This window comes from Onychomys torridus, chromosome 6 (genome assembly GCF_903995425.1).
Source record: "Onychomys torridus chromosome 6, mOncTor1.1, whole genome shotgun sequence".
Classification (NCBI taxonomy): Eukaryota; Metazoa; Chordata; class Mammalia; order Rodentia; family Cricetidae; genus Onychomys; species Onychomys torridus.
In genome coordinates this window covers 59143734-59215822 of record NC_050448.1, presented here as the reverse complement: position 1 = coordinate 59215822, position 72089 = coordinate 59143734, and the positions used below count along the sequence as shown (strand labels likewise).

General features: G+C 39.6%; 1 protein-coding gene across 1 annotated transcript; it reads left to right on the top strand.

Moving 5' to 3' along the window:
* The first annotated feature begins 12539 nt into the window (after positions 1-12539).
* On the top strand, positions 12540-71031 carry Gucy1a1 (guanylate cyclase 1 soluble subunit alpha 1). Its single transcript, XM_036189446.1, has 9 exons — positions 12540-12679; positions 39241-39602; positions 46298-46359; positions 49559-49617; positions 52412-53121; positions 55274-55759; positions 60117-60260; positions 65924-66078; positions 68667-71031. The coding sequence occupies exons 2-9, from the start codon at positions 39348-39350 to the stop codon at positions 68869-68871; spliced, it is 2076 nt and encodes a 691-aa protein (XP_036045339.1). The 5' UTR covers positions 12540-12679; positions 39241-39347; the 3' UTR covers positions 68872-71031.
* Positions 71032-72089: the final 1058 nt, after the last annotated feature.

Below are 72089 nucleotides of genomic sequence, written 5' to 3'. Positions count from 1 at the left end.
AGAGAAAGGAGACTTAGTCAATCGGCCACACCAGGAAGAGGAACCTCTGTTTGCTTTTGGTGATACTGACAGTATTGAGATGGGGTTGTGTTAGAGAGAGGACAAGAGGTAATTCATAACTAAGTAGTCCTTGTCCAGGTGTGGTTCATCCTCAACCCATCATGTGCCCAGCTCCAGTCTCTCCTTCAAGATAATCTCCTAAGTTCTCAGAACTCTGTGGCATCTCTTCCTAAAATGGAAGTGATTTTTCTGGTTGCCACTGTCATCAGGTCCCTTTCTCACCATGGCATTTCTGAGAAAACACTATTTTCTGTCCATTGTTTCAATGATCTGATAGCTGAAGGCAGGGACATAAAGGTCTCTCTTTTAATAACAGGGCAGTTACAAAAGCTTACATTATATAGTGTTATGATAAAAAATGATAACAAAAACTCAGTAAGACATTTAGCCAAAGACATTAGTCCCTACAAAATAACTTATTTTCTGAAATCAAAATTCTTGAAAATGGATCAAAGGAAATTAAAAGGCACGCAGGCAAAATCATGACAAACTTTTAATCTTTTTGTAATTGTGTATTGTCTGTCATATTTAATTATTTTTTAGCTTGTCTTAGATTGTTTTTAATAAACAGAAGTTCTAAAATTAAAAATTGACACAGCTCATCAGTTTTGTCCCTTGTCTATAAGAAATTTCCTATTTACTCAGAAAATTATAAAGATGCTATAGACACAATGGAATTTTATTTAGCCATAAAAAGAAATGTACTTAAGAAATTTGCAATAAAGTAGATGGATCTGGAAAGCATTACATTAAGTGACATCACTCAGTTCCATAAAGACAAAAAACAGTATTTTCTCATATGTGCAAATCCTAACTTTTAATGTTTGTGTCTTAGTTACTTTTCTATTGCATGAAGACACACTATAACCAAGTAGACTTACAGAAGAAAGAGTTATTGGACTTAGAGGTTCAGAGGGTGAGTCCATGGTGGAGACTATGGCAGCAGGCAGGCAGGCATGGCTTTGGGAGCAGTAGTTAAGATATTACATGTTAAGGCAATAACCAAGAGGTAGGGAAAGGGACAGGAAACTGGAAGGATAGGAGACTGGGAAAAGTGTTGGCTTTAGATACCTCAAAGCCCACCTCCCAGTGACACATTTCCTCTAACAAGGCCACACCTCCCAATCCTTCCCAAAAAGTTCTACCAACTGGAGACCAAGCATTCAAATATATGAATGGGGTCCATTCATATTCAAACCACCATAGTATGTGTGTAAAAAGTGAGTGAATGACAATGAGTAAAGGTTATAAAATTATAAGAGGTGTTGAGAAAGGAGAAGTGGTGGTGGGCTAGAGGTTATATGTGGCATGAAATCAGAAAAGAGGATGCTGGAGATAGGAGAGTACAAAGGTGAGGGTGAAGAAGTGAAGAAAAGAAATAGCAAAACAAATTTATTTTAAATAATGTCATAATGGAACATAATTCTTTGTATGATCATAAAACTACTTTAAACTAAATGAAAGCTTAGATGTCCTGTTTGCTATCCCCTTTGCTCATTGTCGTCCTGAACTGTGACTTTCTGATAGAAATAAAAATTCTCTTTCTGTAGTGCAGGTTCTATAAAGCCTTTAAAAATTATTGTGGTTGTATTTTATTTTTCTTACATTTAATTTAATAATATTTTTGAGGATGTCATTCGTGAGTACTGTATCCCTTTGGCCCCACACTCTGCCCCTTCCAGCTCCTTCCATGTGCCACTTCCTCCCTCTCATCTTTGTGGTTTTTCTTTATGATTGTCACAGGTATTAAAGGTATCTTGATTACATGATATCTAAGAGCACCCTCTCCTGACATCTGACCTCCAATTCTTGAAGGCCACTTTGCTGTGTAGAAAATTCTATTTTGGCAGTTATTTTCTGGGACTTTTTGTATCGTGGTCTGTTTTCTGTTGCCTCTCCTTGCACTTTTTAAGAAGTCAGCAAAATTAGCAGTTGGTTACTGATGTACTGTTGTACATTATATGCCTGCTTCTTGATGGGTCTAACATTTCATTATCTCTAGTTTAGTCATTTTAACAAAAAAAAATATGAGTGGACTTTTAAAACCTTAGTTATTTCCTGGGCATGGGTGTCATAGGATCCCAGGACGTGGGAGGCAGAAACAGCATCAGAAATTCAAGGTCATCTTTGACTACCTAATAAGTGGATTTTTGAGGACAGCCTGGATACATGGAAGCCTCTCAATAAAACCTTAAAAAAAAAAACATTATTAGGAATTGTTGGGCTAAATAGAAGATTTATTATTGACCTACATTCTGGAAAATCCCAAGTGTTGTGTCACAGAGTACATTACCTTTCTCTTAATCTCTGTTCTCTCCTTGTAGCACTCTTTAGATATTTTACCTCATTCTTTCTATTTTTATTTTGCTCTTTGTTTTAGTCTGGACTATTTCTTTAGATCTATTTCTGAGTTATAAATGAATGTTATCTTCAATTTTCTCTATTTGGCAATTCAACTCATAAGATTTTTTTTTCATTATTGTACTTTCCTTTCTTGGAAATTCTCTTTGATTCTGGTTTCAAACTAGTTAATTTTCATATTTTATTATTTTCCCTATATAATTAATATACTTTATTTTTAATATATTAAAATGATTTTTTTATTCTATTTTGAATAGTGATCTTGTTTGGCTCTCTGATGTCCCCAAAGTTCTACAAATGTTAATGCTGGGTCTCTGGCCTGTAGTGCCACCTGGAAGTAGTGAAACTTTTAGTTCATAGGGCCTACGGGAAGGAAGAGAGATGACTAAGATGTGTACATTCATTTCTTTCTGCTCCTAACTGTAGAAGTGTTATGATTAGCTCTCCCTGACTTGACTTGACCACAAAAATAGGCTGTATCAAAATTTTTTACTTTGTTTTTATTTATGCAACTCTACGTCTAATACATATGTGTGGGTTTGTGTTGAATTCACTGGAGCAGGAGTTAAAGGTTGTAAGCCACCCACTGATGGTCATGGGAATTGAACTCAGGTCCTCTGGGAGGTCAGCAAGACTTCTTAACTCTCTAGCCCCTTACCTTGGAATTATAATTGTAAACTCTTTTGTCCCTTAAATTGCATTTTGTCAGGGAATTTTATCACAGAAATACCAATGGAACAAGGACACTTTCTTATTGCAGCTCATTTTCTCGAGACTCCAGCTATAAAGATTATTTGAGGCTTATCTTTAAAGTGGATTCCTTCAGTGAGGATTAGTGTGTGCCTCTGCAGAACTCCTGGAGCTTGCCCAATACATCCTTACCTTAAAATAAGGATTCTGCCTGACATTTCCAAGCTACAGAATTGGTGCTTATCCAGCACTGTGGAAGTACAGGCTTGAGGTCTGAAACTCTCAAGAAAGAGCTATTTCTCTTTTGTTCTTCCCAAGCCACAAAGATAAGTCATGTTGTGTGAAAATACCCCCCATCTCCCCACTCCATGTGGCGTCAACTGGTGTGCTGTGGTTACCTGGGAGTAGCTAATTGTATGCCCTGTCTCTTCTGGTCAGTCTTCTGGTCTTAGCCCACCAGGCCCAGGCAGTGACTCAAGGGACCTTGTCACCTGGACCTCTAGCTAACCAGTGGTACTCTCCCTTCTCAGGGATTCTAGTTTCTTCCGGCTTCTAGACACATAGCCAGGTTAAACCTCTAAAACACATTTCATCTTTATCTGACTTTCTTAGTATTTGGTTTGGGGAAGGGTTTTATTTTATTATCTTCTGCTATGTAGCAAAGCAAAGAATCTTCAGCTTAAAAGTCACAGTAAAATAGACCTTTCTAAGAAATACTAGGGAAGAGATTTGGTGAGATGCTATTTCCCTTAGGTAATATTGTCGGCTGTTTAAACTAAGCGTTTCATAAATAGGAGCATAGCAGTCATAACTGTCATTTTCATAAAATGAGATTCTAACAAGTCTGCCATTGCACAATTTGCCATTTTTTAATGTCAAAATAGAGTTCTCTTTACTGTGATGCTTGAATTTCTTTCTTTCTTTCTTTTTTTTTTTTTAAACATGGTGCCTGATATGCATTTTGGTCCTAATGATGACACTGTTACTGGAAGTCGCTGACTCATCTTGGATCCTTTTTCAGTCTGAGACTCATAGGAAGCAACACCCCTGAAACATAGGTGAAGATCAAACACCCTGACTTCTAAAGGAAAGTGAGACTCAAAGCAGAAGCAATACCTACTCATTTGATGTTTTTGAAAGATTCCAATGATCTCATTAATAAAAATATTGTAGGTTAGTGAGCACTCCATAGGAATAATGGAAATCAGCATCCCTTACTCCTACAGAGTGCTTATAACAGCGACATTATTTTCTCAGATCCTATATTATCACTATGAAAGTATGATACAAGAGAGAGAGGGCTGGAGAGAAGGCTTGGGCTGGAGAGATGGCTCAGAGGTTAAGAGCACTGACTGCTCTTCCCGAGGTCCTGAGTTCAATTCCCAGAAACCACATGGTGGCTCACAACCATCTGTAATGAGATCTGGTGTCTTCTGGTGTGCAGACATACATACAAACAGAACACTGTATATATAATAAAGAAATAAATCTTGAGAGAGAGAGAGAGAGAGAGCACACTTTCCTTGTTACCTTATTAAAAGAGAGGACGTTTAACTGACTAACTATGCTTTAACTGTTCTTGCCACCCTTTGAAGTTACAAAGTAGTCTTTCTTTGCTGGGAGGAAGGGGCTCTGGTGACTTTCGGATATTTCCTTTAAGAGTAAGGAGGATGATTCAGTGGTTAAAAGTCTCCAACAAAGTGTCCACATCAGTTAGTTCTCAGGCTTCTGTAACTACAGCTCCAAAGGATCCAACACCCACTTCTGTCCTCCACAGGCACTCACATGTGTGTAACATTTACAGAGACACTCACATCCAGCACAAGCACATAATTAAAAATATATCTTTAAAGAATGGGGCCATAACTCAGTAACAAAGCATTTGCCTTGGAAGTGCAATGCCTTGAATTTAATCTCCCAAAGAGAATAATCAGTGCTCAGAGACATCCATATGTAAATACCAAATGTATCCCTTAGGAAGTGTATCTTTCTAAGAAGTGATAGTCTGTTATACCTGTAAATTTTTATTAGTCTTTTGTTTTCCTTTGTAAAGTGTTTTCTACAGTGCTAAATCCCAAGACCTTTCTTACACCTGCTAGATAAGTGATCTGCTCCTGAGCTCCAGCCTCCGCTTAAAGCTGTGGCTTTAAACTAGATTTCAATCTAGCTATTCCAGATACTCTTCAAATAGCAGCCAGCTCTACCACTAAGATTCCTGGGAGATTCAGCCTCCAGATGTTTGGGGATGATTATGTATCCAATGTCTAGAAATAGAGGATGCAAAGAATGTTCAGCTATCTAAACAGACATTTACTTAATCAATGGTTTTTAAAATAAGTCTTTCCCAGAAAGGAAGTGGGAATGACAACTTTTATGAAATTTGAAAACTGAGCTAAAGTATCCTCAGCTTCTGCACCTTAATACTTTTTCTACAAGTAGTCTGTTGCATACATTTACAATAATTTGCCTAGTTGCTTTAGAAACTACTTTTCTACTTCCCTTTTTCTCTCCCTTTCTCTTTCATTTCATTAAAGTAAACCCTCCGTTTGGCTCACAGATTGGAGGTGTCATTCCAAGATTCGTTGGTCATGTTGTTTTGGATGAGGGTGGTCATAATAGTAGGAACATGTGACAGAACAAAACTCTTCACCTCGTGGCTAGGAAGTGAGAGGGAAGTGAAAGGGCTGGGTTTCCCACTATCCTCTTGGAGGGTACCCACTCAGTGACCTAAATGAATACTTCCCCGTAGGCCCCTCCTGTTGATGATTCTACCACTTATCAACAGTATCACACTGGAGACCAGGCCTGACCCCAGGACCTTTGAGAGGATCCACAATATATCTTGTTCTGTGAACCATTATTAGCCTATCAAGTTCTGTTTTGTGCTCTGCACTTATTGTTTGGTAGCTCACGCTAATAGCAAGCAAAGAAATGTTGGGATCAAATAGTAGGGAATACTATCTTTGTGACTCTGGCCTGTGACAGAAAGTGATCTCCTGTGTGCCTCTGCCCAAGAACCATCTTGGTACAATGGTTTTTCTATCTTGCAAGTCAGTCATCAAAATTCTCTACAGGTCTTTGTCAAGATGCAGGTGCCTGGTACCTACATCCTTGAAAAGTTGATGTTTCAGATCTGACTGGGGACTTTTATTCTGATACTTTATAAGAACTCTTCAAAATGATGACCTATATGATCACTTTTCTCAGAGTACTTGAATTTAAGCCCTGATTTTCTTATTTGCTAACTGTGTGCTTGGAGAAAAGAAACTTAATATCCCTATACCTCCATTTTTTCAAAGGTGACATCATAATATAATTGTGATTTTTAAGATAAATTAAACATGTATAAATATTTCATATTAATCTATTTACAATGTGCATAAATAGTACTTGGCTTCATTAGTACCTGCATGTAATTAACATGCTATAATATCAGCTGGTATGATTCTTTTGACAATTACAATGTTAGAATCACAACAAAGAACCATTTGATCATTATTTTGCTAATCTCTTTGTTGGGAGCTGGCATTAATTTCTTTTTTAGAAGATAGAAAAGTCAAGAGCAAAGTGTAGAGTTCAATGGTAGAGCACTTGCCTTGTGTATATGAGGCCTTGAGATTTATCCTCAGTACCATAAGAATAAACAAGGGCTAGAGATATGGATCAGTGGTTAAGATTATTGCTATTGTAGAGGACTGGAACATGATGGTTCACAGCTATCTATAACTCCAGTTCTAGGAGATTCAATGCCATCTTCTGACCTCTGAGGGCACTAAGCATGCATGTGATACACATATGAATATGCAGGTAAACACTCACAAAAATGTAATAAATACATATAATTAAGAATAAATACATAAAATAAAACTGGAGTGGAAAAAAATAAAGTATGAATGTGGGGAGATAGATAGATAGATAGATAGATAGATAAATCCAAACACACATAAAACAAAATCTATCTTCAAATATTCAGTTGTTTTGGGGATCCTAGAGTCCCTATGAAAATGTAAATCTTGTGTAAGAGGAACCAAGCTAGAGGGGGGAAAAAGCATCACTGAAAAAGCAGTGTACCGGGAGCCTACTAAAAATAAGACCCTAATTAAAGATTATAGATCCTTTTTGATTCATAGCCTTGTTTTGCTGAATTCTTAGCAACTTTTATTTGTGAGGAATATCTTATGTGAAAATATTGAAAGTGTCTTGAATCATATTTCACAAATGTGGATTTTTATAGTAGTCATGAACACACTCACCTTACTCCTTAGTAAATTAGTGTACATAGCCTATATTTGAGTTTCCAATTACCAAAGTCAATGCACTTTAAATTGTACTCATGGAGAGTGCTTTAAGCAGCATTAAGTCTATCAAGGTCTATAACATACTTCGTCTCAAACCCATACACACTGTGGAAAACTAGTGTCTGTATCTAGGTAATCAATCAGGGCTCAAATATTGATAAGACATCCAATATAACTATGATTTTAAGATAAATTCAACATACACAGAATTCTCATGTTGATATATTTAGTTCATTTCCTGATTTCAGAATTGATACGATACCTCAGAGTTACAAACATCAAAAAGACTTTATGTTTATCAGGATAAATGATATAGTGCTTCTTTAAAATGTGAATAGAGGGACTTGAAAAATGCCTCAGCAGATAAAGGTGCTTACTGGGCTTGAGAGACAGCTGGAAGTTAAGAATATTGCAATCATGATGACCTGAGTTCAAATCCTGAGAACTCACATATAAAAGCATAAACAGGGCTTTTACTGCAGTTTTCTGGTCACTAACTTAGCATCAGTTTCTGTGATAGACCTTATTTCAGGAGAATAAAGTATACAGGAACAGAAGAGGGGACCTGATATGCTCCTCTGACCTCTGTGGGCATGTACACACACACACACACACACACACACACACACACACACTCACACACTCACACACTCACACACTCACAGAGAGAGAGACAGAGACACAGAAAGAGAGACAGAGAGAGAACATCAGTAGACTAAGGATTTTTTAAATTATCTAATTCCATGTTGCACAGTCCTTGCTTCAGGCCACCTCTTTATCATACACTTCAACACTCAGAACGAAGAAATCAGGCTGTACCTTCAAAACTTTGCTGCTAAACAAGCAACATCTATTCCCATACACCTATGCTGTTCACCTTGACTAAGCTTTCTACCACTGTGTAGAAAAGTGTGTTGTTTCCTTACTTTTCCCATAATACTTTACTCATTTCCCTTTCCATCCACAGTTCACGCTCATGTTTGTGTCCACAGTCTGTTCCTGATTATTTATGTATGTTCTCAAACATGACAGGTTTTTATTCCACTATGATTCTTACCTGAGATCTCTACCATATTCACATTTGTTTTTCTTTTGAAATGGTTAGTAACAAAATCAAGGCTTTTCAAAAGCTGACTTTACCGAGTGCATCCAGCCTTTGCTAGCACAGCTCCAAAGACACAGTTTTAGGTATTTGCTCAAGTTCTTTCCACTTCCCACACTATCAAAATGCTCTGTGAATTTCTTGTTTGTTGCCATAACAAATAACTCCTAATAGTGCTTTAAGAAGCCTGGAGTTACTAACTTACAGAAATGTGAACTGGATTTGACTAGACTGAGACCAGGGTGACAATGGGGCTGCTTTCTTTTCTGAGAAATCTAAGGTAAAATAATCTCCCCTTATTCCGCTGTAGAGGCAGCAAGCATTCTGGGTCCCTTCCAATCTCAGGCCATGAAACTGCATGTAAAGCCTTTCTCTCACGGTGTCATTCCAATAGCCTGACTCTGACACTGGCCTTCCTGTCGCCTGTCTTTTATAAAGATCCTTATAATTATCCTAGGTCCATACAGATATTGTGACACAATTTCATTTGCATCCTTTGTTTCTCTTTCATTTTATTTTTATTTTTACAATAAAATCACTCCCATGGTCTTTTGTGGTTCGGCAAGAGAAACTAGAGAAACCATAGAAATCCTGGGAGATTTAACAGTGCATTTTCAAATAAATAGTGGATCATAAGAAATTAGAAAGGAAATTTAAAAATCCCAGAGCCAAATGAAAATGAAAATATAACCTAACTGAATCTCTGGGACACAGCCAATGCAGTGCTGAGTGGAACCTTAATAGCTATAAGAGGCGAGAGAGAGAGAGAGAGAGAGAGAGAGAGAGAGAGAGAGAGAGAGAGAGAGAGAGAATTTAAAATAAACAACCTAATGATACAGCTCAAGGCTCTTGAAAGGCAACAAGAAAGAAATCAACCCCCAACCCAGAAGATGACAAAAATAACAGATGAGGGAAGAAATTAATGAAACAGAGACTAACAGAACAACAGAAACCAACCAGACAAGAGTTGGTTCTTTGTAAACGTTAGCAGGTTTGGCAAACATTAGCCAGCCTGTCAAGAAAGAGGAAGAAGACACACAGCATCAAAATTAAAGATGAAAACAGGGTCCTTATAAGAGACTCCAGTGAAATGCAGAACCTCCTGAGGGGATATTTTGGAAACTTAAACTCCAAAAAGCCTAGAAGAAATTGCAGAATTTTTAAATGTATATAATCTATCAAAATCAAAGCCAGGAGATATAAATAATTATAATAGACCCATACAGACATTGAGATTGAAACGAATAAAGTTTCCTCTTACAAGAAAGCTCATGACCAGATAGATTCACTGCTGGGTTCTATAAACCTTTCTTCTTTGAAATCTTCATGTTTTTTCATTAAAATGTCACTATAAAGAATTTGAAAACAAAAGAAAATGCAGCAAAGTTAACCAAACCAAGAGTCTTCATAACAAACTGCTCTATGGTAAGAATAGACAGTTGAAACTGAAGCTTCACACCAGAGCTGAACCTTTCACCTTCGAATATGTCTTTATGTACTTATTGCTTGTAATAGGTCTATTTACATTATCTACGCTTTCTGAAAGGGCCCAAGAGGTCTCTGCACCCTGTCTTTGCTAGCATTGCTGTTAAACAGTCATGACTTCCCTATTCTCAACAGAATGAAGAGAAGTGGGTTTTAGTACTTGCCACCCATGTGTCAGAACAGACCTGAAGGTTCAGGAACATTCAAATGTCCCTTATGCGCTCAGCTCATCAGGCAGTGTGTCTGAAAGGAGGTGGCATGGGAAAGAGTGATGTCAGTGTAAGGTAGCATCAAGTCTTCACATGACCCTCACAGCACAGTGGAGACACTCTCCTGTGCCCTCTGCACCTTCCTACACTTCCCTTTACTCACTTCTAGCTTCTACTCGGTGGTGTCTGTCCTATTTTCTGGCCACCGTAACCCTACCTTCCCACCTGCTCATGGGTCTTAGTTCAGTTTCCTCTGCTAGTACCCAGCTGGCCCTTCCACATCATCCTTTTCCAAACATGAGAGACTCTTCAAGAGCCAACACTGACACCATCCTTTCAGAAACATTTTATCCACCACAGCAATGCTCTTCTTCCTCTGAAAGATCACATAATTTGATTACTTTAAAACTAATAGGGTGTAGTTAGAGTTTTCCTGCCTGGCCCAATCAGGACAAATCTCTCTTATCCGCCAGTCCCATAGTCGTTCAGACCCAACCAAGAAAGCACACAGAAACTTACATTGTTTAGAAACTGTATGGCCATGGCAGGCTTCTTGTTATCTGCTTCTTCTATCTTAAATTAACCCATTTCTGTTAGTCTGTACTTTGCCACATGGCTTGTGGCTTAACAGTGTCTTTACATGTTGCTTCTCATGGCGGCGACTGGCGGTGTCTCTCTCCAACCTTCTACTTCCCAGAATTCTCTTCTCTCTTGTCCTGCCTATACTTCCTGCCTGGCCATTGGCCAATCAGAACTTTATTTACACAGAGTGATATCCACAGCAATAGGGCTAGCTCCTTTTCATTATGAGATCGATTTTTGTATCCTTCTTGGTCAAAAGCTCAAAGTAGTATGAGAATAGATTTTTCTACTGATCTAAGAGGGTTAATTTGGGAATAAGAAATTTATGACATGACAAGAAAACAATAAAGCCTGAACCATCAACCAGCAAAGGAGCTATGAGGGTTAGCTGGATCTTTAAATATATATCTTTATTTTGCGTACATACAGCCAGTAGTGAGCTCTCATGTGGGTGCTGGGATTGAACCTAGGTCCTCTGGAAGAGCAGGCAGTGCTCTTAACCATTGAGCCATCTCAGCTAAAATTTCCCCGGTTCCTGTAGCTGTGTTGGCATTTCTAATTCTGTTTCTTCCCACTTCCATCCTTTCTTTACGCCGATTCTTACTGATGTTTACTATACAGTAGGCAAAACGGAGAGCCTCAGTGGGACCAAAGTAGAAGGTGAGTCAGCAAGCAGAAATGTCAAGAGACACTCAGGAACTATTTGTCTCAGACTTCTTGGAGTTGAAGGATTGAGAAGACAGCAGGAGTAATTGCATAGTGGGGGGTAGGGGGAGCAGGGAGGAGTGTGTGTGTATGTGTGTGCATTCGCGCGTGCGAATGATTTTTTAAAAATACAAGAACAGCTTTGCACATATATGTGTATTAACAGAAATTAGAACTGTGTAGTGAACCAAATAGAGGCAAGACCTTACTCAAAAGAAATTACATTTCCGTGGCCACAAAATTATCTTAGCAAGGATTAAGTAGGTCGGCCTCACACCCAAAAACCGGGCCACCAAAGCCAACCAAAGAGAGACAAACTTTCCCACTAAAGAGTTGGAGTTTCGAATTACGAAAACTACAGTGGTTCTGTACCAGCATGCAGTAGAGGAGATGTTTTCGTTTTGTATTTAAGGTGCCAACTTTTCCTAGAGTCTCTCCTTTGTTTTCTCTTCCTTGTAGCGTCCCCCCCCCCCCCCCCCTCCATGTGTGTGTCTGGCTTTAGTGGTTTGGAGGCTGGCGTTTGGGCGGGGAGCAGGACTCAGTTCTCCAGCTGAGCCTGGGAGGAGTGGGAGGGACTCGGAGCAGCAGCGGGTTTCTCACACCCGCAGCCTTTCAGGAAGGCAGTCTTCCTCCAGCGTCTGCCAGCCAGACCCCAAGACAGAGCACAGCAGTGCACCGCCTGGGGACACAGCCGAGCTAGGACACCTGCGGCCCGGTGCCCCGGTGGCCCTGACCTCGCATGACCGCACCATGGTGAGTTTGCGCCGTGACTCGCTTTTCTAGTGTTTCGGGCTGGAGAAGGGAAGGGGGCATGGCACCGAGACGTGGAAAGAAGCCCTGTGCTGTAGGGAAGGGACACGGGAGAATCCTTTGGGTCATGACAGGGAGAAACAAAAGCCAGAAGTAACTGTTTCGAGTAACGTGGGCAACGGGTGCTGGGGGTGTTCCGTGTGTCCCGCCGCGCCCTTAGGGTAGGTGGACAGAAGGCACTTGCTGTGTTCGGCGTGGCGGTGAGTGCCCACGGTGAACCCGAGCGGGGACCGACAGGTGCGACTCCAGCGTCACCTCTCTGTCCACCGCCAGCGCCGCCGCCCTCCACCTACGATCCAGTGCGGTTGTGCTGTGCGGGTGTGCTCTGCTGCTGCGGGAGGTCACGAACCTCGGTCCCCAGGTCTGGAAGCCACTGAGTAAGTGATCGCGGTGCCCTCGCGGGCCGGGGGCTCACAGGGCAGGCGGCCCTGTGTCGAGCCTTGGCCGAATCCTTTCCCACGCCCTCCCGGGGTCCTGCCCAGCCCTGGGAAGCAAGATCGCTGTTCCCACGCTGGGGAGAAGGGAGGAAGGGACTCCCAGGGCGTGATTGTGGTCCACCGGAGCAGCTCTGGCTGGGCGCTGGGGGCCCTCAGTGAGAACGTGCAAGGCGTGGGCAACTGTCTCCCACGCCGAGCCGCCAGTCCTGAGAAGCTGCGTGGCCTCCCTCACCCTGTAGCAACGCTGGGACACCGGGACCTACACAGCCTCCAGCTTGTGGCCTCATCTGGGCTTTCTTCCCCCAGGGTGGGAAAGCAGCTCAAATCCCTAGAGAATGCAAACTGCAAACTTCCAGAGGCTGCTGGGGCCGCAGCAAAGTGTGCCTGCATGCAGGGTGCAAGAGCCTGACTGCTCATTAGCAGCCTTTCTCTTGTTATAATGACTGTAACACACTGGAAGGCAATATCCAGGCGTCACAACAGTCTCCTGGGCCTAGCCGAGTGCACAGCCTGTCCCAGGTCCTAAGAGCTGCCTCTAAGTGACTTTTGTGTGTGTTGGGCTGCCTCTAAGTATGGTCACGTGATTCTAAGGTACTGGTTTCCTGAACCTTTTTTTTTTTTTTTTTTTTTGTTGGGGTTCACATAGTCGTCCCTTCGTTTTAAATTTGATAAACAGTTTACATCTTCTGAAGTAAGCCAGAGAGTTGTCCGGCTCCCTTAAGTGGTTGGATGTATCTTGGCTTCCAACATACTGAAACCTTGCTGGGTTTAAAGGAATATAGATTACCTCCATTTACACTTTCATAGTGGTTTCTTAACATCAGCTCTCCAACAATGATTCTTGGTAGGAGAAACGTTCACTCTCCTGTTGCATGCACGTTGAGGTACTTAAAGACAAGGAGTTTTGTGTATCGTTTCATCGTAATGTATGCACAATCTGTTGTTTTTTCCTGAACTGGCAATACTGTTTTTCTTCAGAAAGGATCACATCGGATATTTTATTGTCAAGAGCGGTGATGATCAAAAAAGAGGCAGAAGATGACACCATGAAACTGTCTAGAGTTCTGAAGCAGCAATAGTATGTTGCTTTTGTTCAGTTAGTAAATAGTTGGGTATATGATCTATTTTAGAGGTATATGATCTATTTTAGGGGTCTTGAAGTCTCAGAAGTTATAACAAAACATTTGAGCTGTTGCATTTTTTGGGAGATAGAATGAACTCCTCAGACGTACAGAGAAATTTGCGACCCAATAGGAAAATGAGGTCCACCATTAAGCCGAATATTTTCTGGTCCAAATCCTAGCCTCTGGACATAAAGTGTGCAGACACAGACCAGCAGAAGATTTCAAGAACAGTGCTGCAATAATTAAACCGTTCAAGTGCTGGTGAGGTGGGAGTGAGGGGGTGGGGGAAGGAATCTGTATACACTACCTGGGGAAATGTAAACTTGGGAAGCTACTATGGAAATCAGGATGGAGGATCCTCAAAATATTTAAAAATAGAAATAGCCTCAAGATTGAGCTATATATACTCCTTCAGGTATATACAGAAAATATTTTTGTGCCAGCACACCTCGGAGACAGTTGCTTAGAGATATTTACTAGACACAGTAGCCAAGATGTGGAACCAGTCTAGTGCCCAGCAATAAGTGAATGGATAAAGACAATGTGGGAATATCAATGGTGAATACATACACATTTATTCCTCCATACAGAGGAATAAAATCTTGACATTTGCAGGGAAATGGGTGGAACTGGACATCATTCATAGAGAAATAAAACAGGCAAAAGACGTTTTCTCTAGTATATAAAAACTAGAGGTATGTATTTATGTATGTATGTATGTATGTATGTATGTATGTATGTATGTATGAAGCTCTCTGTATATGAAAGAACTATGAGAAGGGAGTAAGTGAGCCAAAGAGAGGAGGGATAGGGACAAAGAAGGGCAACAGGGTCTATAAAATGTGAAAAGACATGGGGAAAAAGAAGACAAACAAGACGGGGAAGGCAGGGGAGCAAATCAAAACAACGCAGAGTAGAGCAATTCATATACAGGAACTTGTCACAATCAAATCTTGGTATACTAAATAAAATACACTAACAAAAGAAGAAAGGTTCATACAAAACAGACTCAAGTACATCATTAACGGTATCACTTGCTAAGAAGAGTTCTGTGACGTTTACTTAGCAGAAGTCTGTGATGCATGCATGGGTGGATTTTGTTTCTACTTGCACGGTTGGACCTTTTCAGCTTATTACAGAAAATCAAATACTTTTCTCTCATTGAAATCAAACTGAAATATCCTGTAGTTTTGCTTGGTATAGTGTCCCACAAGGCACAGCCTGTCAATAGCCCCAGACAGACCCCCATTATATATGTTGAGGTGTAATACGTGATTATCTTCTGCCATTTGGGAATGAGGAAAGAATTGTGAAGTTATGATTTATATCCAGTAATAGGAAAGAATTCATAATATTTAGTGCTGGTGTCTCATAACTATGGCTTATTAGATAATCCTGTTTCAAGACATTCTGGAAAGTTGCTTTAATTCGTAGACTTCATAACAAGCTTAAGTAATGACACTGAGATTATGCTGTTATGAGTAATGTATCAGTAGAATACTTAGAGTATTAAAATTACAATAATTTGTCATAGATATCTTCAGACTTAAAAAAAAAAACAAACTCTTTCACTGAACAATTAAAACCATGTAACATGATTTTGTTCCTCACCTGGAGCATGTTTTCTTCCCTTTCTGGTTCAAACATGTTTAAAAACCATGTAACATTGGATTGTGTCAGAGACAGTGAAAGAAACATGAGTTCTCTTATTTATTTGCTAGCACTAGTGAGTGTGTGTATAGGGGAGGGGAGAATATTGATTTTGTTTAAAGGTTGCTTTAAGATAGCATTATAGGTTCCCCAAATCTCTGGTGAATCTTTAAAAAACAAACACCAAATTGGCTTTAGGAATGAGTCTCGTGAAGTGAGAGGAACTGGAAAGGCAGAGTAATACATCAATCAAACAAGCCAAAATCTGTTATTGATGGGGGAAAAAGTCGCAGGAAGTGGTGTAGTAGAATTGCTTTCAAAGTCAGGTTCACATGGAAGTTGTTTGCTTTCCTTGCTTCGAGAGGATATTCAATTTTTATGGAACTATTTTTATGCTACTTGATGAGAACTGTTTACCCAAGAGACTTTCCCTGGACATCCTATTCATTAAATTTCTGCACATTTGTAGAAGGAAATGTCTCTTTCTAAAACACCCATACTGATGGCAGTTGTTCTTTCCAGGCCATCTGGGTCCAGCCTCAGGCCAGTGGTTTCCTTAGCCATCACCATCTTACCCTGGCACAAGAGCATTCAATAATCTGGAGTGCTGTTGGTGATTCAGTGCCTTTGAATAAGTCAACTTACTGGAAGCCGGGATACTTTCTTGTCCATCCTGTATCATACCTGATTACTTATTTTCTTTACAATTTCTGATTTCACTTATTTATCTTGTGGGTGTGTGTAGACACATGTGTGTGTACGCACATGCCATGGCATATATGTGCAGGTCAGAGAATAGCTTTCAGATGCCTGCTGTCCTACTGTGTGCATCCAGGAGAACAAACTCAGGACCTTAGTTGTTGTGTCAAGAGACTTTACCCATTGAGCCATCCCACGAGCTCCCTTTTTCTTTTATCTTTCTTCAGAATACCTTTGCAATACTTTCCCTATTTTGTATATCTAGGTCAGTAGGCACCCACTTCCTCTAGCCCAGAGTGCTTACAAAGAACAAATACAATTGTTTACGGGGGGTGGGGGGGTGGGGGGGCATAAAAAGAGCTTGGGGCCAGGTGTGCCCTCATCATTCAATGAGAATACTGCTTGTTAAAATTGTAGAGGCTCTGGGGCATTATTTCTTTGCCCCAGAAATGCTACTATTGGTGGCCATGGTTACTATATTCCCTTGCCCAGCATGCTTGCCAGTTAGTATTAAAGGAAACCTTTCTTTATATACAATGGAAGCCAGATCTAACTCACATACCAACTACTCCCACACAATAATGATTAGCAAGAAGTCAACCAGGAGAGGGTGGCTGATAGGAAGCTAGGTAAACTCCCACATTAACCCTCCTGGCTACCCTAGTTTGTATCCCTTTCCATTCTGCCACATGACACCGAGAGTGTCTGTTTCAACATGTGCATCTCTGGCCAAGCTCGGTTCTCTACCATTGGATTTACAAAGCCTTGCAGGCTGCACAATAGGTGTCTAGTGAGCTACACCTTGCTGGCACTGAGTTCAGGCATTTTGTGTCTGATGCCATGGGTTATATTACTCACGAACACCACGCAAAGCACAGTGCTTGTTTGGGGAGCACTCCTGTGGATTGTTACAAGCATGGCCACGCTGATGTCCTTCTGTGCCTTTTATGCAGGCTCTTCAGCCCGTTCGGAAGCACCTGATGGGGATTTCTGTCATCAATTGCACTTTCAGCCAGCATACTTGTTACTCCCCTCCGTTGTCGGCACGCACTGACTTTCTGAACCTTCTGAACCTTTCCCCTTCTTTACAATCCAGACCAACAGAAGCTTTACACACCACATTCCAGTCTTCCTCTGTGGTCAGGGCTTCCTTCAATATCTACTAATGTGATTGGTCTATTTTTAGCTTTGACCTTAACCTGCACCACTCTCTAAAGAACCATCAAGTGCATCGTTTCCTGCGGATCTTTCTCATCACTTTAAGCCTCACTAAAGAAACCTTGGAGACACTAATTTTTTTTTTTTTTTACCACATTTACCTGTCCTTCCAAATACTTTACTAACTTATAACAACTTGATGTCTCTCTCCCTTTTTTATTCCTAACAGTTTCCTATTTTTACCAACCTATTTTAGAGTCCAATTTCAACTCTGCTCAACTCCCAAATAGTTTCCCAAAGACCCAACAGACACTGTCAGGAATGTCTGTATCAAAGTCTTCCTTGAGGTGGACTCAACTAGAAAAATAACTCAACTACTTCATTTACTTGACCACCAACTGACCTGCTCTACATTTAGATCAATGGATATTTAATGCGTGTCATTGCTTTTTTATGTTGACAGGGCTGTGAAGTTATTTTTTCTTCTTGATTTTTTCATGTACCATTTATTTGTAGCAAATGTTCTAGAATTTTATCAGTTTTCTTAATCTATGAAGACCACCCTCAGTCTTTATTCTTAGCAGATGATTACATTTGCTAATTTCAGTTAGAAGGATTGATATCACTTTTGACAAATTTTTCTAAGACTACTTTGAGTTGGTCTTTCTTTATATAACAGTTTTGAACATAAAGACACCTTTGTTGTATCAAATGACACACTGTTTTAATATTTATTTACTTTTGCCCTTTGAGTAAAAAAAAATTTTTTTACATATAACAACTCTTGCAATTTCTGAGATAATCAGTTGTTTTTATTCATTCATATTGGTAAAGGAGGAGAGAGAGTCTTTGCTGTTGAGAATTTTCTCTTTTGAGTAAACTGGTTCTTCATAAACTGTAGTCCTCACAGCTGAGCAGACACATTTGTGAAGACTGTCATAACGCTGTCAGATGCACTGGTTCATCTCCACTGGATGCTGTAATGTAAGTCAGTGTATCTCTCTCTCCATTTCTCTTTCCTTTCCTTTCTTCCTTCTTCTTTTCTTTCCCTCTTTTCTAGTTTGCATTCTTACTACAGTGTTAAATCCCATTTCTCTTTTGCATATTCTTTTACAAATACCTTAATTTCCCTAATTTCATATTTGGCTGACTGTTGTGGACTCACTGTGTATTACAAGTTGTCCTTGAACTTGCAATCTTCCTGCTTCTGAACACTCAGAGCTTGTATTAGAGATGTGTGCTAGCACACCTGTCTTAATTTAGGAATTACAAAACATACTTACTACAATTATATTTAACCTTTGTTTTTACCTTGTTGTTCCAGAAGGTCAGAATTTTTTTATTCCAATTTGATAATATAAATCAAACATTTTTCACCATAGAGGCACTAACAGATTTTATCAGTATGCAATTTATCCAAGTAACTGCAGAATGATGAGCTGCAAAGATCCTTAACATGGCCCCAGAACCCCTCTTTCTGTTTCAGAATTATCATCGAATTGATCCTCTTACAAGGCTTTCCTGCAGGTTATTAAGGCTCTTGCTTTTCTTTTCTTGGAGTTTACTGGGACAGACAGACCTGGTCAGATTCCTGACTGGAATCTGTTTCTACTTTCTGCAGAACTGATAATAAGTTACTTTATCAAAAACCAAAAGCAGTCACACTGGGCTCATTTATAATGACCTGTTAACAACACATCACATTTCCAGTACTTAAATAGTACCCTTTAAAGATTCGTTTTGGATTTGGGCCTGGTATTAATGTCAAGGTTTTTTGGGTTAGAGTTAGTGGAACACACTCTCTATTTTGAAAATGGAGGCACTGTCTGGATTTCTTGTTCCCTGTTAACACATTACTTGGTGTTTGTTTCCTTCTGCTTTTCTTCCTCCCTCTCTTCTCTCCTCCTCCCTTCTTCCCTCTTTCCGTGCCTTCCTCTCACATTTCTCTACTGAGACATGACCTTCAGTTATAGCTCAGTGTGACCTAGAACTCATGATCCTCCTGCTTCAGCCTCATGAGTGCTGTAATCACAGCTACACTACCAAAACTCACCATCATTGTATTTTTAAAAATTCTTTGGACAATTCCATTATCTAACCAATCGTTTTGGTACTCTGTAGTGTAATTTCTTCTTTTTGCCAGACTTGAACTCACTTAGAAGGTTTTATAGCATGGTATAACCTGGACCATATATTTCTTATTCTACTTTCTGTCTCAGTATTACTGATTTTTTTTTTTTCTTTTTTGGAAAGGAGCAGCAGTGACATTGAGTCTAGAGTCATACAGACTGTCTGAGGATGTCGTGACATGTGACCTTTTTTGTCTCCTTAAAGACAGAACACTTTTCCCACATCTAATGAAAATGCCATCATTACTGCTTTATCTAGCCATCAGTAACATGAATCAAAAGACATTTTTGTTCTTGCAAGCTTTAAAGGCTGCGGTTTTGTTTAATGCTTTGTAATTTATGGTGCCCTTCTGGAGGACCAGCCGCTCTTTTGTTCTTCTCTCAATAAAGTTTATTACAGATTATACTTGTCACTGAGGAGACACAACCAAGTTGATGACACAGTCCTTGATTGGAAGGAATTTAAAGTCTGCACATGGCAGCTAGCAAAAGCAAGAAATAGTCTCCAAATTATACATGGCAGCCCTTAACGAGCAGCTTGATGTGCATGTGGCAGTTTTAATAGGTTCTAAAGACCTGAGAAGGGAGATGGCTCTGAAGTGGAAAAACTCAGGAATGAGTTCCAGGAACAGTCCAGGACAAGGCCAGCGTGTTGGGTTCCATGGGACCACAGGGTTTAGAGTCGAAGGGAGAGTTTGCCAGGCAGAGGACAAGGCAAGAGTCACATCAGGGAGCAGGCAAGTGGGTATGACCAAAGTGTTGGACACAGGGTGCCGCATGGGCATTTTGAAAATCACAATTCTGTTTTGTTTTGTTTTTTTCTCCCACAGTGAAGATTACTCTGCCTGGCCTAGCCCCGGCTCATGCCTCATCTTTAGAATAGCTACACTGTCCAGTGTGGCCTCTTCCTTAGGGGATAACTTAAGTGCTTACTTTGCCCTGGTGTTTACTTTTCTTCTTGTTTCTCTATTGGGAGACCCACACGGATTTACTCTTTAAACTGCAGATTCAACTCTCCTGTTCTTCTAATGCTGAATTGACTGTCTTGTTACCCATTTGAACAACACCTTATATTTTCCCTGTATATTCTCGCACTACATTATAATTGTATTTGGGATCATCTTTTCCCCATTAGGCTTGTGGGGAGTGCGGGGTGTTAGTCTAAATACCCATTCTGTTCACCAACATCCAGGAGAAATGCTGAACATCTCATAAATACACATTAAGACGTGTGCCATGATGTGGTGTTGCTTGGAGGAATGAGATTATCTAAGAGTACATTTGTGTAAGGCATGCAAGAAAAGAAGGGATTAGGTCATAACTAGGATGTTAGGTGGAATCTTTGCTTCATTAGGTAATGTGGAGCTGTGTTACACTTGTTTAAGTTGGGGAATGGGTGAAAGGTAGACACATCAGTTTTAACTAGGCATTAACAAATCAATTCTAGTCATTCAGAGTTCAAAATTTTTTTAGGGACCTAACCATGAAATTATCTGTTATCCAAATTCTGTTTTAACACACTCACAGTATTATAAGAAATGGTCATAGACTGGGAGGCTTCTGTTCATGAGGGATTCCAAAGGTCTCCAAGTCAAAATACCGTCACACTGGTTGTGCATCTCAACAATACTAAAAACAAAAACAAAAACAGGTGGGGGTGGGGGCAGGAGGGGGGAGGACAGGGGAACCCATGGCTGATGTATAAAATTAAAACACATAATAATAATAATAATAAATAAATAAATAAAATAAAAAAATTTAAAAAAAGAAAGAAAAACAACAAAAACAAAAACAAAAAAACACATTACTTTAATTCTGCATATTTTTGTTAAGTATGTTTATTTTCCTAGTCTAAACACACACACACACACACACACACACACACACACACACACACATACACACTGTTAGCTGCATAGTCTTGGTTGCACAACATCACACTGCAAATTCAGATATGCTTTCTTATAAGCAATTAAATGAAGTGTGATTCATGTATGTTCCATTAATCTTCTTATGTATGGTTTTAATTTCTGTGCTTTCATTTACCTGCAGCTAACTGTGATATGGAAATATTAAATAGACGATTCCAGAAATAAATAATCCCTAAGTTTTCTATAACTTTTATGACAATGTATTATTATAGATGTTAATATATTGTTTCCTATCTCTTGGTGTGTTTAATTTAGAAATTGAAGGTTATTATAGATATGTATGCATACATAGTAAAAATAACATAGCATTTATAAATTGGGTTTGATTCTATTTGTGTTTTCTAGCATCTGAGAAATCTCTTGGAATGTGTCCATATCTACCAAGGGGATTGTAGTGTTGAGTTAATAAAACGCTGAAGAAGTAATTTCAATATTTCGTTCCCAGAGGTAATCTATTAAGCTGAGCATTTGTGATCATGAAGCTTCATGACAGCATTGGCATGTGTGAATTATTTAGAAGGTTGCATCTGTGACAGGGAAGGAGGTTTGGATGGGCATAATAAAATGATCAACACCAGAGATGTCAAGATTTGCATCTTCCTGCATGATGTTATTTTCGTTCTGTTCTCGTTTGCATCCCTAAGTTGCCCAGGCTAGCCTCCAATTCACCCTGTAACCCAAGCTGGCTTGAACTTGCCGTTCTCATGTCTCAGCTTCCTAAGGGCTAGGACATTTCAATCTAGCTGACTGAAAACAAGGCAAATTTACACTGGAGTGGCTACATATGTTTGTAATTGTGGTCAGCATAGGATAGGATTTTGGGTGAAAAATTGGGTAAAATTTCACATCTTCAAATGTTTTAAAAACTTTGCAGTCGTTAATTCTAGGTGGCATCCCTCTCCTTCCACTTGTGGCCATAGGAATGATGGAATGTAGCCCAACATCTATTTCTGAATCTTTTTCTGGTGAATGGCTTCAGAATAATTCTTATGCTGTGCTGCCTTATGCTAAACATTCTGCAGTGCTTGGAAGGGAGTCATGGTATTTCCTGATGGAGTTTGTCACTTACTTGGAAAGTAAGTCACCCTAACTGAAGCCCCTGCTTCTTCTTGTCCTCTTTCCTCCTTCCCCATAGGCTATGAGTCCATTTCCACTTAAATCTCTTACCATCTTTGGCTCACTTGTTGGCATAGCCAAGAGCAAGACCATACAACTATGGAGGTATTCCTGGCCTAACCTTCACCCAAGTTTCTGTCTCCCTGGTCCTGCCCTAATCCTTAAGTTCCTTTGGGTTGATGTGGTCTTTCCCATTGTGCCTCTAGGCTTCAACAGAAAGCTTTTATCCAGTATAACTTTGCTTCCCTAAGATCAAAAGTGCCTTTTATTAGATTGCTTACTACCTTCAATCAAGAGCATGGCATGTGGGCAAAGACTGTTTAAGTTAATGCAAAGTTAAGGAAAGGAAAAAAAAAAGAATAAAAGAAAGAAAGACCCAGCATGTGTGACATAGATAAGAAAGGCAGGGCATGAACTGGCTTACCCCAGTAATCAGATCAGTGACTACCTTAACTGTTATCATAGAGCCTTTCTCCAATAACTAATGGAATCAGATGCAGTCAAACACCAGGCCAAGTTCCAGGAGTCCATTCAAAGAGAGAGAAGAGGGATTATATGAGCAGGGGGCATCAAGATCATGATGGGGAAACCTACAGAGACAACCAAACCAAAACTAGTAGGCACTCATGAAATTTAGACCAACACCTGTGGAGCCTCCATGGGAATGGACTAGACCCTCTGCATAAGAGAGACAGTTGTGTAGCTTGATCTGCTTAAGGGGCAGTAGAATCAGGATCCGTCCCTGGTGCATGAGCTAGCTTTTTGGAGCCCACTACCTATGGGGGGTATTCCTCAAAGAGCGTTGAGGCAAGGGGAGGGCCTTGGAGCTGCCTCAACTGAATGTACCAGGCTCTGCTGACTCCCGATGGGAGACCTTGCCTTCTTATAAGAGGGAATGGGAAGTGGGTTACAGGGTGGGGGGTGGCTGGAGGGATGGGAGAAGGGAAGAAGGGGATCTGTGATTGGTATGTAAAATAAATAAAAATTTTCTTAATAATAAAAAAGAAAAAAAGACAGGCCCAGATGGGATGTGCTGGGCAACAACATGATGCACACAGTAGGAAGGTGATCAGAAGATAATAGCTGCACTTTGGTGTTGCCTATCAAGTTGCCTTCATTTTTAGCGATGGTTGGAACATTTTTCCTCACCAGTAGTTTGGAGTTTTGATTATCTAAATCAAACCAGAATAATCCAGTTTAGCTGCTTCTACTGTATCACCAACAGTGATTCATTTCACAGTGAAGATTACTAGCTGTTGGTTGCCAGTCTAGTTTTACACAATACATTTTTAAATGTAGTTATAATTGCATTATTCCTCCTTGATACATGACACTTGGTTCATTGAACACAAATCTCAATGATTTCTATTGCACACCATGCACTGAGAACTACTTTAAAAGGGGGTTCAAGCCCACCTGCTTAGAAGTTCAGGCTGGTGACATAACTGCCACACTGCTGTCACTGCAGCTTTACCTTGTTCTTGCCCTTACTTCAGGGCAATCAGTCAACTGCCTCAGCTGCAGCATTATCACATTCTTCTTTTTTTCTACGCCTTTGTATTTGGCCCACTTACATTTTATACTGGAAAATCCTTTCTGGATTTCTCTACTCCACTGTTTCCTATTTGTTCTACAAAGTTCTGCTTACGCACATGTCAGAAAGAGGTCGCCAATGTGACATACAGGTTTCGTTGTAAAGCTTCTGAAGTCACCATCACAACCTGCCATGACACATTCAGTTCACCTTGAAATGACCTCATGTGGCCTTGGTTTCTGCATGCAGTTTTTGCTTTAAGGGTATGGAGTTGGGTCTTGTTCTTAATTTCTAAAATGCTATTTTCAAGAATGTAAGAATAGCTGAGAAATATTGTTGGATCTATGAATGAATGAACAAATGGGTAATAATGAAAGAATGTGTGAATGAATGAACTGATGGAAGATTCTAAGGGAAGAATAGCTAGAGATGTTACCAAAGAAAGGTCTTGAAGAAAGGAAGACATGATGGAGTCTAGACCATTGAGGGAATAACATCTTTAAAATGGGAAGAGTCATCCTGTGTAAAGACGATGCAGTCACATACTCTGAGTTACTGTGGCACTTAGGGGACTTAGTAGTGTCATCTACAAGATTAGTGACATATAAACTTAAAGAATATAATTTCTAAACAGCAACTATAAATGTGGTAAAATCCACAATCATGTTATATGACTATTTGAAATAAAAAATATTTTTTATCACTGTACAAATGAAGGTTCTTGGCAATATATGAAAAATAAACCATGTATACATATTTGGAAAGAGTATTTTAGTGTATAGTGTCATACGTTGTAGCTGTTTCTGGCATGACACCCAAATGAAGATATTATAATTTTCTAAAAGCTGTTGTGCAGTATGGGCTCTCAAGATCTCAGCATCCTCAACTCTGCCATGTTTTCTGAACCATCCCACTTGCATGATGTCACCCATCACTGTGATGTTGCATGCTGGTCCATTAGAAACTATAGATGTCCTGAAAGTTACGGACATTACACATGCCAGCACAATTCATCACTCAGTACCAAAGAGCTGTGTTAACTTGGCCATTGCTGTCTTATGAGGAATTTTAAGTGTTATGAAACTATCAGTCATAGCCGATGGAGCTACGGGAGCTGAAGGTTGAGGGCATTTACATTCACTTCTTTCGAAGTCAAAAGTACAGCCTTCATTATAAGAAATGCATAAATAGATTTCCTTTAAATCCAAATAAATATTAAACATGAAGGTAATATTTTAAGTAAAAAAATCTTCAGTTTAGACTTGTTAAGGTGATTTGAATGTTCTCCTAAACAATACTGTGTAGTTGCCTTCTGTAAGTAGAAGAGAAATCTAGAATTACAAAATACTCATGTTAATTCATGAATATTAATAAGCATTAATTAGAGTATTAAGAGATTAAAAATGTAAAAACACAGCTAAGAAGAATAGAAATGATTCCATGTTTTATATAAGAAGAACTTAACAGTCTGTCCTCTCATGTGTATGGTCCTATTCACTCACAATAATGATTCCGAAATCTGTCTATTTGGTCATATGTACATCCTGTGAAGGTGAACTGTACCAATCTTCAATGCATATACTAGACCTAATTCAGAAAATTTAAGATAGTCATAAATTCCATTAGAATGATGATGTCATCACATGACATAGCCTCTGGAAAGCTACCCTGTACTCAGAGAAATTGTCAGCACAGAAGGCATCAGAGCATGGTCAGGAAAATAGTTTTGACCAGGCAGCTGCAAGTATCTGGCATAAGAAGTTAGAGTCTGCAGAGAACTCTCACATGCCAGCTTTTCTCTGCTGCCTTGATGGGTGTAGGAGGTTGCATGAGGGGTTACAGCCAGGAAGTAGTCTTCTTCCCTGTGGTCCGTGGGACAGAAATTTCTTAAGTTCTGGGATTTGTTATTGTTGTAAGTAACTTGATAATGCAAAAATAGTATGCAAGGAACTGCACATATGGCCAGGTATACCTGTGTAGCAATGGCTGAGATCAAGATAACAGACCCTTTTAACACCTTGAAAATTTCCATCTCTCCCATCCCCTTTGTCTCTAGGCAGCTAGCATTCTGCCTTATGGTTTTTCAGGTTTGTTTAAGCTTCCATGTTTTATATAAAAATAACTAGTTTGTCCTCTCATGTGCATGGTCTCATTTGCTCGCAATAATGCCTTTGAAATCTGCCTATGTGGTTATGTGTGCGTCCTCTGAGTGCCATTCCCACAACGTTTTATTTATGCATTTATGCAGTGATGAACATTAGAAGGACTTTAAGTTTTTGGTTCTTACAAATAAAACTGGAGGGATGGAAAGATGGCTCATCCAAAATATAAGTAAAGCTGGTGTGAACATTTATGTATTAATCTATATTTAAATATATGTTTATAGTTCTCCTGAATAAATATGTAAGATTTGAAAAGATACATTATGTCGAAGGGAATGCTTATAATATTATGATAACATCAAATTAGTGTTATGGTACCATTTGGCCATCAGCAGCATATGGATATTTTAGTTGTTCCATATTGTAAAAACCTTTGATATTTCAAACTTCATCTAGAGCTGGTGGGACAGAGCTATAATTACAGCTGAAAAGGAGGCTGAGGCAGGAGGACACAAGCTCAAGGCCTGCTTTGATTATTTAGTGGGTTCCAGACCAACAAGAGTAGCTTAGTGAGACTCAAAAAAAAAAAAAAATAACAGGTTATAAGTCAATGGTAGGCCATTTGTGATGTCTTGAGTTTGATTAACATTAATATACACATACACACACATACACACAGAGAGAGAGAGAGAGAGAGAGAGAGAGACAGAGACAGAGACAGACAGACAGACAGAGAGACCCTATAGGATTTTGCCTGATTTATAATATTCTACATATTAGAAAGTTATTTATTGGCTATTAATGGCTCTTCTAAGGAAAACAGAAATCAAGTCCTTGCCCATTTTTGAAGGGAATCACCATTTTTCTTATTGAGCTATAAGGCTTTGCATATTCAAGAGTCAACTTTTGCTGATGGGTGTGTTACTGATGTCCTCTCTGGCTGTGTATGTCTATCTGTTAGCTAATTTAACACCATTTTCAGAGAACAGTAGTTGTATTTGTTGGTATTTAGTTTTGATGAGGCCCAGTTTATCCTGCTCTTACTTTGCATCTCACAGTTTTTCTCCTTGAGTCTCTGCCCTGTGCATGGTCACAAACTATTTTTTCTATGTTTCCTTCAAGTAGTTTCACGATTTTAATATTTAAGCGTGTGGCACATTACAGATTTTTGTTGGTATAAAGTATTAGTAAAGATCCTTTTTCCCATGTGGATTTCTAGTTGTTTCTACGTTATTTATTAAGAAAACCTTATTTACTGTATTACCTAGAAGCTTCCATTGACAACATAGTCATGATGCTTTGGGGACTGTTTTGTCTGTATATTTTTCTGGTGTACTTGATCTTCATCTTATAGCATTCTTTTCACATTCAAACCAAACACATTCCATTCTGTCCCCACTGAGCTTATTTCCTTTCACTCCACTCCACATGAATACTCAATTTTCTTGTTCCAGTTCCATGAATGTCTTTCCAATCTGAAATGCTAAGGATGCCTTCAAACTCCTTGCTCTCTGGCCACATCTATCTCTTTTTGAGTGTGTCTCCCCTTTTGTGTTTGTTCCCATCATACTTTGCTTATCACTACTTCTATGTCTTAATCATAACATCTTTGTTGAATCCTTAAACACAATCAGTCCCAGAGTTCCAGTTTAGTCATTTTTGTTTCTCTTTATGTCACATTTGGACCTTAAATTCAAGTTCTATGTTCACTAGCTTCCTTCGGGGGAGGGACACAGGTTAAAGTCTCCCATTTGTTATGCTTGAAAGACAATAAACATACTTCTCCCTAAATATTCTGCTAACAATCAAAAGCCACATAAACAAAAATACAGTTCAACAGCCATTTGGATGCCCTGAGTTCCTTCTGTCACTCCTTCCTATAAATGTTCTTGTTATCGCTTCAGACAGAGCCACTGTGGTCCTCAGATCTCCCTAGCTGCCACCTCATGCCCCCATTAATTTCACACTATCTCCCGTAGCCATCCTTTCCTGACTCTTTCCCACAGCTTCCTTCATCCCTGCCTTCACTGGGCAGTCCTTCTGTGGTCCTTTGCCCAAGTCTTTGTGTCTAAACCTAGTTACCTTCACACTGATGCTCAAATTCTGCATGTTACTAGATGTTTTATTCCTTATCCCATTGCTTGCTGCCTGAAAGTGATGTTTCTTATGTACATTGTCCACTATCTATTTTTTCTTCCACTCCGTCTTTGTCATAGCCCCTTAAGGAAGTTAGTGTGAGTGTGCATCATTCACATTAGTCTTCCATGAATATAAAAAGATCATTTTTTCATAGTCTCTGAATTTTGACTGAATTGTAAGTAAATTTATAGCAACCCGTGCCCAACCCTGTTTGTGAAAAGTAATATAATTTGTAGGCTCTGATCTAGCTTCATTTTACTTATGTTTTATAATTTTTATTGCTGGTGTCTTATTCTGTGTATTATTTAGAGTTGATACTTTAATATATTTACCAATGCTAATTATATTCATTGAGTGTTCAGTGACAGAGGAAAACTGTTCGAAGAGTTTTTCAAAAACTTTTGAACCATAGGGAGCATATGGTTTGTTCCTTAGATGATGTTGAAATGGGGGAGAAAATAGGGTGTTTCATGGGCACTGTTGACTTCTTTGGCAACCTCAGACCTTAGTGCAATTCAGAAATCTATGTTTATGGTAAGATTTTAGTTTCACAAAACTTAAAAACTACAGATAACAGTAAATGAGAAATAAAAGGTGTATATGAACCTTTAAATTTGCTCTCATAAGTCATGTGCCATTGTCCCTGTTTATATTATAATATAATTACATCATTCCTACCTTCCCCTTTCTCCCTCCAAATCCTCCCATATATTCCTCCTTGCTATTTTTCAAATTTATGACTTCCCCCCAATAATTGTTGCTACACACACTCACACACACATGTATATATGCATATATATATATATATATATATATATATATATATATATATATATATATTCATAAATACATAAATGCAATCTGTTTAGTCCGTGTAATGTTACTTATATGTGTACTTTCTAGGCTGACTATTTGCTATTAGATAACCAATTCTCTAAGGAAGACTATTTCCTTTTCTCAGCATTCTTAGTTGTTTGTAGGTCTTTGTATAGTGTTGAGGTCTCATGGGAATCTTCTGGCTTCAGTATGTCTATTGTCATTTTTTTTCAGCTCATGTTTGGGCAGTCATATAGGTGAGACTTTATGGGCATAGCTTCTGACTTTATTGGAAGACACAATCTCACACCAAATTCCCTTTCTCTGGCTCTTACTGTGAGAAAATAATGTGCTGGTTGGTCCACATTGGATAAATTTACTCTGATCTACACAGCTGGTGAAAGGAAGGCTGGAATCATGTCTGAGTTTTGGTAAAGTGTCAGACACAGAATAATGAATAAAGTTATTTAAAAAAAATATACCTGAAGAATGCAGAGTCAACTAAGGCTACTTTATTTAGAAAGTATGAAAGATGATGAAAAAATCATCTGAATCAATCTGGGAAAAGGTTGAAGAAATTATAGGCAGCAAAAGTATCTTAATACTGTGTGATATGTGGAAAATTATGTGCAACCCTCTGATTCAACTAAGGTAAAGAATTTAATGCCAAAAGCTTGCCGTGTATAGAACCCAAAAGAATTAAGTGAGGACCAAGCATGTGTAGACTAGTGAGTGAGCACTTGCCAGCACTTGTGAGGCCCCAGGCTCCGGTTAGGGAGTCTATAGGAGGAGTGTTTCTACATTTAAGTTGAGGAAAGTGGTCAGAGTGAACTTGGTGACTTTGGACTCATGAACAAATTGAACTCCTGCATCACCTTTGTCCCTGTTGGGATATCGGTCACTTGTAAAGTACAAGAGACCACAGCAAATGATCTCTAAAACCCATGACAGTTCAAACTTCTCTTATCCAACATATGCATTTTCAGTGACTTTATGTAAAAGATACTGAAAGAAAAGTACAAATTGAGATTTACTGTGAACACACAGATTTCTTTTAGTTCCCTGCTTTGAATCTATGAGAAAGCAGAAAACATTTAAAAAGTAAGGTTGTGGTTTTGAATATAGTGGGAAAAGACTCAGCTCTTCCCCACACATTCCTCACTAGTATCTAAATATACAATTTAGGTCCATGTTAAGAAGCCAAATGCATTTTTGCTCATGATTTCTTCAGAACTAAGCATTATATAATTATTCAAAATAAGTTGGATTCTTGTGTTAGCTTTTTCTGTGTCTGCTGCTAGCCTGATCCTAGCATGAACCTTAGGGAGATTCATTCCACGGTCCTAGTATTGGTAACCAAAGATCATTTTCTGCCTTAAGGATCAGAAAGAACTGTGCTGTCGACCAGAAAGTTCAAGAGGCTCCAGTTGTTCCCAGGATCAACTAGTCAGTGGCTGAGCCACCAGGCAGACTTGGGAAGAGCATCCTCTCTAGGCCTTCGAGACTCAAGGAAGCACCTTTGCTGCTACCTTTACCACCCGACTGATTGACATGCTTGCACTTGCTCTTCCAGGTCTTTCTGTGGTGGTCTCTCTGTGGCCAAGCTCATCTCTTGATTAACCAGGTCTTGATCATGTTTGAAAAGTTTCTACTTCTAATAGTGGCATTGAAGTGTGAATTTGCCATGCCTATGTCACTTTGACTCAACTCTTTTTTTTTTTTTTGTCAAGGAACTTATAAAAAGTTCCCAGGGCTCCATGGAAAGAATATATATATTCATTTAGGCTCTTCTTTCTAGATAAATCAGTACCCATTTATTTTGCTTTTGTCATTTTCTGGACCAATTCTGATCTCTTACTGTCACACCTAGTTTCCTGTCAAGGGTCATGGTCATCATTCTCTTAGTACTCATCAATCTTCAAACAGATATTGTTTCTGGTAATTTTAGGATAATAAGCACTTGACACATACCAGACCTCCCTTATGTAGGCTTTGAAAATGGCTAAAAAATGTATAAAATGTTAGTGGCTCTTTCTGAGTAGATAAAAAGATTTGACAGTAATAGAATTCACAGTGTTCGCTAGTGTAATTGTTCGGTAGAGTATAGGGCATGCTACATCATGGACATGTTGTATGTGTCAAGGCATTGGTCTACTCTAAAGTTGCCAACCAGACACTGATAATTTTACCTCTGTTGTAAGAAGTTTCCAGATAAGTAGTAGAAGAGATATTGTGTCTTTTGTTTTCAAAACTTGAACATAAAGATATTTTCTCTTTTGTTTAAAAACTACAAATCTGTGGGAACCAGTGAAAACAAGGCATCGTATTTCCTCTAGTCTTCAATTAAATTGGATTTCATCACCATTTCTCTAGTTACTGGGGTTGATAACAGTGGGAAGTCTCCAGGGCCACGCTGCCAGTAACTAGTAGTTGTGCTAAACATAGCATGGCCATCACTTCTGGACACAGAGATGACCACTTAACACTTCTTGCTTGTTTATCCTCACAACATAGTTAGACACTAATTAGTATCAGTAGCCTTATTTTCCAGATAGAGAATGTTTAGGTGAGATTTGACTTAGAGCTTGACTCTTGGCCCAAGAGTTTGTGCAGGCAGAGGAACATCTGTTGCTGTGACTTAAGCCCTGAACTGTGACATTAATTTTGATACTTCAATGCATAATTAGGTTGACCTACTTACATCTGAATCAAAATTTCCAAATCATGAAGTCCCTCGTATGTTGATTGTCAGTGTTCTTAAAACCCATATACTTATCCCCTTGTCCCCTTAATATATGAAATATCACTGTCATAGATGGGGAACATATACGTGTGTGTATGTGTATGTGTGTATGTATGTATGTGGATGTGTATATATGTGTATGCATGTTTGTGTATATGATGCCAAGGACATAGAAGGTCTATTCCCAGGTCTTCCTACTTGAAGAAAATTTAAAAGAAGAGAAAATGTTGATGTTATGAAGAAAGACATGCAATCATCAGTTAACTAAATATAGCAATATTACATGATGTGTAAATATCAAAATCTAATATACCAATAAATAACCTTGATTTTATTTAATAAACCAGTCAGTTCAACTGTTTAACAATCAAGGTTTGATTTTCATTTTGAAAGCTCCATCAAATTTTATTATGTAAATCATAAACAAAAGCAGTCTTGGAATATGTGCCGGTAAATAAATCCAATTCGTACCTAACTTGCAAATTTCAATCACACATTGTTGGGAGCAGAGGCTTTTATTGTTTGAGAATTTCATACGTGCATAGGATTTTGATTAAATCCACTCTTTTCCACCCCTGTTCTCAAATTTCTCCTCTATCCCCACCGTTGCTGTTATTCCCAACTTCATATACTCTGGCTTTAGCCCACTGAGTCCACTTCAAGTGCACTGGACGCCAGAGCAGCTACTGGAGCATGAGCAGCCTCTCCTGGGAAACATCCCTGAAGAGAACGGACTCTCCCTCCCACAGCTGCTGTCAGCTGCCAGCATTCTTCCACTAGAAGTGGAGCTTGATGAACTAGGGAGGAAGCTTCTCTGATGTAGCATGATGCATCATTATATCTGGCAAAACTTGCTTGAGTACTGCAAAACCGCACACTACAAATACAAGATTTCTGGGAAGAAAATACTTTGGAGGAATCACATTATTCATGAGCCCTAATAAATACCATAACAATTCTAAAAGGCCATTCTCCAACTCTGTCAAAAGACAAGCACTGAATTCCAGTGTGAACCACCCAACAGCAACAATAGGCTTTGATTTCAAGGGAAAGAGCTTTAGATACCTTGATGGGAAGAAATTACATGAAACGGTTTTGTGAGTCTGAAGACAATGGAGGAAAAACAAGGAAAACTGTGTGCAAGATACTTTTGAAATGGGGGATCTGGTCAGTTTCAGGTAAGAGAAATAAAATCAGGGGTGGGTGACCTCCTGTGAACGCCACTCCACACGGAAACTACCACTACCCACAGATCTTTCTGAGCCAAATCACATTGTAGAGCTGCGTAATGTCTATCTGAACATTATACAAAAATCAACTGGATTTTCAGAGTGTTGAAAATGCATTTTTGTTTTATTTTCTTCGGTGATAAGGTTGCAGTGTGTAACCCAGCCTAGCACTGATTGGTGCTCCTCCTGGCTCAGGCTCACAAGTGTTGGGATTATGACCTTATGTTTAAAAATAAAAAGATGTTTGTCAGATCAACTGAAGTGCCCCAACTCTCATCAAATGTAATACATGGGGTGATATATCAACCAGAAATCCAATTCTGAGTGTCATTATAATCAAATAACCAAGGTCAGTGAAGACACGTTATTTTCTATATTGACTGTGCTGCAGATAGAGAACTTTCTATGGCTATGGTTACAGTACAGTCCCAAGAATGTGTTGTTTGGCCAAGTCCTGTGGATTTTTTCCATCAAACACTTAGGAAGTTGGTGAACACGTTCATCCTCAGAGTCTGCATTCAGCCCATCTCGGTGTTATTATCTGTGCAACTCTAAGCCAGTTTCCATTATGTAGCTCCCCAATCTTCTAGAAATGCAGTCAGTTGTTCACACTTTGGACTCTGTTCAGCTGATGCCTGTACTGTGGAGTTTTTGCTTGTTTTACCTAATTACAGAAGCCTGCTGATTGGTGACCTATGTTCATTTAATCTTTCATCTTCTCCTTTTTAAACACCCTACTTGAGTCAGTCTGGGATAACTTCAGGCCCTTAAACATGACATCTTAATATTCAAGCATGCTATATTTTTCTGAAACTATTTTCACATGGCTGAGCTTTAAGCTCCTGATGGGTGAAGCTGAGTCTTTATTTGCATTCCTATAGCACTGAGCATTGTCTCTGGGAACTGATGTCCCAGATGTCAGTATCTACAAAGCATATGCTCTGTGAGAACAAAGAGTGCCTTTGGCTATCACTGGGCCACTGGGTCTTGAAGACTGCTTAGCAAGACAGCCATACTGTGGAACAGAATAAACAAAGTAGGAGGAAATCTAGTAATTTTAAAGATGGTGTGGGTCAAAAGTATGTAAAGGGAAAACAAATAAATGAAGAATTCAAATCATTTAAAGGGCAAGAGAATCTTGTCCTGAAAGCATCATTGATTGACTTAACAAGGAAGTTTCAATCACATCTTGGAAACAAAAGCCTGAAAGGAGTCTCACACAAAGATCATGTTACATAACTATAACATATATGTAGAGGTTCTAGGTCAGTCCCACGCAGGCTCCCTGGTTCTTAGTTCAGTCTCTGTGAGTCCCTATGAGCCCATGTTAGTCAGTTCTGTAGGTTTTCTTGTGGTGCCCTTGACACCACTGGGTCCTACAATCCTTCCTCTCCCTCCCTAATGTTTGGCTGTGGGTCTCTGCATCTGTTTCCATCAGTTGCTGAGTAAGAGTGAGAGTAGGGGTTGTCTCTGACTCTGTTGCCTGCTTTTGGGACCCTTCCTACTGAATTGCCTTATCCAGCCTTAACAGAAGAGGAGGTGTCCAGTCTCTCTGCAGCTTGATATTGCATGGCTGGCTGATATCCATGGGAGGCCTGCCTGTATCTGAAGAGAAACAGTGGAGGAAGAGTGGATGGGGTGGATTCGGGAAGTGGGGAAGGTAGGGGGAGACACTGGGAAGAGGGGATGGGGGGGAGACTTTGATTGGGATGTAAAAATAAAAATAAACAAATAAATAAATCGTCAACAACAACAAAGCCAGAAAGTTGTAGCCCAGACAATAAATGTGTGAGCAAAGGTGAACTCAGCCACAGCCCTGACCTTTTGGGAAGTGTGTAGATAGGAGACAGTGGTTGCTCTGAGAGGAATGATCCAAATAAGAAGTCTGAAGTGTATCACCTTAAAAAAAAAAAAAAAAAAAACAGTGCTGGGGAAACTTGGACATGTTCCCTAATTTTTCTACTTGTCTTGCTTTAATCACAGAGGAAATTCTCTAAGCATTTCCTACTGCAGGGTGAAGAATGGCTCACTGTCTAAGGCAAACCTGGAATATTTCCCTAGTTTTGAAGGTCGAAACACTTCCAGCCTTTCCATCTACCTAAATATTCACTGTTGTCCTTCCTTTCACTTAAAAAAAGTTACAATTTGTATTGAAGTATGCAAACTGAATCCTATCCTGACATGGAAATTTGATGTTTTTAGACCCTCTCCCTTCGGCTTGTCTTAAAACTCTCAACTTTGTGTTCCAGTGTTAAAGCAGGTTTACTGCTGTAGTCACAGGCACATCTGAGCCTTACCTGAGGCAATCAACATTGGACAAGGCTGACGCTTGCCCTTCAGGAGGAGGCTTAGCTCCCTAGCTGCACTTTCCTCAGAATCACTAGGTCTGAAATCTGCTTTTCAGTCATTGCTGTGAAAGAGGCACCAGTTGACAGGTGTGGCCAAGAAGCTCTCTCCTCAGGTCTCCACGTCACTGTTGATGGCAGCAAACAACACTTTCATGGTTAATCAAATGTTAGAGTTTAAATGAAGAGTGCCTTTATCTGAACAATAAAATATCCCGGTTATTAACATAAGCCCAGGGAGGGCTCATTATCATCATCAAGGCCAAGTTAATCTTTCACTGGTTAAAATAAGAGATATTTAGTAATTTGGGGGTCTGTTTAATTGTCAGCTTTTAGGCTAGCAAGAAACTCTCCAAGTTTCTGAGAACATACTATCTCACTGATTGCCAAGCCCTTGTCACTAAACTTATTATTTTAATTTGTTTTTCCCTTAGCATATCTACCCTCTTCCCAGCCAACTCTATACTGACCTCATCAAGTGACCACACTATTTCTGAAGTGAGTGCTGACATTACACATAAAAATAATCTCTAGTTTAGTGGAAGAATGTCTGTTGTGTTCCTGGCAAACCCAAGACACACAGAGGTTTCAAGTGTACTGATCCTTGTACATCTGTTTCCTAGTGTAATTTCATCAGTCACAGATGAAGAATGCTAATTACTTTGTTTATACATGTGTGATTTAATGAGACTAAACATTCAGCCAACCTTCAATAAGTGCAACTTATTTCCCATTGCTGTTTTTAAGTTAATAAAAATCATGCCAAGCACATTTTCTGGAAATGGGAGCATTGTGCAATTCAAAAGAAGGGAGAATTCTAAGGGCAGTTAACAGCTCATGTATAATTTGTAGGCAGGCTGAGTAGGCAAGGAAGCATTAGGCTTGGGGACCAGGGTTCAAATCCAGTGTGGAAGAAAGATTAAGTATAATGGAAGGCTGTATCATAAACTATTCTGCCAAACCTCCAAGGCCAATACTATAATTCTGGTATGTATTAGACTGAATAACTTACTGTAAGAAGCAGCAGTATATTTCTAGCAGATTTCAATGCATAACCTATTTATGATTACCTTCCTTTTGCTTTCCAGTACCCTTTTCTAGTTATTATATTCACACTTTGAGAGAATTGAAAAAAATGTGGCATTTCTATTGCAAGTATTTCATTTGAATAGTAATACAGAGGAGTATCATCATTATTATTTTAAAAATAAATGTATATTTTAAATTATCTTCTAATCTACTTATTTTCAAATTATGTATAACTGGATTCTTGCTCTGGGATGTAGCTCAAGAGTGGAGTTCTTGTCCAGAACATGTGATCTGCTAGGTTCTTCCCTAGAACTGCAAACATCCACCACCCAAACTGGTCCATGTGCTGGGATGGATGTGGCTCAAGGGTAGCATGCTTGCCCAGCAAGTGTGATGCCTGGATTATCCTTGTAAACATTCAAACTCATATTGGATCCACCTTATTTAAAAAGAGGAGTGGGCAGAGAAGATGAAAAGGCAACACTGTCCTTACATTTGGATTCAAATGGTTCCATTGATTAACTGGGATGAGTAGAGTCAGCAAACCACAGCCTGTGGGCCAGATTCCTCGATTCCCAGCCTGATCTGTAAATGCTTTATTGGAATACACTCATGCCCATTTGTTTACGGCCTATGTCTCTCTTCGTGGTGCAAAGATAGAATTAAATATTTGCAACAGCCTGCAAAGCTGAAAGGATCTCTAGCCCTTTTAGAAAAGACTTACTGTTAATAGATTTCAGCCTTAAACAAGAATAGAAGTAAATAAACAAAGAAAATAGATAATAATGGTCATCATATATGGTAATGAAATAAAGTCTGAGACCTGAGACAATATTTTTTTCTAAGCTGGTGAAAGCCTTTCATGCTCAGGTCCTTCTGAATCCATTTAGCTACTACTTATATCAAGACAAAAGGTTGAGCCTCAGATGATTGAGAAACTACTAGCCAAGCAACAAGGGCATTTAGATCATGACTGACTTTTAATGCAACCCTGTAAAGCCTATTTCCAAGATGAGCTAATCTTAGTTTATGAACTCAACCCATTGAAGTGAGTTTGTAGTAACAGAAAACGTGCTAGCTTGAGAGACAGGTGGACTTCCAAGTGAAATGTTTCTAGCAATTCAGGTAAGGGAAAATGACCTGAAGTTTTGAGTTCCTGGTCCTCTGAGGGTGGTAATACCTGTATCTAGAAGGTGCTGTGAGGATTAAAGGCACATTTAAAAGCACATAGACCCTCCAGTGATAGATAACTAACAATAAGTGGGTTGGGCTTGTGTGAGGAGGTGTAATGGTGGTATCAGCAAAGAAGCACAGAGGGAACATGCTAAAGGCAACACCCAGGATCTTGGTGGACCCCTAGCATGGCTTCTTGTTTTACCTACAGTCACCTGTACAGCGATAGCCAGAGATCCTCACAAATACCATGATGATACTTAGATACCTAAAACTTAGTAGCTTTGGGGGAAAAAGCTTTTTTATGATAATATTTTTAAATTGTTTCACTATTTATAGTGAGAAACTTCTTTTGTGATCATTTTCATTTTTTTTAAAATCCTAAGTCTCTAGAAGGATATGAGGGCTAAATGCTTACAGATAGTCCTAGAAAATCCTGAGTTGTTAAGCACAACAGGCCTTTTTCTTCAAAGGAAGAAACCAACATCTGTTTTCTTTCCAGGAGGCTGGGAATGGTTGGTTGTGTTAATACCTCCGTAATCTTTTCTATTTTGAAAGCCAGCCCTCACTGAATGCTCCCAAATCTCCCCATTCATTCCCAGTCAAGAGAACCCATCCTCAGGCTTATTGTAAGCCCATCTTCCCTAGGTCCTAGTCCTAGGCAGTTTCTCAGTAGATGGAACCTATTGTTGTGTAAAGGGTCACAGGTGCTCAGCTAAAGAGATACACTTTGCAAAGGAGTCTTGGATTTAGCCTCACCTAAAGCTTTGTTGTGATAATTGTCATGTGGAAACATTTTCCCCAGAGTTTTGCTGTATTTATATGTGAAAGAAATAAGTCACTTGGGGTCAGATTCCAGAAGTTTTGGCCCAACACCAGCTAACTAGAATCGAGCTGAACCCAAGTTTCAGCCTCACCTCACCCAGATAGTTTCCCCATGCATGTAGAATAATACATATACTGAAGGATTTAAGGGAAGCGTTGGCATGTACTATTCTGATGTTTAAACAGGGCACACAATGAGATATACTAGTTCTAGCACTAATGAAGCAAAGATCATGTTGTTTCATTCTTGTGAAATCAGAGAGAAACAAATGGATTGAAAAGGTAAAAGTCTGGCTGGGCGGTGGTGGCACATGCCTTTAATCCCAGCACTGGGGAGGCAGAGCCAGGCGGATCTCTGTGAGTTCAAGGCCAGATCTCTGAGTTCGAGGCCTGCCTGGACTACCAAGTGAGTTCCAGGAAAAGGCGCAAAGCTACACAGAGAAACTCTGTCTCAAAAAACCAAAAAAAAAAAAAAAAAAAAAGGAAAAGGTAAAAGTCTGTAGTTGATGCTAACAACATTTAGGAAAAATGAGATTTTATTTGAAAGATTTTTTTAATGCACTCTAGGCAAGTGTTTTTTACTCCAGTGTATTGAAATGTGCATGTGTTAAAGTGTTTTCCCAACGTGCTGTGCTTTTCTTCACTGATACTCGGTTGGCAATTTCCCCTCTATGACTCTTTTCCTTTAGGCACCTAGCTTTCTGTTGCATGTAAAGTCACCTCTCTCTTTGTTCTGTTCTGACTTCCTGCTGCCCCTAGACACCCGGTCACCAGTGTCCTTGAGTCGGCAGGAGGAGCAGATATTCATCAGTCCATATCAACGCCAGCTAGTGAGCAGGAAACCTCAACAGAGCCCAAGGAACACCATGTTCTGCAGGAAGTTCAAGGATCTCAAGATCACAGGGGAGTGCCCTTTCTCCTTACTGGCCCCTGGTCAGGTTCCTAAAGAGCCCACAGAGGAGGTGGCAGGAGGCTCTGAGGGCTGCCAGGCTACTCTGCCCATCTGCCAGGACATTCCTGAAAAGAATGCACAAGGGAATCTTCCCCAAAGAAAGACAAGCCGCAACAGAGTCTACCTACACACTCTGGCAGAAAGTATTTGCAAGCTCATCTTCCCAGAGGTGAGTGCTCTCCGTTTAACAATGATAATGGTATTTCATAATTAGAAAAGAAAAGGTTTTCAAAAGAAATGGGTTTCTCACTTTTAAGGGCATGGTAAACAGAATTTCCTTGAAGCACATGAAAACTGTCTTTTTTAAATAACCATGTTCTGAATTGTGAGTCATCTTCAAAAGTCTTATATCTTATATTCCTTTCAAAAAATCATTAGACTCTGACAAACTCTCTGTGTTTGCTTCATCCCTCAACCTCAGCTTCCTTCATCTGTAAAATGGAGCTGTATAGCACCTTTCTCTGAGTGTTATTACACACTGAATGAAATCATCCTCCACTCTTGGCCCAGAAATTCTAGAGAAGCAGGTTGGCAGGATCCAAATCAAACACTTTTCAGTGGGAGAGCAATGCTGCTTTAACAACACAGGCTGGGGTGGGGTGATGTTGGTGCCTGAGGAACAGGAGACCAGAAGTGGATCTCCAGGGAAAATAGAATAGAGATAGCAGAAAGTTGAAGATATTTATTTCGAAGATGGTATTTATTGCATGTTACACCTTAATGACTTTTGAAATGTAAATATTTAATCATTTTTTTTCCCAGTCCTAGTCATTAGATATCCAGCTTTTTTGAGACTGGGAAACATAGCCCTTCCCATAGAGGTGACTTAAACTGTAGTCTGGAAGGTTTTACCCAAGGACAGAGTAAGATATAGGGTAGCAAATGGATGGTGCTCAATGTTTTCTTTAATAATCTCTGTGGACATCTCATTTTGCTCATGGATAATGTTCAACATTCTCTTACAGCAAATTAAACTTCCTCAAGATTATTGTTCTGAATTCCTTGTCATTTCCCTAGGGTTGATGACAGGAGAGTTACTTCTGCACTCTGTCCCGTTCTCCTGATTTCTTGTATTACTTTGCTTTGCTCTCTATGTATTGGAGAAGCAGCTGGATTGTCAGCCTCTGTAAACTGACATTGATATTGGAAATACCTTGAGCGATTGGCTAGCCAGAAGTTCTGGGAGTCTCTGGGATCTTATCTCTGCCATGAACTTTCTTTTTCTCTCCTCATCTCCTGGAAAAGAAGCCACGTGTGTGCCTTCTCACAATCTGGAAGGAACAGGCAGACTACTGCAAACTATAGGACTTCTTGTAGGGAGGAATACCTTTGGCACTATTTATTGGCTTCTTCTAGGGTTAAGATCATTTGCTTTATGGCAGTAAATGTCCTAATATCGAATATGTGTGACCTGGGTACTAAACAATCTATTCTACTTTATCAACTGTCCAAATATCTGCTTGGTCTTTTTATAGAGACATCTGCTTTTCATGAGTTATTTTTTGAGTTGGCACGTTTAATGTTTGCGTTTTAGTTTTAGTCACTTTAATAACCTTGTGAAATATATTTAAAATTCAATTTGGCATAGTAGTTCTTATTTTAGATAATCAGATTTAACTCTCCAATTATGTTTTCATGGGGGATGGTAGGAATGAAAACCCATTACCCTTAGCTAATTATTAACAGGGACTCTCATTTCAAAAAAGTGAAATGGTTGTGTTTAAAGGAGCTTCCTTGATCACATAGTGAAAAATTATGATTTCTACTTGAAAAGCCACAACTAAGACATATAAAGTTAGATCATTTGTTCAAAGTGAAAGAGATCACTGGTGATGGAAAACTCTACATCTCATTAATTATTCATAGCATTATATTTTATCTTTATGAATTAAAATATTACTGATTTAGAAAAGCACTGAATCCTGAAGAAGCTTCTAGGGAGACATCTCAGTGGACAAAGTGCTTTGTATGCAAGCATGAGTGTATGAGTTCAATACCTCGAACTCTTGTAAAAAGCCAGGCATGATGACATACACTTGTAATCTCAGCATTAAGGAGGTAGAGTTGGTGTCTCCTTGGGGCTTGCTTGCAAGCCAGACATGCTTAATTGGTAAATGCGGTGAGGCATCTTGTTTTAATATGAAAACAAAACAAAACCCAAGGAACAATATCCATGTTTGATCACTGGAGTCCATCTGTACACACAGGTAGAACATATACACACACACACACACACACACACACACACACACACACACACATCACCTCAGTGTCTAGACTGAGAAATCAAAAGAAGTACAGCATGAAGAAAGACACTCTGTGCACCAGACCTTGCCCAGGGAAACACTTTGTCTGGAGAAGCCTGTGTATTTTATTTGAACCTACACATTTTCATAACAACAATGAATGCTGCCTGATTTTTCCTAGGGGTATGGAAAACAAGTTCTATCTGCCCCAGACAGGGAAGGGTAACAGTAAATCAATGTAAGTATTCCATCCAAGTACAGCTCTGTGAACTGATAAGCTCATTAAGGATACTTACAAGACTATATACGTAGTCCAAAAACAGCTACATCGTTCAAAAGCCTAAACACCAAGTGAGTGATGACTTCACAAAGCTGAAATAGTCTCCTCTTTGGTTAATCTTCTACCTTTAGTAGACTCCTGCATCCCCCAGGCTCAAGCACATTGGTGGGGCAGCAGAGAATAATGATTAGAATGCTATGGGAGAGGCTCACTATCCCTCCCCCAATTTCTTCTGTCAGGAAGTGTTAACAACTTCTGTACCACAACAGTAGAGTTGGTTATCACTGTATTGTTTTAGTCCATTGCTATAACTATGGGGCCAAGGCCATTTTGTGGGTCACCATATCAACCTCTCCTGAGTGATGGCTGGTGGTCATGTCAAGCTCTGGTCTTTTCTGGCATAGAAAAAGCCGCTAGGTACAACACCATTATAAGACAAAGTTAGAGTCCTGCAGAAGTTCACTACAACAATCTACTCATGCTTCCCTAAGAATTCAATACTTTCTTTTTAAGGAAAGTAAGTCTGATTCAAGTTTAAAGTAAAAAAGGCATCTATTCCACCATCTCCAGCAATGCTGGGGAAATGCATCAACTTTACTCCTTACCAACTTACTGTGCCAGTGCATGTTAGGAGGAAGGACCCAACAAAGGCACTCCTGGAGATCCTAGGAAGGACTAGAAACACAAAGAAGGAGCTTAGAAAATGGCAAAGGAGTGCACCTGAGGGTCTACTTGTAATTGAAAAGCAAGGGAAAGATGACTCTTATCGCATCACATGTGAAAAACAACAAAATCCCCATTGACAGGACTGGGTAGATTTTCTTTCTTCATAGTCCACCAACAGTTTCTGACCAGGAGCTGATAGAGATGAGCAAATGGAATTCTTTTGCCTTTCTGGACATCTACTCCATTAGGTGAGATATATTCCTGTGGGCCGCAGGAATATATCATAAGAACTCAGCTGGTTATGGCAAAGTCTCTACCTGGAGGGATCAAGGATTTCCTCCAGAGGAAGCCAAATTCCAAGGAGCTTTTGGCGTTACTTGGCTTGTTATATATCAGCTGTCTTCTGTTATGAAAGTCATGTGTGCCTTCATAGTTTTCCCAATTGACTTTTCCCTAAGAAGGGCTAACAGTGTGGACTGATCACTCTCTGGACATATACATTCAAGGTGTTTGGAGAACAGCCTCAGGAAAGGCTTTCTCTGGAATCAGATATCTCCCTTAGCCACTTTCAAGGACTAGCAGTGATAACAGTTCACCTGCTAGTCACCTGACTTAAGGTAAATTCCACAAGGAGACACCACCTAGGTCAGGTGGATGTTAAGTAATAGTTTTACACAGTTCAGCTTGGACCCTCTTTTCTTTCTTCCTTTCTTTCTTCCTTTCTTTCTTCCTTCCTTTCTTTCTTTTTTTTTAAAGATTTATTTATTTATTATGTTATACAGTGTTCTGTCTGCATGTATGCCTGCAGACCAGAAGAGGGCAGCAGATCTCATCACAGATGGTTGTGAGCCACAATGTGGTTGCTGGGAATTAAAGTCAGGACCTCTGGAAGAACAGTCAGTGCTTTCAACCTCTGAGCCATCTCTCCAGCCCGAACCCTCCTTCCTTATAGTCTTACTAACTTTATAGACCTTTAACTCCTTAACTAACCACTTCTAGGAATATTTAGATAACCCTCTGCACTGATAGCTATGCTCAGCCAGAACCCCAGTTCAAGCCTCCCTGTAATTATCATCATTGGCAGCATCCGGCCAGGTCCATCCCCAGATGAAGGAAAATATCTTAGCAGAGATACCTCTGTTCTTTCTAAGAACAGACTCAAGCATCCAGGCTATCTGTTTGAGAAGGCCTGGCGGATGTGCCAATTAAGCTTTACTTCCTCCTTTCCCAAACCTTACCTCTAGTTCCAGATCTCTCTTTAACTATCACCAGAGGCATCTAGCTGTACACATGTTGCCTAGCGACTGAGCACACTTTCCCCTACCCTGCAGAAAAACAGCAGATAGCTTGGACAGATAGGAGCCACAGGAAAAAAGAAGACAGTTTTATTTTCTCCCATTGACCTAGCAACTTATAGATTCTTAACATTTTCTACTAATCACATTTAAGACTATAGTTAAGTACATAAGATTCCTGCTTCTTAGATATTACCCGAATTTAGTCTTTAGTTAATTCATTTCCCCATTGGTCACTTCCCTTTGGGGTTGCAAATGATAATTAACGGTTATTGTCTCTCAATGTGATTCTTATCACCCCTCCATTTGACCCTGGAAGTGTGGCTTTATATACCAGGACTTCCAGGGCATGAGAGACAGAGAAGAGAAAAGAGAATGGAAGAACTAGATGGGTAAGAACTTGAGAGGAACAAACTGAGATGGGGAAGAACTAGATTGAAGGACTGAAGAGAGTACTAGAGGAATGAGATGGAAGATGAGGAAGAGTCAGATGGGGAAGTCCTAGTTGGGTAAGAACAAGCTGAAAGGGAAAGGACCTAGATGAGGCAGAATTAAGACATTAAGACGAGAGAATTTAGATAGAACTTAATAGGGATCAATAGATAAATATAGAGAGAAATTAGGTAAGAAAGGAGCTAGGCACGGGAACAGAACTGAAGCTGTGTATATAGGATGTTATGCCAGAGGAATTAAAGCAAGTGGGCTATGGAGCTTGGTGTGCTGAGATTCTATTTTCTGAAAATAGTCCTTGCCATTAGTAGTTCTCTCTCTTGAGCCCCTGGGATGTATAATATTAAGGCTGGTCCATCTAATATTATACAAGAAGATAATAAGAGAAAAACTTGAGTAGTAACATGGCAGAAAACGAAGACTTCTTACACAGAGGAGAGGAGGCCTCCATTGTCCCCGTGATCCATTCCTCACATGAATATCTTTTTCAGAAGGGAGAACTCTCAGAAGCCTATGTTGCTTGGGTTTGTATCACACTGGTGTCTTCAGCTAGAGATGCAGAGTAACTGCTGAGTGGAAGGCTCTTGAGAAAATGAGTTTCCCAGACACCTGCCTGGGATGTTCCTTTATACTTTACATCCTCACAAGTTGATGGGCCTTGCTCTTTCCTTGATGTGAAAGACTACTAGAAAATATGTTGATTTGTTCCCCTCTGAACCTGTCACTCATCTATCATTTTTCAGCTCTTTGCTGTCACAAAGTCAACAGGACATGCTCAGATTCTACCTTTTGGACACATCTACCTGTTTTTCTTCATCCTGTCCCAGATGTGTCCCTTTCTCCATTCCTAAACCATCCAAAAATTTACTCTTCACTATAAATTTGAATTCTCTTTGAATTTCTTTTGAGTGATTACATTTTCTTTGAATAAATTTTGTGTATATTTTCTAAGCTTGATCTGCATATTTAAAACTCAAAGTCCTTTTTGAAAATGATCTTGCTACTTTTTTTTAATTAAAACAACATTGCCTTCTGTGACTAGTGGAAACTCTATGAGAGATATAAATAGATTAAGGCAAAATTTCCCAACTTGGATCATATCCAGAAAGTTCTTGACTTTCCTGTGTGTAAACTGGAAACAAGAATCAATGATCAGATCTCCATGCATAGACATGTGCAATTTTCATACAGAATGCAAAACTGAACATTTCTCATCAATGTTCCCATTTTTGTTTAACAAGTAGAAAAAAAGATACATTAAAAGAGATAAAAAAACACTTATGGGGGGAGCATTGCTTATATATGTTTCACAAAAAAAGGAAAACTTACAAATTCTCAGAAATGAATAAAAGTAAAAGTACTAATATTTGATAAGGATAATTAGTTCAAAATTTGGAAATCAGTATAGTTAAGATAGGTTCATAACTCTTGGAATAAACAATTCTAGTGACAGATTAATTTGAGTGGCTGAAAGGGAAGCAGAGATAACTGCAGGTTTTTTAGTAGAATTCTGAAATGTGAGTAGAGTATGTAGGAAAGAGCACTATAGTCCTTGGTGAGCTATGGAGAGGATATCGTTTAGGAAAGGAACAGCACGTGTCTGACTTGAGCTGTGCAGTTGAAATATTGGCAGTGTATCCAGGGAGACTTCTTGGCCCAGAGGAAGAGATGATATGGATTCGTGCATTGCAGGAGACCTGATATTACAAACTGACATCTTCTGTTTGGGGTCAGCCCAGGCACTCCCATGTAACCAAACACAAAATAGTCTGAGCTCACTGAATCTTCCAGGATTGAAAAACACATGGGAAAGAAGTATCAATTCCCACCATAGCAAATGCACCACACTTGCCATCAAGTGAAAGTTTCCATTCCCTTACAAGAAATCTTAAGGAATTGTTGCATTTTTTTTTTTTTTGACTTCCAGTTTGAGCGACTGAACCTTGCACTTCAGAGAACACTGGCAAAGCATAAGATTAAAGAAAACAGGTAAGCGATAGCATTTTAGTTGTATGAACCCCCATCACAAAGATATTGTTAAAAATGGTCAATTCTTACTGAATATATTGACTCGTGCTGGATTTTTATTATATACCAAAACCTGAACTAAGCATGCTAGCAATTACAAATTTGGAAATAAATGCACTTACTTTTAAAAACTCATGAGAGATGGAAGGTTGGCCTTTGTGTTTGTTTGTTTGTTTGTTTGTTTTTAAGAATCTGGTTTGTATGCTTTGTTTTGTTTGTTTGTTGTTTTTTTAACTAAACCTGGTCACATGTGCTTCTGGTGGATAAACTGATTATCCCTGTCCTCAGTATTTAACTTGTGAATAGTAAATACTGAGTGCAAACTTGCAGAGGAGAACACTGGAGTTTTCCAAGGCAACAACACCACGGTGGACACAATCTACAAACATCCAAACAGCTTCATGTGCTTCTCCTCCACGCAGTGGGCTCTAATGGAGTGTCTGGGCTGGATTTTCCTGCTGCAGTCAGACTTGACCCAAGCAGCTTGACTGAGCCAAGCAAGAGTCCTGAACTGCCTGGGAGAGTGTGAATCTGTGTCTGACAGAAGCTTTGTTTATAGGACAGACCTGACAAGCATCCCAGAGGCGCCTCTCCCTCTGTCCACAATTCCCAGACAGGCTGATAAGACAGCCGCAAGTCAATCTTGTTGCTCTACAGGGCTGTCTGTACTAGTCCTTTGCAGCCAGCTTGCTTGAGGAATTATTCTCAGGCCTTTGTGCTCTGAAATGACCCTCCTACTGGATGGAGATCTGTTTTCTGCGATGCCCCCTGTACAAGAGTCCTCAAACGTGAAGCCCACAGCATTTGGAAATCTTTTCTTAAGGAAAAGAGAATGCCTGTGATTCTTCCACAATGATGATGACCCAAGTGGTGTAGTAGGAGTTTCCCTCCTGCCTGATGGTGTATGGAGTGGCGCTGGCTCCTTCCTCTTTCTCTAATCCGTGGGCATCCTCTGTGTGCTTCTGTCTCTTGATTGCGGGTGCCTCACAAATGGTTTTGTTATCTTTGGTCTGCCGGCAGATGAACACATCTCGACCCTGTATCATGCAGCATATTTCTGGGACTTACAAATCAGCAAAACACAAATAACCTATTAAGGAGTGCACTTTCCTTGGATGAAGGGACAGAGGCCAGTTCTTACTGAAACAGTCACTGCGACCTCTCAGGGAACTGTTGCAGCCCCCTGCCTGTTCTGTCGCTAGATACGGGCAAACTCATGACTGGGGTGTGTGTGTGTGTGTGTGTGTGTGTGTGTGTGTGTGTGTGTGTGTGTAGTGTGATGAATGGGTTTACTGGCCACTCACAAGTCCTTCTGTCTGTTGTGTTTGGAAGGCAAGGGATATTTAGTTTACAGGTCACTGTAAGCTGTTTGGAAGGACAACACAAGGCTCTGCTCTTATCTGACAGCAGGAGTGTCAGGAAATGCCAATGGCAGTACTAGATAGACCAACGAGGCTCACTCTGATTTTTTAGGAAAAAAATTCTGCTTTAATGAAAAAAGAAGAAGAAGGAGGAGGAGGAGGAAAATAAGTATTTGGTATGATAGTGAATTATCTAACAAAGGTTTTCTCAGTCTCCACATCCAAATTCAGTATAATGTTATATTATGATCCTTAGTCCATTTGAGGAGGCTCACTCTTATTTTTTTAGGATAAAAATTCTGCTTAAATGAAAAAAAAGGAAAATAAGTATTTGATATGGTAGTGGATTAGGTAACAAAGGTTTTGTGGGTCGCCACATTCAAATTCAGTACAATGTTATGTTATAATCCTTCGTCCATTTAGATAAAATATTTCCACTTAGTACTTTACACACTTACAGTCATCATATTTCTATGAAACAAGGTGGTGCTCTGGGCAATTTTTCTTCTTGCAAATATTTCCCTCTAAAACTTCTTAAATTATACCATGTCTTGTTAAAAGGCTGTTTAAAATGGAGAAGTATGCCTACATTTAGACTTGGCTCAGCTAATGGCAAGTTGAACCTTGCAATTAAATAAGTTCTTTGATACACTGAAAGTGCTTGAATAGTTTGGCAAATTTGGGCATAATCAGTCACTATTTTGGAAGTTTTCAAAAAGCAACTAGGCAAACGTATCTCACAAAGTTATCCGGTTAATATATGAAGATGATGGCATTCTATATTGCTGAACATCATTTATCATGAAGAAAATGTTCTTAAGCATAGAAAAGAAGAAAATGTAAACGATCAATTAGGAATTACATAAAAAAGCCAAAGATGCTGATTTTAGCCTGTGACTACAAAAAAGAAAAAAAAAACCCAAAAAATAAAAAACAAAAACAAACAAACAAACAAAATAACCCCCCAAAAACCTAACAAACAGACAGAAAAAGGACCTAAAAGCCAAAGGAGAACCATAGGTTTAAAGCTAATCATCTGGTAAATAAGATTTAAAAAATGCCATTTAAAAAGTTTTTTCTACAGTTAAAAAGTTTGCCCAGTTGAAGTTATTTCAGCCTCTTTTTGATGCCCAGATGTGCTGTCATTGTTTTAAGCTTCCTTTTTCTAGAATGCAATGATGGATAAAAAAAATAAATTTGTAACTAGTTTGTATATAAGATCAGGCATAAAATCTGGAGGAGTAATGTCTGAGATAATTATAAAGATTCCTCATCTCAGCAGCAAGGACTCCTATATTTCATGTTTTAGCTTCAGAAAAAGACAATACAGAAAAACAGTGAAACCCATTGTAGGTAGATTTTTATCTCAGTTGGATGATCAACCCCTTGAGAACTTATTAACATCTTTTTCTTTATTTATTTTGATGCTAGGGGTAGAACCCAGGCCCTCCATATACAAGTCAGTTCCTCTGCAATTTAACTTTGGCTTGCCATCCTCTTCATGACCTTTACCCATTCCTGGTTACTGAGCCAGGGTAAATTCTCTTTCTCAATGCCCTACGTAAAATGAACCACAGAGGCAAACACGCTTGGTGAGGAATTATGAGACACTCGATGCTATGTACTTTGAGGCTTTCCCACCAGTGTTTGGATTTGTTCAGGTCATTGCTGGTTTCATATACAGCAAGTCAAGATTTTGTGAAGTAATTATCTTATGCTGTTATCCGTATATTGGATATAATCTGAATTTCTGGCATTCATTTATCAGTTTATAATTTAAGATACTTAATTATTTCCAGGAAATCTTCAGAAAAGGAAGACCTTGAAAAAATAATTGCAGAACAAGCAATTACAGCAGGTAAATAAAATTGTTTAAGTATATGAAATTAGGAAGCATATCACATCCCTCAATAACTAATATTTCTCTCAGCATATTCATATTTTTACAGGTTTTAAAAATTTATTTGTTTTTATTTTGTGTGCGTTGGTGTTTTGCCATGGGTGTCAGGTCCGCTGGAACTGGCATTATACACAGTTGTGAACTGTCATGTGGGTGCTGGGAATTGAACCCCTGGTCCTCTGGAAGAGCAGTCAGTGCTCTTAACTACTGAGCTATCTCTCCAGTCCCTTGTACTTTTTTCTTATTGACTTCCAGCATGAAGTCTTTGAACTCTATGTGTGTTAATGCAGAGTAACCCTTTATACATTACATGTTTTTTGTGTGACCTCAAACGTTTCCTCTTTTTATATTGTTTATTTGCCGAGAAGTAGATAAGCCTGTGTGGGAAGCTGATTCATAGGCATTCACATTTACTTTGGTCTTAAATGAAACTATGTCTTCCTCGTTTGTATATGAAAAACTCTGCTCAACAGTAAAGAGTATTTTAAAAGGTTGGAAGTAATCTTGGGAAAATAGTCTGGCAGAGTTCTCACATTACTAATTAGCTTCAGGAAAAAGATAGATGAGCAACTGCTGGTGAGCCCTTTCAGAGTATGGTATAAAACCTGAGAGGATACAGGCTTACAAAAGTGCTGTTTCTATGAAATATAATGTTAACTGCAACTACTTTATACTGAGCCATTCAGTGGAAGATAGACACTGTTCTAAACGTAGTTCCCACAGGTCACACTATTCCTCAAAGAGGGTAGCATTGTTTCCTACTTCACAAGAGAAAAATGTATGAAACTTTTCTGCAACTGATGGAGACCATTGCAGAAAACCATAACCAGTCAAAACACAGAGTTGTGGAGTCCAGTCACAATGGACACTGTGGGTTAAAGAGGCACTGCTTGTGGCTGGCCCCATGCCGACGGAAGAGAATGTTGGAGGAGAGTCACAAGCCATAGTTACCTTTTTAGAGCTTTATTGAGAGAGAAAGGGAGAGAGGGAGAGAGAGAGAGAGAGAGAGAGAGAGAGAGAGAGAGAGAGAACCAGAGAAACAGAGAGACCTCATGGAGAGAAGGGAGCAGAAAGAGAAAAGGGAGACACACAGAGGGCCCGCCCGCTTTTTAGGCTGGGCTGCCATTCCAGGCTGATGACATAATTAAGGACAGAATCCTTACAGACACATTCTCAAACCATGACTATCCCTAACACAAAGGGTACATTGGAGAAGAGGGGGCAGAAAGATCGAAAGTCAAAGGACCAGGGAGTTTGCTATGAGATCGTGTCTCCTAGTAATATAAGAAACTGGACCCATAAAGTCTTGTTATGCCCAGAGCTCGGGGACCTCCCCCCAAAAAACCACCATGGAGACCGAATCCCACATATAAAAGCAAAGATTTTTTATTTCAAGCTCCAGAGCTTGGTCCCTCTGTCTGTCCAACACAGTGATGAGAGCAGAGAGCCCAGAGCTCAACTGGGGTGGGGTTTTTATCATAGCAGAGGTTGGCGTGAGGGAATTTCCAGGGTCCAGGACCCTGATTGGCTGACAATTGTCTATGGTATCGGTAATACAAAAAAATAGGTGTGTGCTAGACTCAACCTTATCTAATGGTTAGAATGCTTATGATACTGGGTACTTCCTCATCCCTGGGTGGATCCCTGAGTGGTATCAGCTTAAGACTTTACTGGATCTGGGTGTTGCCTGCCAGTAAGCATGTGACAGAAGCTGTGTCTAGGCCCCTAAGCCTGTCATGGCTGCTGTGTGTGTGGTCAAGCTGTTTTGGGGCCTTCCACAGTCTCACCAACATGACTTCCAATACATGAGCTGAATAAGGACATCACCAAGGGGCCTGCCAAACTGCATGGGAAAAGCCCACAAGGCCTCAACCTTCCACAAAGAACTACATTCAATGGAGGAATCCTCCATGTAGAAGAAGTAGTCTTCTGGGAGAAGAGCACACCAATTCATTATCCATTACCAAATGCTCAGCCCAGAAAACATGTATTTGAATAACATTATACAGTTGTATTCAGAAATATATATGTATATACAGATGCATTTGTGCATGTAACAAATTAAATACACATTAATGTAAAGGAGAGGTCATGAATTTGAAAGAGAGCAAGGTAGAGTACATGAGAGGATCTAGAGGGAAGGGAAGGAAGGAGAAAATGATGTAATTATATTGTAATCTCAAAAATAAAAGAAATTATATAAAATGTAGTGCCCAGTGTATGGAGGCAGGAAGGAAGTCCGAGAAGATGAATAATACGATTCATGTAAATATTCACTTAGGAACATCACATCTTGAACAAACCATCTTGAAAATCACCTCCAGACATAACAGTTTCATGTTTTAAATTCATTCTAGGTGGGACTCTTGCAGTAGTCCAGCCTCTCTGGAACTTCAAGAAGACACATGCTGTGTGGTTAAGAGAAAGACAGATAATCAGGCTTAGCCTGAAATGGAGTTTACCCTAAAGCTGAAGCTCTAGTTGTTTTATAGTTAAGAAAGATAAAAATAGTGCATTCTACTCACTTAGTCATTCTTGGTTTAAAGTAAACAGTTTGAAGAATGTTAATCAGAGTCACCAGAATTCTAAAAGCTTATCTATGTTGATGAGTTGTGTGTGAGCATTTGATTTGAGTTGGAACTCCTAAGATAGTAAAGGAAGTTATCCACAAGTCACGGGGCTGCATTTGGTAGCACCAGCCACTCGTTCTGAGTTGACACACTTGCTAGCCTACCTTGTTGTGTGCTTGCAGGAGTCCCGGTAGAGGCGCTCAAAGATTCTCTAGGTGAGGAGCTGTTCAAGATCTGTTATGCGGAAGATGAACACATCCTGGGTGTGGTTGGCGGCACACTGAAGGACTTTTTAAACAGCTTCAGCACACTCCTGAAGCAGAGCAGCCACTGCCAAGAGGCGGAGAAGAGGGGGCGACTGGAAGATGCCTCCATTTTATGCCTGGATAAGGACCCTGACTTCTTAAATGTTTACTACTTCTTCCCCAAGAGAACCACAGCCCTGCTTCTCCCTGGTATCATTAAAGCTGCTGCTCACATATTGTATGAAAGCCATGTGGAGGTGTCCTTGATGCCTCCCTGCTTCAGAAGTGACTGCACCGAATTTGTGAATCAGCCCTATCTGCTCTACTCTGTCCAAGTGAAGAGCACCAAGCCTTCGCTGTCCCCAGGCAAGCCCCAGTCCTCGCTTGTCATCCCTGTTTCGCTCTTCTGCAAGACCTTTCCGTTCCACTTCATGCTGGACCGAGACCTGGCCATCCTGCAGCTGGGCAATGGCATCAGAAGGCTGGTGAACAAGAGGGACTTCCAAGGGAAGCCCAACTTTGAAGAGTTCTTTGAAATTCTGAGTCCCAAAATCAACCAGACATTTAGTGGCATCATGACAATGTTGAATATGCAGTTTGTCATACGAGTGAGAAGATGGGATAACTCTGTGAAGAAATCATCAAGGGTAAGAAAAATACGATATTCTATTAAAAATAAAACCAGTCATTTAATATTTAAGGGAAACAAATCACAAAACAAAGGAGCACATGCCATTTTGGTAACACATCTGTCTAAGAATCTAAAATAATTTTAGCAAATAAATGTCTTCCTAGGTTCATTTTCTTATCTACTTCATTCACTCCAACTATTTATTGACTCTAGTTTGCCTCTTTAAATCCAAATGGTGGTGTGAATGTGTACCTCACATCTATAGAGTGCTTGTCTGACTTGTAGAAAGGTCTGGGGTTTGATCACCAGCATTTGATAAAACTGGACTGGTTTGTGTCACATATATTTAATTCCATCATTCAGGAGGTAGTGGCAGGGGAATCAGAAGTTCATGGTTATCTTTGATTATATATCCAATTCAAGGCCAGCTCAAGGTAATTGACACCTTTTCTAAAAACAAGGTTTGGGCCAAGATGGCTCAGTGGGTAAAGGTGCTTGCCACCAAGCCTGAATATGAGTTCTGGAACTACGGGATGGTAGGAAAGCACAACTCCTACAAGTTGTTCCTAGACCTCTGCATGTGCTGTGACGTGTGTATGCCCCCCCCCCCCACGCACGCACGCACACAGAAAGTAAAGGTAAAGGCATTTAAAGATAAGTAAACAAATATAAAATCATAATGGTAAACTTTATAACAAAGTTAGAAGTGTTCACATGAAAACTTACTCTCGATTATTATCAAATAGCTCACTTGGTTTCAGTAATGAAAATATTGCTTCATAAGAACAAAGCTTCATGCTGCAAGAAGCAAGTAAATGAATTTTAATCAATATATACATATGTGGATGAATAAATAGCTTTATTAATTGCCACTGAATGTGTGTAGAAAAGAGGGCACACTCTCATGGCAAAGAACACTGATAATCATTTAATCTCAGAAACAAATGTCTACTAACTTCCTGGAGAGACTATATACATAGATAAGGAGTAGCCTTAGGAACATAACCACCCCACCCCATAGAAGCACTGACTGTTCCTCAAAGTGAAAATGTCTGCATTGCTATTTTTCTAACAAAAATATATATAGTTAGTTATTTTATAATGATGAAATGATGGCCACTATGTCAAAAAACAGGAGAAGTGATATATTTGTACTTGTTTATAACAACAACAAACCCCTACAACTATTGTCAATGAAGGACAGAATTTGGTCATCCATCCCTGTTGTTAGAAATTGGTCTATATCTATGTTTTGGAAGCTGTGGGTTATTGTATTGCATGGTTATGCTTAATTTTATTTGTCCAGCCTCTCATTGATGAGCCCTTGTGTTTCTTAGACTCTGATACAGTGTAAATACACATATCAAATACATAAGTGAATTGTGTGGTCCAGGACAATCCTTTGAAGCCCTGCCTCTTGCAAGGCCCCCTGAGTACATTTATGACTATAGGATGCATTGTACTTTTATGTTCTGGAGACTAGCCTTTGTTAAGAACTGAAGGCAAAATTGAAACACAAACATGACCTCTCTTGTAAGACTCAGATTTCTTAGGCTGAAATCCCTGGAGAAATAATCATTTCCAAAAAAATGTTTCTCTATCTTGAGATAAAAAAGAAAGAAATGTTTGGATACATATTTAGAGACATTTTAGATTCAATTCCTGCCAGATGGAACAAGTAACTCATGGCAGAAGAGAAGAGAAGCTTGCTAAAATAGAAGACAAAAAAAAGAAAAAGAAAAAGAAAAAAAGAATAAACCATAGTGAGAAAAGACAGAAAAAAGAATGAGGGGAAAGGGCAGGATGGACAGAAACCAGGTTTTAATAGGCACCATGTTATGTGAGAACTATATTCCCGATTAACTGCATAAGAATATCAGGAGAATCCAGCAACAATAGCACCAGTGTGCTGTTTCATAGGGCCTGAGAGCAATATGATTTTCTCCTTGCTCACAGCAGCTCATAATTTCTGTGTAGTATATTCTGGATATATTCTTCAAATGTCTGCATGAATTTTAGAACTGACCGAAAACTGGAAGAGATTAAAGAAGTGTATTATTCTTCTATATCAGATTGGAAACAAAACAGATTATGTTGATATCCACTCCCTCTCTTGTTTCGGAAAGATTTGACTAATGTGCTGGAATTTGTTCTCCTTTGCTTTACAGGTTATGGATCTCAAAGGCCAAATGATCTACATTGTTGAATCCAGTGCCATCTTATTCTTGGGATCACCCTGTGTGGACAGACTGGAAGATTTCACAGGGCGAGGGCTTTATCTGTCTGACATACCGATTCATAATGCCCTGAGAGATGTTGTCTTGATAGGGGAACAGGCACGGGCTCAAGATGGCCTTAAGAAGAGGTTGGGGAAGCTGAAGGCCACCCTGGAGCATGCCCACCAAGCCCTGGAGGAGGAGAAGAAGAAGACAGTGGATCTTCTATGCTCTATTTTTCCCTGTGAGGTTGCTCAGCAGCTGTGGCAAGGACAAATTGTGCAAGCCAAGAAGTTCAGTAACGTCACCATGCTCTTCTCAGATATTGTAGGGTTCACTGCCATCTGCTCTCAGTGTTCACCCCTGCAGGTCATCACCATGCTCAATGCTCTCTACACTCGCTTTGACCAGCAGTGTGGAGAACTGGATGTCTACAAGGTAGGGGAGGTGGGACAAAGATGGGTTAGCAGGCAGAAGTCACCTTGGGAAGGCATAGTGTCCAGTACCTGAGTGAACTGCAATGCTGATGAATAGCTCTCTGCATTTGGGTCACACAGGCTATATCTGGGGGTCAGGTATTGTGTGTTAATTATGTGAGTGTTCTCCAGCCAGAAATAACTCAGTAAGAACCAATTGTTTCCGGAGATGTCTGCCACATTGTCTTCTAAAAATGAGCATAGAGTAGAGAGAGATTAGGCTGAATGGATGATTCTCCTGGTGAAAAACTAGGCATTAGCCATCCATGGACCAGCCACTTAACTGTGGAAACTGAGTTAAACAAGAGCTAATTAAAGGTATGACTCAGAAAAGGGGAACTTTATCCTTTGTATCTTTAAAAATAAAGAAACAAAAGGTTTATACAAATTGTCCTAAAATAGATTCATTCAATGCACAGTTTACTTGATACTTTTCATAGACAATTTGCAGCAAATCAAAGTCACTTAAGACATTTAGTGCATCTTCATTAAAGACAGATATACTTAAATTAAAAAGCCCTGCTCTCAGATCCCATCCTCTCCTTTTCTTGCTTTGTGAACAGAGCAAGTCATTTCCCAATTGTAAAACAGCAAAAGCAATTGCCCTCCCCAGCACTTATCTCTATGAATAATGTACCTCATCCCATAACCTTTCTTGCTTTGTGAACAGGGCCATCATGAAGATTTTGTAGATGTTATGTGTTTTGGTTCAGGATCTGGGATGCATTAAGAAGTGTTGGTGATCACTTAGGTGTCTTTCTAGATACTGCAAATACAATAACACTACTATGTCCTGGATACCAAATATGTCATTTCTTGAAAATGAATATTATGAAAGTTGAGAGAAATGAAATTTCAGGTTCTGCCTACTTTAATTAAAAGGTTTTGCTGGTTTAAATTCTTTTGCCTCATTTTAGACAGTGGCAGTAAGAATGAAACATTCATCTTATCTGACTCAAATCATCTGTTCAGTTTGTCCCAGCAGTTGGTAACTCCAGAGTTCAGCCCAACACAAAAGAAATAAACTACTGGGAAGAAGCAAATATTGTTTATGGGAATTCACATAGACCCAGCCTTGTTTCTGAGGAGATGCTAGCAGCATCTTGTGAAATTCTTGACAGGAAATCTCCAAGGGAGTTGTGATTTTCTTCGGGGGGGGGGGGAGAGGGGTAGGGAAGAGGACCTAGTATAATTACAGATAAAATAATTGGCACTGGTTCAGTTACATTTGATGGCCTCTTGTGGAATTCTTTCTTGATTTCTAGTTATGTTCTCCATGGAGAATAGCTCTTTCCTCAGAACTGAGAGAAGCAAATCTTTTTTCCATCACACAGACAGCTGTGAGTACCACAGAAGTACTTGTCACCCCCTGCTCTTAGTTGGGATGACTTCTATCAAGGACTCCTGAGCTATATCCCCTCCAAGAAGGAGGGTGTCCACAGAGTTCCTTGACTAACTGGCTTCAGATGGAGGCAGACAGCACTCCCCCAACTCTCCTTTCCACCTTTTCCTCGCTTCTGATTCTGCATGGAAATAGCTGAAAATAGCTTATGAAGGGTCTATTTTTATAACATTTTCATGAATTCTTTAAGAGTTTCATACATTGTATTTTGATCACATTCATTTCTCTCTCTCTGAACCCCGCCTACCTGTCTACCTACCCAACTTCATGTCATCTTTCTCTCAGTTAAAACCCACCAAGGCCAGTTTGTGTTGCCCAACTACTCCTGGGAATGGGTCTGCCACGAAGTGTGCTGAATGTACCAGGTGTACATCATTAAAGAAAACTGACTTTTTCTCTCCCGGCAGCAACCAAAGGCCAAAAGGTCTTTCTCAGCTGGGACTGAAACTTCCTTCCTAACCCCTTCCTCCATGCTGGGATTTTGTCCGGGTAGAGTTTTCACAGGATTTATGCATGCTGTTGCAATCACTGTGAGTTCATATGTGGATCTGCTCTGCTGTGTGTGTAAAACACAGTTTCCTTGAAGTCACCTTCAACCCTGTTCTAACAATGTTTCTGTTGCCTCTTCCAAGAAGGTCCCCCACCTTGAGGGCAGGGGTGCGATATAGACATCCCGTCTAGGGCTGAACATTCCAAAGTTTCTTGTTCCCTACACATTGACCAGTTGTGAGTCTCAATGTTAATTACCATCTATTGCAAGAAGATTCTCTGGTGAGGATTGAGAGATGTACTGATGTGTGTGCATAACAGTATATCATTACAAGTGACTTTGATGCTACATTCATTTAGCACATAATAATAATAGGTTTTCACCTACAAACCATGACCTCTCTAGCCACAGGTTTTTGGTCTCCTTGACAGTATCAATGACAGGTTCTGTCTTTTGGAATGAGCCTTAAATCCAATTTCTTAAGGTGGTGGGTTACTGCCTTAATATCCATACCATCAGTGATTATATCTTGCTAGGCATGCCATTAATGTAGTTCACAGTTGGGTAAAATTATTACTTTTCTTCTCAAATAGGCTTCAGAGGACCCTCTAGCACTAGCACTATGAAAAGCTATTATCCTAGCATAATGTTGTTGATTATCCAGCATTTGCTTTCATGAGTGAACAAAATAAATACTGTTGGCCCAGTCTCCATAGGGAGGAGAGGAGAGCAAGCAAATGTCTACTTCCTATATGATCTGTTGGATGCTTAACTATTCTAGTAGACATAAAATGTGACAACCGCAGAGGGAATAGGCACCTAACTGGCAGTACAAGTGGGAAGTAGTGGTCCTCCTAAATGTTGTGTTGGGACGCTATAACGCTTTTTGCATTAAGATGAGTGTTTTTTATGAAGACATTAGTGAGGAAAAGCAAAGTATTGTCGCAGATGATGCAGTGAATCCAACAGACATATTCAGAGCCTAGGGTGGTAGAGAAGAAGGAGTGGTTATATAGAAAATTCCAATTTTGGGGAAGAAACATAGAGCTGATTAAGGAGTAGATGAACTGAAGATGCTAAAAGATCCTAGCTCTACACAAGGCTTAAAACAGACATTTCTAATAGGTGATGTTTTAAGGACGTGAATGATAAGCAAACAGGTATCTGCTGTTTGTTCTAGGTAAGTGGAGAATAAGAGAGACTATGCTTAGTGTGGCTGAGTGATGATGGAAATTCAGTGGGCTGAGAAAGAGGTACAATGAGAAGATACGAGTCATACCTTACCAAAGACACATTCAGAGCTACTCTGGAGGCATCCCAAGTATCACTGTAGAAATTATTTGAAGTAGCTCATAATGTTTGTCCCTCCTTCCCTTTGTTCTCTTCTTACTTTTGTAATTCATAATGGACTCTGTAGATGAGAATAGTATAATGCAAGGACAGGACAAGTTCAACCACTAGGAGAAGAAGAATTATATATGCATTTAAATTGATAAAGTAACACTTAGCTCTCTGTAGATACTCACAGACAGACAAAGTTGCTTGTGGAAACAACAATGAACATGATGCTAGGCATAGTTCAAATTTAAACAACTGTTTGTTTTCTTATAGCTTTGTGAGCACCATTGTTTTTATTCCCCATCTTGACAGTTTGGTTTCAGTCCATCCTTTGTTGTTAATATACACAAGTGCCCTTAATAATTGCTGAAATTCCCAGAAATCCTTTAAAAGACCTCTATCTCTTTTGCTTTTATGGCAACTAGAGTCTCAGTTTTACATCACACTTTTTTATTGCATTCATATGACATTATTGAGAGAGGGTGAGTTCATGTGAAATGTAGCTTTATGATGGGAAATTGTTCCCACTATCGAAATTTGCTAGAAATTCAAACTATGAGCTGAAGAAATGCCTCAGCCATTAAGAACTCTTCCTGTTCTTCCAGAGGACATGACTTTAGTTCTGAGCACCCACACAGGGAATCTCATAACGGCCTGTAACTCCATCTCCATAAAATCCAATGCCCTCTTCTGACATCTGTAGTCACCCACCCACACACAGGGCTAACAAACACACATATACATAAATAAATATACGATAATGAATAAAAATGAAATCTAAAAAAATCTGAAGAACAAATCCATTTGTTGTGCAAAAGCCATTTTATATAGTTTTTGCTGTTGCTTGTTTGTTTTTTAGGAAAGAACGTGTGGTTAGTAGTAAGTCTACAATAGAGACCATCTGATAGTGTCTTCAGAGACCATGCAGTCTTTCAATTTACTCTCCTGAGGTCAGGGGTTGGCACTGTGAACATTCTATGAAATGAAAAGTTACTTCTGACATTGTTTCAGCTTCTCTACAGGACCAGGGCACTCAGGTTTCTGTGGCATGAGCTTTTCTTTATAATGGACAAATTGTATTTTATCTAGGTGGAGACCATTGGGGATGCATACTGTGTGGCAGGGGGATTGCACAGGGAGAGTGACACCCATGCTGTCCAGATAGCACTGATGGCCCTGAAGATGATGGAGCTCTCTAATGAGGTTATGTCTCCCCATGGAGAACCCATCAAGGTAAGACAGTGACAAGTTGCATATTAGTTGGTTGTCCAAAACCTGGTCTTCGACCAGGGCTTGGTTTTAAAGAGGAAAGTCTTCTCAAATTGGTTAGGTGAGGGGGAAAAAATCTCCATAGGCTGTTACATGGCCTTCACGATCATTGAGATAAGTGAAAATGCCATTTGCAAGCTGTTTTTTCAATCTCCTAAAATTTACAGCAGACCAGTGCTTTGCCTGTGGTTTGAGAGCACATGCCAGAGCTATATCACTTCAGCTTTGGCAGAAAACCATCCAGGGCAGGAAGTTGCTTCTTATGCTCATTGTTGCAAGACAGACTGAAACCTGCTGGAAACTGAACCAGTAAGATGGAAATTCTTGTGTCACTACTGTTGCAAGATATAAGACTGGTAAATGGGCTCTCTACTAAGCATGCCATGCAGTCACAAAGCTCCCACCACAGTACTCACCATTGGAAGCACAAGGGACACAGTCTCTGTGGAAAGCTGACCTTCCAAAGCTAATGCATCCATCCAGCTTTATGCATCTAGAAAGCACCAGGTAGTTTAGAAAATGAAGTATTTGTTTTTCAGCAATGGCAGAGGGTATCGCCTTAGAAAATTAGCTGTGGAATGGCTATTCTAACTGGGTAGAAGTTCGTTTAGGTGTTCATTTGGTATGGTTAATTCACTGCTTGGGATTTTTTTTTGTAGGTTCTTTATAATAAAGTTTTAATAAAAATATAAAACTGAAAGAATATTGACTATGGAGCCAACAGTATTCTCTAGGCATGTGACATTGTAAGAATTCTAGAGGAGACAGATTCAGAATAATGTACTATTGCAAAAAAGAAAATAAAAACAAAATGCCAGGTGTTGATTCAATAGATAAAACCTGAATGGATTATAGAAGTTGTCTTATAGCAAATATGCCACTTAATCTTAATACTCTTTGCTTGATGACTTTTCAGCAATGAATCCTAAAAATAACACAGAATTCTATCCATTCAACATTCAGTATCTAATTTCAAGAAAGAAGGAAAACATGGAAGTGAAGCGATAGTAAAGACAAGTTTAGCCTTAGCCTTCTGTCACCTAGAGAAGCCATGTGTCTGAGCCTTCACAACATTTTCAAATTCATCTGTCAGCTCACTCATATATTGCTGTATCCTATACTTGCCAACATTTACTAGTATAAATTCACAGACATTTGCTATGTACTGATTTAGATTCATGAGTTTGAATAAGTTATAAGAAGGCTGCCAAGTTTTAGGTGCAAAATATCTGGAACTCTCACTAAGAATAACCAAGTAGATGGTGATGTATGGAAAAGTTAGGGTTGTACTGCATGAACAGGAAGATCCATTCAAAAATAGCAGCTTTACCCATCTGCTGGGTAGGATGATAGAAATTCTGGTACTGGCTGCTATTGTCTACTTACATTCTACATGCTCCAGCATGGTGGGCTAAGAGTAATCATATTTTTCCCATAGTGGTAAACATCCTAGTGAATGACTGGTAGATGCTGTGTGGCCTTTTATGACTTAACCTTACACAGCACACAGAGGCATTCCCACCTATTTCTATTGTTCAGAGCAATCACTTGTCTGCTCAGGGGAGGGAGCACAGACCCCAAATCTGAAGCAGATGACTATGGGATACTTTGCAGCTGTGTTCTAAAAGCTTCACGGCATCTAACATTAGATTTAGTCTCTATACTTGAATTTTTAGAGAAGAAAGTGTTTTTTTCCTAATATTTTGATAAGAGAGTTCACAACATATAATAAATATTAAAAAATATCTAGATTATTAGCAATAAAGCCACAATTGCCACATGAATTATCTTTATACGTCAGATCCATATCAGGAGATTAAGGGTAGGGTTTTTGTTAGTTGTCTCGATGTAGTTGTTCTTATTTTTGTGGCTAGGAGAATTATTTATAGTTAGCCTTAAAGATAATTACCAGGATAATAACAGGTTAGCCTTAGTGACCTGTGAAGGAGACATTAAATAGGTCTTTCATTGTCTATTCATGGGCAGTCCTATGAAACACTTGATGGAATTAGAGTCACAGTGAACAAAACAGCTGAGTGGGGAATGTTTTTAGCTGACAGGGAAATGAGTATGTATGAAGGGATGCACACTGTGAGTTAGACAGCACCTCATTTAATTTGAGGGACAACATTTGAAGACTGGCCCAGTTCCCCTGGAGTCTGGTTTTGGAGTCTTGGATTCGGCAATCAGTCTTCCCTTACTTCTCATCTGGTTTCCTCATGAAGACGTAAAAATTATTTCCCTGTCCGTTTTTGTTTTGCTTTGTTTTTGAATTTTTGTTTTTCTTTCTAACTCTGGGCTGTTCTCTAGTGCAGTCACATGTTGGTATTAGCCACAAAATCCTTCCTCCTCACTCAGGAAAACTGTGAGTGGACTATGGGTAGAGAACTGAGGATTAGACTTCACAGTGAAAGTCAATAGGTGTCAGGAAAGAGGGAAATCCCCATCAGGAACCTTCCTTGACCTAGCTGCCCAGGAGATGAAAAAGGCAACGCCAAACAACCCTCCAATCAAGGGCTTCCCTACTATAAGGTTCCCTTCAAGAGTTACTGAGAGGTGAAATTCTCTTTGCCTTTCATTTTTTCACTCACTTTTCCCAATGAAAAGAAATCCATTCAGACATGTTGCTCATCTTATGTTATGGATGAACTTTTGTTCTTGAATTTGGGGTAAATATAAGATTGAGAATTGGAGAAGGGGAGAGAGGCAAAGCTATGTGGGAGGAATATGTGAGGCTCTGGCCATATCTGTGAGGAGAATACACTTACATATTATTTATGAAATAAAACAATAAAATGTTATGGTAAATTTATCATTTAAAAAATCCTAATATCAATATACAGAGAGAACCTGGAGCAAGGGAATGTGCCCAAGAGAACACAGGCTCCTCCTTAATACAGTTGTGTTAAGGTTGTATTTATGGCCGATTCAATTGTACAATTGTTAGGTGTGCAAATCCATACTATCCTAAAGATGAAAAAAACCTAGGTACAGCAGACAGCTAAGTTTTTCTTCTTAGTGTAGACTTCTGTGCTGTGGGCCACAGGAATATATCATAAGAACTCAGCTGGTTATAGCAAAGTCACTATCTAGAGGGATCAGGGAATTCCTCCAGAGGAAGCCAAATTCGAAGGAGTTTTTGGTGTTATTTGGCTTGTTATATATCAGCTGTCTTTTGTTATGAAAATCATGTGTGCCTTCATAGTTTTCCCAATTGACTTTTCCCTATGAAGGGCTAACAGTATGAACTGATCACTCTCTGGACATACATATTGAAGGTGTTTGGAGAACAGCCTCCGGAAAGGCTTTCTCTGGAATCAGATATCTCCCTTAGCCACTTTCAAGGACTAACAGTGATAACAGTTCACATGCTAGTCACCTGACTTAAGGTAAGTTCCACAAGGAGACACGGCCTAGGTCAGGTGGACATTAAGTAATAGCTTTACACAATTTAGCTGGGACCCTCCCTTATTATACAGGGACTTCCAGGGCACAGGACAGAGAAGAGAAAAGAGAATGGAAGAACTAGATGGGTAAGAACTTGAGAGGAACAAACTGAGATGGGGAAGAACTAGATTGAAGAGCTATAAGAGAGTACCAGAGAAAAGAGATAGAAGATGAGGAAGAGTCAGATGGGGAAGCACTAGCTGGGTAAGAACAAGCTGAAAAGGCCCTAGGTGAGGCAGAATTAAGATGAGAGAATTAAGATAGAACTTAGAGGGAGCAGTAGATAAATATAGAGAGAAAGCAGGCAAGAAAGGAGCTAGGCATGAGAACAGAACTGAAGCTGGGTATATAGGATGTTATGCCAGAGGAATTAAAGCAAGTGGACTATAGAGCTTGGTGTGCTGAGCTTCTACTTCCTGAAAATAGTCCTCACCGTTAGTAGTTCTCTCTCCTGAGCCCCTGGGATGTATAATATTAAGGCTGGCCCCCCTAATATTATACAAGACTTCTGGCTTTAAGAATTATGTACCCCTGTGTTTTATAGATAAAATAAGCAGGAGGAAACAAGGGTACAGAAAGCAGAAGGCTGCTCTCCCAATGCTCTGCTCTGAAAATGATGGATAATTGGGGATATGACATCTTGAAAGATTCTAGGATATTTCTTGCAAATGCCCGAAGTTAGCTGTAAAACTAGAAAAAACTTGAGCTGGAAAGACTGCTCAGCAGATATGTAAAGACATTGTGAAAGCTTGGTGAATTCTCTGCTCAGCAAAGGCAGGAGGAAAGAACTCACCCTACAGAGTTGCTCTGACCTCCACAACTCGCTGTGCCCCGCTCCCGCCCCAGAACATTTTCTTTGAGGCAAAATTTCTTTATGTAGCCCTGGTTATCCTGGCACTCACTCTGTAGATCAGACTGGTCTCAAACCACAGAGTTCTACCTGCCTCTGCCTCTGCCTCTGCCCCTGCCTCTGCCTCCAGAGTGTTGGCATTGAAGGCAGGAGCCACCACACTTGAAGAATAAATATATGTTTAAAATTTTAAAAAGTACAGAGTCCTTTAATTGCAAGCAATATCTCAGATAACCGAGAGTCTTTGGCCTTTTTTTAAAAGAGGACATATAGCTAATAAAATTTTTCAAGGGACCAGCTAGATATAGAATCGGAAAACAATGAGCATACATGCTTGTAGCAGTCAGTTAAGAATGTGGGCACCCTTTCACTTCATCAAGGACCACTATCTTTTAGGGTAGCCCATTTAAAATGATTTCATCCCAATTCCAGCATTTGGGGGTGAGGTGGAGGCAAGAGAATCATTCAAAACTATCCTCTGCTATATAGCCAGTTCATGGACAGCCTGGACTATGTGAGACTTGGGCTCAAAATAAAGAGAAAGTATTTCATCCAAAGGCTCCTCTGACCATAATTTCTAAGTTCCATTCCAGACTGTGTCTTCCATTTAGATATTGCCTTAAGTTTTATGTTGTGTGAGTCTGGATTTTAGGTTCCTGAGTCTAGACTGTATAGATTGTAACTACAGGGATGTGGGTCCCTGACACTATAATTTTCTCTATCCTCTGTCATTTCTACTTCAATATTACAATTCCTTTCCTCAGTTGCTAGTCATTTAAATAAAGAACTAGTATTTGGCATAAAATTACTGTAAAGCAAAATGTTTTGTTTTAGATCCCATCACTTTTTATTTTGAAATTGGAGCCTGACTAGCTTGCCCAAGCTGAGCTGAAACTCCAGAATTCAGAGTTCATCCTGCTTTTAGCCTTCTGAGTATCCAGATCTACAGGTGGCCCTTCTCTGTCCTTGTTTCAAGAGTTTCCTGCAACAGTCTAAAAAAGGATGTCTTGCCCTCATTTAAAGGACAGAGCAGCTTTGTGTGAGACATCCACAGGTCCTTTGTTATTCTGCTGCAGTGATCCTGAGAGGCCAGAGTATTCCAGATGTTAAAGGCAGGTGAAATAAAACCAAACACCCAAAGAGCAGAGTTACCAGGTGTAACCGCTGACTCTGCCCTGGTAATGCTGCTTTGCTTGAGCCTTAGAGGTGGTTCCCTGGAAGATAGGGATGTGAAGGAGTTAGTCACAGAGGTTAGAAACTTCTAGACAAGACAGTCAAAACAATCCTGACAGGTGGGAAGTGACCTGGAACACTGCTATTTTGCTTCCAGATGCGAATTGGACTGCATTCTGGGTCAGTTTTTGCTGGAGTTGTTGGAGTGAAAATGCCCCGCTACTGCCTGTTTGGAAACAATGTCACTCTGGCTAACAAATTTGAGTCCTGCAGTGTGCCACGGAAAATCAATGTCAGCCCCACAACATACAGGTACTCATTGCATGGTTTCCACTTTGATGCGGTTGTCATTTTTGTCTGTCCTCCACACCTGTTTTATTTGCACTGGAAATCTTACAGGAAAATGAAAGGAAATCACTTTTAGAATTCTTTAACTTGCTTTAAGACTTTCACTATCCTTGGGAGATAATTTTAGCATTAATTCTTAGCAGATATCACATCTATAATTTTTCATTCAAAATGTCTGTTTCCCTTGCTAGTATATCAGTGGGTATTCTAAAACCATCTGGTATCTGGCTGTACAGTTCCAGTAGTAGCTACCCAGAGTTAACATAATTACATCATTTTATAGGAACCAGTGCTCAATAAAACTAAGATCAGACACCAGTCACACCCTAGGAGTGCTTGGACTGTAGCACTTTTGGACAGATAATATGAGGGTTTCCCTGACCCCTTCAAGTTAGTCTTCTAGACTTAAATCAGATTCAGGTAAGTATTGCCCGAGCAATCCAGGATGCCTTATTCATGAAGAATACAAATCAGGATCAGCCAGATGAAAAAGCATAGAGGGTGAGGCCTGACTGGGGTCCAAATGTAGAGTTCCTGGGCTTTTCCTCATGTAATCTGGACGGACATATTACTGGCTTTTGCCATGCCAGTGGAGTCATAACCAGGAGGCTCTGCTCTTTCAAGGGTTAATGCCTGCATCCCCTGCTTTATTGAGGGAGGATGGGCCTTGGTTAATGAAACAGTTTCCAGTCCCCTACCCCAACTCTCTACTAATGTGGAAGACGTTTCTGGAACCCTGGCCCCGCTCTGAGTCATCTCATTAACATAAACCAGGTGGGACCCAAAGGGTTCGTTAAAAAAACAAAAAATGAAAAACCAGTAACTCTGTAATTCAGAAAATTTCCCAGGGTTTGAGGATCACTCCTGACAATCAAGAACAAGGGGGAAATCCCCTGCTTCAGAACCATAGGGACAAAAGGGTCAGCAGAGGAAAATTGCCAGGTCATTAAACAATTTCAGTCTGTATTTTTGACGACCAGCAGCAAATGGTGACATTGTAACACAGAAGCCAAGTGTCCTTTAAGACCAAAAGGAACTCTTAGTGGAGCGGTGAGCTGTGGCACAGGCCTCAAACACCAGCTGATTGGGAGGCTGAAGTAGGATGAGATCAAGTTCAAGGCTAGTTTGAACTACAGTGAGTTCAAAGCAAGCCTGGGAAATTTACTAGACTCTGTCTCAAAATGGAAACTTAAAGGAGGGGTCTGGAGTGGTGATTCAGCAATTAAGAGCAGTTACTGCTCATGCAGAGGACTCAGGTTCAGTACCTAGCACCCACAAGGTAGTTATTACCTTTTGTAACTCCAGCACTCTGTTTTGGCCTCAAGGGGAACCAGGCACATACACAATGTATCATACATGGAGACAAAACACCAATACACATAAAATATGAATGAATAAATATTTTAAAAATAAAGACAAAGTTAAAGGAAGGCTAGAGACATAGCTCGGCAGCAAACGGCTGACCTAGCTTGAATGAGGCCGTAGGGTCAATCCCAGTATATGCATTTGTCAACCTAGCCAGTAACTTCCTGTGTTTTGGTATCACCTCTCCTCATTTAACCAGAAAATAAACAGCCATTCTATGTCTATAGACATTTATTATTCTATAAATGTTATCTTATCAAAAAAAAAAAAACCCAAAAAACTCTGTAAGGGAAACCCCAAATAACAGAGAGTGTTGCAGATCCCTACAGATCACAAGAATATTGTAGTATTTAATCTTATAAAAACTTAAAAGCTTCCATATCGCCAAGTCAGTCTCTTGCTGTTCCCTTATATTTATGCTCCTTTATACAAACAGATACCAAACAGGAAGTAGAGTTCCAACATGTGCTACTGAAGCTCCTTTGTGGGCTGGAGACTTTCCTCCATTGATACCATGCTCACCCAGCATTTTGAAGTCCTGGGGTGAGTCCCCACCACTGCATAAACGAAGAGTGGTGTGCCTGCCTGTAATCCTAGTGCTTAGAAGATGGTGTCAGGAGGTTCAGAAGTCCAAGGTTGGAAGCCAAACTGGGCTACGTGAAGCCCTGTCTCTAACAAGCCCCTCCCACCCAAGAGCACACTTCAGTCCTACCTTTATGGAATTAATTTTAAAAATCCACTAATATTTCAAAAAAGTAATTTTCATATCACTTTTATCTTTTTACCTTTTTTTCACAACTTTTTGCCCATGTTTTTATCTCAGTTGCAAGTGAATGGACAGTGATTTATTATTTTTAACTTAGGAAACCCTTTTCAATCACATTAAAATGATATGTTTGCTATTATTAAAATTTAGAGTAATTTTATGTTTATGATCATTGTTATATATCACATCATCCCCAATATTGTATAATTAACTTTCCTTTTAATGTGAGTCAATGTGTGAGTAAGCAGAATTTCTATTATTTTGACTCTTTGTAGCATTTTTGTGTGTGGGGAATCCTTTTGTCAATCATACCTAATATGACTACTGTAGTAATATCTGTTTATTTCTGTTGTCTTCGTGTCCTGAATTGCCAAATGTTTCTGTCAGCATTAACTTCTCATTTTATTTTAATGTTTTTCAGGTTACTCAAAGACTGCCCTGGTTTTGTATTCACCCCGAGATCCAGGGAGGAGCTTCCACCCAACTTCCCTAGTGACATTCCCGGAATCTGTCATTTTCTGGATGCTTATCAACAACAAGGGCCTAGTTCTAAACCGTGGTTCCAGCAGAGAGATGTGGAAGATGGGAACGCCAACTTCTTAGGCAAAGCGTCAGGAGTAGATTAGTGAGGCCCATGCTTGTGTGTTTGACTCCTTTGAGGACTTGCAGAACCTCTGAAATGACTTTATGATTACGGAAGATGAAAAGCAGTGTTCAAGGTTCAGGGACAAAGTCCTAGTCTCCTCTGTCTCCCCTTTAACATGACAAAAAAAGTATTCACTTCAACTCTTCAACCCTCTTCTAGTTAAGAAACAAAAAACCTCAAAAGTGACTTTTGGGGACATGGTTTTGTTCTAGAACAATCACTACCTGCACTCAAAATCCAGCACATTGTACATATCCCAGGCAATTGTAGTCATGTTCAACCATATAAAGCAATGGATTCACCTGCAGCCTGTGCCCAGTGCAACGCTGTGCTTATTAAAGTGTGTTTGCGATAGTGTCGCCTTTAAAGTCTCTGAGTAGAAATGACAGTGTTTAATTCTGTAAGAGCTTCTGGACTTTCAGCTCTGCCTCTGGTTAGATTTCCTCATTTAACCGCAGCATATGTAACACAATAGGCCTGCCCCTTCCTTTCAGCTATATCTTTGTGTATGTGTGTATGTGGGTATTTCTTTTCTTTTCTTTCCCTTTTTCATTCTTCCTTTCTTTCTCTCTTTTTAGAAAATAAGCAATTAAACATTAGATTAAAATTTAGTGTAAAATAGTTCTGCAATTATTAAAAAATATTTTCATGTTTGACATTAAAAATATTCTCCGAAACACAATATATCATAAAACAAACACTTTTTTTGTTTTGATTCTATATGAGATAAAGCCTGTTTCACTTAATAATGAAAATTTACTAACTATTAATCCATGTAAAACATACTAACAACAAACATTTCAGAATAAAATGACTTACAGCCTGAGTTAAAATATAACAATATTCTAATTCAATTAAAGCAATGTGACATGCAATTAAAGTTTGCATACAGAGAGCCTGCAGTAGAGCACAGTGGTAAAGTGTTCTCACACACACACATGTCCAAATGATCCTCTACTGCCATGTTGAGCCATGAAAACCAAGGGGAAAAAGTTTTAGCTCAGAAGTAGAAAATGGGATTTATTTTAATCTTTTTTGATAGCTTCTTAAGTATTTCTGCTGACCATTTTAGAGTATGTGTTAAGAATCAAATTTTGTATTATTTGGTGTGTATATCTGTGAAGTTTTTATCCTAGTTAAAATATCTTAATAGCATTTTCTAAAGAAACCACTAATACCGATGGAGAAAACCTTACTGTGGTTTCATTGTGAGAATTTTTATATGTTTTTCTGGAGTCTTAACTCATTTCCTGTCCCTCCCTGGTCCCTCTCAAGCCCCCTTTCTTCCCCTCTCATTGCACATGGATGTGTGATTCTGGGGATTGAGCACAGAGCTTGTACATGCTAGGCAAGTGCTCTGTTCCTGAGTGACTTCATCACCATGGAGCTTGGATTTGATTGCTAATGGTGTGAGTTTATATTCTCCCCAGTGTTACATCCCAGTGTTCAGTTTGGTAAAAGGACATGCCTTTAAAACAGATGCACAGTTGGGTTTTTGAATTGGTATTAGCAGAACTATAGATGTTCTGACTTTTTGTGAAAGGATTTGAAAAGAAAATCAGTTTAAAAGTCATTTCCTGCCTCCACTAGTCTCCAGGCATTGGGAGTAATAGTCATCACTTGCCTAGTTCTGGTTCCCCAGGGGTACGACTAAAACACTCCAGTGGATTTCTTTAATGGTTGGTAGTGTCTTATTAAACACTCACTCATTTGCTCTTTCTGGAATTAAAATTCATTACAAGGAAAGTAATAGGAATTACAGGCAATTAGAAGCATCAAACAGGACATTGTTCTCATCACCTGTGTATTTAGGAAGTTGCTATGTTAGTAATAATATGATTCAGAAGCTTGTACATTAATTAGCATCTCACACTGCCTTTTAGGAATGGAGATAGAGCTCAGCGGCAGAGCAACCGCCTAGCATGTATGCTGTCCTGAGTTCCAACCCAAGCAGTGGGAAGAAACTCCGTGTATCTCTCATGTGTATATAATATATGATCACTGTCACCTCTATACCTGTGTACACCTGGAGCAAGTGGAGGGATTTACTGTATATAATCCATGTAAAAGATATATGGAAGCTCCATGTATGATTCCTGTAACTTTTCTATTATTTTGGCATTTTATCTAAATAAAAATTATCTATCAAAAATTATTTTCCTGAAGCAAGTCTCTCTCTTAGAGGTTCCCTAGACCTGCTTGTGAGGAGCCATTACTGTAGAAAAAGAAAAGCCGTTGCCTTCTCCCTCTGCAACGGTGTTAGAACCATGAGACAAAGGGCATGCTGAGCATTAAAGAATGTGGATGAGAGATGATGTGTGTTTTTCAAAGACTGTTTTAGGAAATACATGGATGACAGTGAATATTTGTGTGCACAGGTGCACAGATGACTGCATGAATGGCTGCTTCTCTCTTAGTGGAAAACAGTTCATGTTATTCCTTGGGGATTTTGCTAGAAGAAAGAACAAAATAACTGAGTCAAGGAAGTGCTGCTTACAAATGTGATAACATCAGTTCAATTCCAAGATTGGAACCAAGTGTTTGTGCCATAGCTGGGAAGTGACATGGAGTAAGAAGAGGAAAGGAAAGGGAATCACTGTCCTCTCAGGCATGCCTTCAATTGCTACAGATCTCCCACTAGCCCCCATCTGTTGATGTTGTCACCATCTGCCAAGAGTGCGCAGTTAGGAAAGAAACCTTTGACACGTAGGCCTTTGGGGAACAGTCGCACAGTTTTAAACTACTTGCAACTTCCTACTTTTCATTGAACTGTAAAACAGATTTAACTTCAACTATTCACACACTTTGATGATAACTCCTTTATGGGAGTTGGACAGTCACATAGAGAATTAAATGGTGGAGGGACCAATACATGGTACCTATGAGGCCTTTGAAGGCAGTCATTAGCATCTTCCCCCAAACAGAAACTACTCATCGAAATGAAGAGAAGGGCAATCCACTTGACCAGGTACAAGCAAACATCTGGGGCAGCTTTAGCTCACTTTATTATGAAAAAAATACCAACAAGTCACTTCCAACCATGATTTATAGTGTCAGAATATAACGTACAGTCTTTGGCTGGGAGACTTTTCCAGTCCTGGAAAGTTTTTGTGTCTTTTAGAGAGATGGGGAAGAATCACACTTGCTGTAGAAGCAATTAGTCCCTTGTAGTCTTTGTTGTATCCAGTTTCCTTCTCT

Coding starts and splice junctions, on each gene's coding strand:
- Gucy1a1 (XM_036189446.1), top strand. CDS start 39,348: ATGTTCTGCAGGAAGTTCAAGGATCTCAAGATCACAGGGGAGTGCCCT. Junction 53,122..55,273: donor CTGTGAAGAAATCATCAAGG/GTAAGAAAAATA, acceptor TTTGCTTTACAG/GTTATGGATCTCAAAGGCCA. Junction 55,760..60,116: donor GAGAACTGGATGTCTACAAG/GTAGGGGAGGTG, acceptor TATTTTATCTAG/GTGGAGACCATTGGGGATGC.